General features: G+C 34.0%; 4 protein-coding genes across 7 annotated transcripts; all 4 read left to right on the top strand.

The window, feature by feature from the left end:
• Nucleotides 1–3,772: 3,772 nt before the first annotated feature.
• LOC145333736 (uncharacterized) lies at nt 3,773–12,741 on the top strand. 4 transcript variants are annotated; one of them, XM_080178967.1, is made up of 14 exons: nt 3,773–3,903; nt 4,242–4,283; nt 5,046–5,169; nt 6,927–7,018; nt 7,392–7,433; nt 7,980–8,061; nt 8,208–8,254; nt 8,320–8,398; nt 8,476–8,526; nt 8,960–9,105; nt 9,343–9,487; nt 9,978–10,014; nt 10,296–10,417; nt 12,029–12,741. In XM_080178967.1, exons 1-14 carry the CDS (start codon nt 3,833–3,835, stop codon nt 12,116–12,118), a joined length of 1,170 nt encoding a protein of 389 aa, XP_080035093.1. In that variant the 5' UTR covers nt 3,773–3,832; the 3' UTR covers nt 12,119–12,741. The 4 variants fall into 4 exon arrangements, with proteins under 4 accessions (XP_080035093.1, XP_080035085.1, XP_080035108.1 ...); XM_080178959.1 differs by having other exon boundaries at nt 7,383–7,433; XM_080178982.1 differs by lacking the exon at nt 3,773–3,903 and adding an exon at nt 4,087–4,124.
• A 26,381-nt stretch (nt 12,742–39,122) lies between these two features.
• On the top strand, nt 39,123–40,294 carry LOC145312350 (uncharacterized). Its single transcript, XM_080151591.1, has 2 exons — nt 39,123–39,632; nt 40,219–40,294. The coding sequence occupies exons 1-2, from the start codon at nt 39,283–39,285 to the stop codon at nt 40,292–40,294; spliced, it is 426 nt and encodes a 141-aa protein (XP_080007717.1). The 5' UTR covers nt 39,123–39,282.
• Nucleotides 40,295–40,631: 337 nt separating this feature from the next.
• On the top strand, nt 40,632–41,325 carry LOC145333730 (zinc finger protein ZIC 4-like). The gene is made up of 2 exons (XM_080178946.1): nt 40,632–40,718; nt 41,176–41,325. The coding sequence occupies exons 1-2, from the start codon at nt 40,644–40,646 to the stop codon at nt 41,323–41,325; spliced, it is 225 nt and encodes a 74-aa protein (XP_080035072.1). The 5' UTR covers nt 40,632–40,643.
• Nucleotides 41,326–41,870: 545 nt separating this feature from the next.
• On the top strand, nt 41,871–46,317 carry LOC145333722 (uncharacterized). Its single transcript, XM_080178933.1, has 3 exons — nt 41,871–41,969; nt 44,238–44,407; nt 44,594–46,317. The coding sequence occupies exons 2-3, from the start codon at nt 44,312–44,314 to the stop codon at nt 45,161–45,163; spliced, it is 666 nt and encodes a 221-aa protein (XP_080035059.1). The 5' UTR covers nt 41,871–41,969; nt 44,238–44,311; the 3' UTR covers nt 45,164–46,317.
• The last annotated feature ends 25,772 nt before the right edge of the window (nt 46,318–72,089 follow it).

Here is a 72,089-nt window from a genome sequence, read left to right as displayed (position 1 = left end):
TGAAAATAAAAATGCATTTGACGAAATAGCGATAGATTTTTTTCTTAAAATCAATTATAGGGCTAAAATCTACAAACAATGCATAACCTATTTTTACTTAACGCACATTGAAAAGCGATTTAGACCTTCATTTGGGCCACACTACTATATATGTTAAAAAAGTTACACCCAAACCCTTCGGAAGTCTTAAAAGTGTAAAAAAATACAAACAACTAGCAACTAGACTAAACTTTTATAGTAGCTTCGCTACCTCAAATGGTGTCAAAAATAAATTATATTTTAAAATCATATTGCGTAATTTAGTCAAATGCGCCACTTAGATACCAAGGACAAACTTTCATACTGTAGCGGAAATACAAAATAAATTAAATTATCTAAATAATATAACTTTATAACATCTTATTATTTTGTTTTTTGTCAATACATAAATATTTTGCAAAAAGCCCAAACAATAAGTTACTTTCATTAATATAACGATTTTTTTCTTATCTTTCATATTTTATAACATATACTTATATGATTTAAATTGTATGTACTAGTATATGGGAGTTCGTTATAAGTTATACAATAAAGTTATATATTATTTCTAGAAATTGTTTTTTTGTGTGTTAATATAATTTCATTTATTTTTTTAAAAAGATTTCTTACAAATTTTCTTTTTGTTATCAAATACTTTTTTGAATCAATTAATAATTTTTAGTATCAAAAATACTCTACAATTTGAAATGTCCGTCAATTTGTCTATCCGTCCGTCTTTCAGTCAGCTGCACTATAGAGAAAACGGCCGAATTCTTTTGTGTAAAGATTTCAAGTATCTATGAAAATTTAGTAAACAATAGGATATAAAAGTTGGAAGGAATTTTAATGTTAGGGGGAGATTTGAAAACTGCATCAAATTTAAAGGATTTTTTTTTATAAAATTCGTTTTTTCTTTTTGTATAATTTTTTATCTAAAAGCGGAAATACAATTTAAGTTAATTAATTTTGACCTGTGATTGGTGAATTTAAAACTATCTGCGCTCTGATTGGAGAAGCTTAAGTTTCGTACATCATTCACCCAATTAGAGCGCAGGTAGTTTCTAATCCACCTTTTCTATTGGTCAAAATTAATTAACTTAAATTGTATTTCCGCTTTTAGATAAAGAATTATACAAAAAACGAATTTTATAAAAAATCCTTAAAATTTGATGCAGATTTCAAATCTACTCCCTACATTACAATTCCGGAAAAATTATATCTCTTAGTAAACAATGCACTTTATCCGTCGGCGTCAGGTTATCGGTAAGGCTATTACAGACATGAAATTTCAATAAGGGAAATGTGATTTACTCAGCAGCTATTTAAGATACACGGCGGATTTTTAAAAAATATTATTACAATCAAATGGCCATATACTCCTCAACTTATTTTTTGCCAATATATTTGTATATTAAAAAGCGCTTTACTCTTCTTCTGTTAAAGACCAATGATAGGCTGATACACAGATTAGATTACCAGTGGCAGGCCAGTAAACATTCTAATTGACCCATAGTAGGCCAGTATTACGTCATTTTTTATAACATTATAAAAAGCTTCTTTGAATTGAGCTGATTGTTAAGCATTTACTGCAAGCTTCTCTTTGTACATTTCTTTGGTAGTAACGCTGTACAGGAGTTTTCATTTCCACGGAGGAAACAATAACTGCAATAAGTATAGATCTTTGAATAACCCAGTCAACTAACTGGTCCCTGTCTTGGGGACCTTTTTAGTCTGCTAACAAATTGCTTGTTGCTGTTTTTTTTGTAGCGACTTGATTGTGTTGATTTTTACAATGCAATTGGCTGATATTCAAAAATCCAATTGAAAGTTGGAACAGGGTTTACGGATGAAGACATACAGTTATTTTACCTTCTGTTTTACTCTATTGATGTGTTTACTTTATTTTCTTGGTTTTAAATCAGATCTTATTATATTCTATTTTTATTTCATTTATAATTTCTTTAATAGATGACTCATTTACTTTCATAATGAATTCTAATTATTAAGTAATACTCTGGAATTTTGACCTATAATTAATGCATGTCTTCGTAACTAGGTTCATCTATTTGTAAAGATAATTTATCCTAATACATAAAGTAATAAGGTTTTATGCCTGAAGCTTAGGATTTCGATAACTACAAACTTCCTTTTAGGGAAGCCTTTCATATGTCCCGAGATGGTTTAAGGCTATTTTATTGTTATATGTAAGCCTTGGGGTGGTTTTAGGCTATTTTTCTGCAACCCTGTTACCGTTTTGAGTCCCTAAATGCTAGGAGCGCAACCTCTAGTAATGTATAATGTATAAGAAGGAATAATTGGGTGCGCCAAATAAAGAGCAAAGACTTTACATGCAACTTCCAACAAGATTTGTATTAATCATCATGGCACCATATCATGAAAATAAGAATTTATATGAATACTATCGGCTGCAGAGCACTCCTATCATCTAGGGGCTCTATATTCAAAGGGATATTGAAGGACATAAAAATAGTCAAAAACCATACCCAGACTTATACAAAAAATAGTACCTATAGCCTAAAATAATCTCTGAACTTTTAAGAAGCTTAGCTGTAAAGGAGAACCATATCGGTTCAGCGAGATCCTTCACTACACAGACAGAAATAGGCTTACTACTTTTTGTAATAGGATAGGATATGTATGTAGTTCATAATCTTTTGCTGGAGCTGCTCGATATATCGTACTTACTCACTTTATTGGCATTAACAGCCAAACTCACAAGCAAGCATATTTGCACAAAATCTAAGTATTATAAAATTTATGTTCTTAAGGATATAATTATCTATCATTTTAATAGTGCATTTATTAAATCAAAAAGCTCTTGTATTACATTCATGGGTGCTACAATAAGGAAAAAAATCTAATTTGAATACATCTCTGTTTTGAAAAGTGCAAAAACCCATTGCACTGTTCAAAAATCACATATTTCTTATTTGTGAAAAAATAACATTAAACAAGGATGACAATATCCATAAAAGCGAAGATCTGAAATAGTAGGATAAAGTAACAATAACAATTGTAGAGTGTCAGAAATAAATAATTAGAATATAAATGTCCAATATAACTGTTTAAGGAATCACCATGCAAAATTTGAAATCAATAGGACAATTATAACATGTCTAAATTTAAGAAAAAAAACTAACTGTTACGGACGGACGGACCGACCCTAATTATAGAAAAGCCTGGCTTTTAAAAAGCAGGCTGTTTTATAATTTAATTTAACCTTAAAAATTAGTAACTTTACCACAAAATAAATATTAGCTTTATAAACATGATATTACATGCGTCAAAATTGTCAGAATGTGTCAAAACTAGCACAATAATTAAAAACAAACATTTCTAAAGTAATAAAACAGTTAGCTAAAGATAAAATTGACATTGAAATAATAAATGCAAAATTTGCAGGTCTTGTGAATTTTTAGTTTAGTCATCAGTCCCCAGGGTCATTTGTAGTGTTTTAAAAAACTTGCATGACAACATTCAGAAAAGCGAAGCTAAATAAAACAAGATAGAAACAGTGGAATAGATAAATAGTCACAAATTAGTCTATAAATTTAATATAAAAGTTACAGGATGTCTGTCTGTGTGTGTTTCGTCTGTCCACCTTCCAACAAAAAAAATGACCCCTTAAAAACAGATTTTTCAAAAATTGTTTTAAAAATAAATTAAAAATGGGCATAGATCACCCTTACCCCCACCTTCCAACCTGAGGTGCTTCTAGAGCCCTCTAGGGGCGTAGACGCCAGTATTGTATATAAAGTTAAATGTTTTTTAGAGAGTTAAAAATATATCAAGAATGAGTGAGGAGGAGGCGTTTGTACAGGCTTGCAGTCAAGGAGATATGGATACATTCCATAGATTAATAAGGTTATTAGATACTCTCCATAGAATAATAAGCTAGCTAGATAAACAAGGAAATATGGATACCTTCCATAGATTAATAAAGTATATAGATACTCTCCATAGAATAATTATCTAAGGAGATATGGATATCTTCCATAGATTATAAGGTATAGAGACACTCTCCATAGAATAATAAGTTATATAGATAGACAATGAGATATGGATACCTTCCATAGATTAATAAGGTACATGTATAACAAGGTCCATAGAATAACAAAGATTCCAAAGATTAATAAATGAACAGATAGACGGACATTTTTATGTTTTTTTCAATTGCTTAGTTTTTAAATATTAATCTTTAGATCTGGAATTGATGTCAATTGCAAAAACGGCGAAGCATTAAGGTACTTTAATATTAAAATGTAAACCACTTCCTCAAAATATTTAACTATTAACAAAAACTACATTTTACACACTTTTCCATTGAGCCTAGGATAATTTATATTTAGTAAAGCGTAATATTTAGCATAACTCACTCTGCCGGTAAAATCGGTTTTAAATGAAACCTTATTTTACAACTTTATAAATCACCTGACAGACAGAAGTTACTTGAAGGATAGCAACGCTACTGATAATGTGCAACTGCAAATGAGTCAAGAAAAGTAAACAATGTTTGTTTTCTTATATAATCTTTGTTGATTTTATTTAGGGATTTTTTCACATTTTTGGAAGTATTTTATTCTTCTTAAAAATTGAAAACTGAGGAGTAGGCTAAGTTAAAAAAAATGCTTTGAGTGTATGAATCATTAATAGGCAATTGATGTAACTAAATACAAATACAATAAATACTATATCCTATTATATAAAGTATAGTAAGGGTTTTTGTCTTAAGATTTCAATAACAACTAAAACGATTGAGTTCTTTATTAAAGGAAAGTTCACATAGGCGGCTTTAGGCTATTTCTCCTATTTTTCTACACCTTCGAATAGATCCCTAGATTTTTGGGGCAGATCTGCTGGTCCTATTATATAAAGTAGTTAGGCCGTCTCATTTGAAAATCTAAGTCATGGGCTGATTTAAGACGATGATTCAACCCACCAAGGTGTCCCTTCAAATTAAAAGCCTAGAGAGCCTTTCTAAATAAAAAGATACAAATTAAATTTAGAGAAGCAATAACAAACAACCATGAGGAAATCTGGACAGCCTTGTTGGACAATCCAAATATAAATCCAAACCTATGTGATGAGAATGGACGTACACCACTTCATGTTGCTAATTGGTTCAATAAGGTGACATTTTTTTAAAGTTACCTATGATAATGGATTTCAATTCACAATCCTCAATTTTTTTTAGTTTTAATTGAAATATTGTGATTAAAGTGATTTTGCAATAGGTTTGGGCGATTAAAGAAGCCGTCACCTTTATTTCAAATAAATTGGAAATATGTATGGGAAGTATTTTAAATACTTTAAATCAGGTTAGGTCAGGTTAGGTTATATTGGATACTTTGTTGTCCTCCCCCTTATTAAAAGTTTATATTAAAAGTAAGGGAGGGGGGCATGTCTTTTATATGATATTTTTACTTTGTTGAACCTAGGAAGGAGCAGCCGCCAGACAAGTAAGGATACCTGGACTAGAACTAAACAAATCTTCATCCTAGGAAGGAGCAGCTGCCAGATTAGTGAGGATACCTGTACTAGAACTAAACAAATCTTGATCCTAGGAAGGAGCAGCTACCAGATTAGTAAGGATACCTGGACTAGAACTAAACAAATCTTCATCCTAGGAAGGAGCAGCTGCCAGATTAGTGAGGATACCTGGACTAGAACTAAACAAATCTTGATCCTAGGAAGGAGCAGCTGCTAGATTATTAAGGATACCTGGACTAGAACTAAACAAATCTTCATCCTAGGAAGGAGCAGCTGCCAGATTAGTGAGGATACCAGGACTAGAACTAAACAAATCTTGATCCTAGGAAGGAGCAGCTGCCAGATTATTAAGGATACCTGGACTAGAACTAAACAAATCTTCATCCTAGGAAGGAGCAGCTGCTAGATTAGTGAGGATACCTGGACTAGAACTAAACAAATCTTGATCCAAGGAACAAACAGCTGCCAGATTAGTAAGGATACCTGGACTAGAACTAAACAAATCTCTATCCTAGGAAGGAGCAGCTGCTAGATTAGTGAGGATACCTGGACTAAAACTAAACATATCTTGATCCTAGGAAGGAGCAGCCACCAGATTAGTGAGGATACCTGGACTAGAACTAAACAAATCTTGATCCTAGGAAGGAGCAGCTGCCAGATTAGTGAGGATACCTGGACTAGAACTAAACAAATCTTGATCCTAGGAAGGAGCAGCCGCCAGACTAGTGAGGATACCTGGACTAGAACTAAACAAATCTTCATCCTAGGAAGGAGCAGCTGCCAGACTAGTGAGGATACCTGGACTAGAACTAAACAAATCTTCATCCTAGGAAGGAGCAGCCGCCAGACTAGTGAGGATACCTGGACTAGAACTAAACAAATCTTCATCCTAGGAAGGAGCAGCTGCCAGACTAGTGAGGATACCTGGACTAGAACTAAACAAATCTTGATCCTAGGAAGAAGCAGCTACCGGATTAGTGAGGATACCTGGACTAGAACTAAACAAATCTTGATCCTAGGAAGGAGCAGCTGCCAGATTAGTGAGGATACCTGGACTAGAACTAAACAAATCTTGATCCTAGGAAGGAGCAGCTACCAGATTAGTAAGGATACCTGGACTAGAACTAAACAAATCTTGATCCTAGGAAGGAGATGCTGCCAGATTAGTGAGGATACCTGGACTAGAACTAAACAAATCTTGATCCTAGGAAGGAGCAGCTGCCAGATTAGTAAGGATAACTGGACTAGAACTAAACAAATCTTGATCCTAGGAAGGAGCAGCTGCCAGATTAGTAAGGATACCTGGACTAGAACTAAACAAATCTTGATCCTAGGAAGGAGCAGCTGCCAGATTAGTGAGGATACCTGGACTAGAACTAAACAAATCTTGATCCTAGGAAGGAGCAGCTGCCAGATTAGTGAGGATACCTGGACTAGAACTAAACAAAAAGGATGCTTATGGTAACACTCCAATCATGATGGGACTCAGGTTATAGTTAGGATAATAAATATAAAAATATATATCATAACCAGACAACAAACAGGATCCCACTGTTGTGAACCTTTTTTGTCTGGTAGCAACTTGCTTTTTGCTCTTTTGTAGCGACTTGGCTGTGTTAATATTGCCGATGTTATTGGTTGATTTTCAAAGACCAAATTGAAAGTTGGCTTAGGGTCCTCGGGATGAGAACATACAATTATTTAAGCCCCCTCTATGTTTTCCTCTATTGTTAGAATATAAAGTAAAAACTATATTAATATGATTCTTTACACATGTACTTGTCTATGTGCCTTTATTCATGTTCATATAATGATTTATATTCAAATTAATAACCTTGATTTCTTTTATTTTGTGGTAAAAGATATGGAACTAGTGATGTACTCATGGTCATGCTGCACTGTAGGTCAGTAAACATGAAAACAAAATTTTTTTTGTTGAAACAGTGTTAAGTGTCTTCAAAAAATAACGTCATACAATACAAGTTACTAAATAAGAGTCCAGTATAAATTTTACCATTGGTCAATTACAATTTATACCGGCCTATCATTGGTACTTTGTATTGTATAATATCATTTTTTTGGAGGCCCTATAAGCTGTTTCTTTTTTGTTTTCCATTTTGGCTTTCAATCCGACTAATATCCGCTTGATTAGAACCGGCACTGAAAAATCATAAATAATATCGAATATTGGATAATTTTTTACAAAAACAAATTAAAAATTATAAGAATACTACCAGTTTTGTTTGCCCTCTCCTTCGACCCCTCAGCCTAGATTACAAAACTTGAAATTTCCAATTTTATTCTCCGCGGAAAGCTATAATATGATGCGATAAGTGACTATTTCACTGACCACCTATTCCTGATCCAGTTAATTGAACAAATAAAAACACAGGGTAGGATGACAAAGGTACATTATTAGAGATATTATGATATTTTCTATCTATTTATAGAGGTGTAGATATCCAGGAAACAGACACACAAGGCAGAGACTTGGAACACTATGCTAGGGATAGTTGGAGAATGAGTGAACAGGTTAGAATTTTTAAAATTTGAGCAATTTTACCATTGATACATAATGCTTTGAGCTATACATTATCAATTAAAATCATATTAGCTAGTTGTTATAAAATGATAATTCCTGAATCGATTGGACAATAAACATACACTAAATATTTTAGGAAAAGAAAGATATCGAAGAAATCATTGCACTGGAGAAAAGATCAAGGTACCCAACATTCATAAAATTCTACAAAACTTGAATAATTAATTCTAATAGTAATACTGTTTAAGATTAAGAATAAATGGAAAAGAAGAACCAGTGTCAAAACCTGAAATCAATACCAATGAAGTTATTCAGCTACGTGAAAAGGTTAAAGATGTTTAAAATTTGTAATTACATATTCATTTAATTAAATTAATTCATTTGATTAAGTTATTTTTGTTTAGTTAAATCAAATGCTGGATGATTTACACAAAAACCTACAAAAAGAGGACCAGGTTAGAAAATATATAATACACAGAAGAACGACCTTTGTACATTAGTCTATCTGGATGAAGGTCAAGATTAACTGATTAACTGGAGTGAACTTCGCTTTTTTATGGAAATATACCTGCTAGTCACATGAAGGTTTTAGGCTATTTACATTGGGAATGAACAAATGTTAACACAAATAACAGTTAAAGGGAAACCCTAATCACCTTTAGAGGATAAGGGTGAAGCCACCAGTAAGCTAGTTTGAAAATTGCTTATTTAGATTGTTAAATTCTAGTCATTTTAAAAATAAGTTAAAGATTTAAATAAGAAAAAAAGATGCAAAGGTTGTAATATATCACCTCCCTGTCCCACTGTACAAGATAGCTCCAGAGAGGTTAAGACACTTATAGTCTTTTTTATTAATGATTTTCACATTTCAATATTACAATTTAAAAGGATCTGAGAATAAACTGGAGGATGGAAGCAAACAGGTTGACCAAAAAGCATGAGACTGAAAAAGGGAACATTGACACCAAATATGACAGAGATAATTTGGACTTGGATACAAAGTATCAGAAAGCTAAAAATGATCTTCATACTAGGTATGCATTATTTTCTTTTAGAAAAATATTTAGGAGAAGATTTAATTTATTTTTCTGTAGCCTTTGTATGAAACTATTTTGTTATAGGGTTTTTCTAAATAGTTTCTAAATATTTCTAAATAGTTGGGATATCTTACTTCTTACCATTTTAAAATTAAAGTCAATAGGTGTTTTACTGGGAACTTTGAGGTAAATCACTAGTAAATGTGTAATTTTGATGGAATAATGTTGTTTCAGACACACAAAAGAATCGTATGAGCTGAAGATGAAGCAGGAACGAGAACTGGAGTGTATGATGGAGAGACACAAGGAGGAGAGAAGGAGAAGGGAGAAAGATAAGAATTCCCGCATCAGCAAGTATATCAATGTACTGCAGGAACAGGTACAAATTAGGAGATATCAGATTTGAAATTGTGCTCTCCCTCATAGTGCCTGTTAAGCATTGAACCCCCTTTTTAAAAAACTTTGAAAATAAGGAAGGGGTATATTATTCCATATGCCTAATCGCAGGAATTACTAACTCTCCGGGGCTGATAACTAAAGTGTCCTAAACCTGCAGGGCCGGGCTATCCAGTATCCTAACCAGAAAACCTATTTTTTCCTTCTTCTAATTCAACCTGACCTGAACAATAAACGAAAAGTTAACTCCTACTTTTTTTCAATTTAATTTAAAAATAAGGGGGGGGGGTGAGTTTTTATGTTCAACAAGGCACTTTTATTTCTCTATGTGAATGTGTGCTTTATTTCTACTTTATTAGGTGAGTGAGTGACGGTTAAACCAAAGTTTTAGGATAGCATCGATACTTTACTATGTTCAGTATAACTATACATATTTATGAAGTGAAATTATTATATGTATTGCCTTTTTCCAGGATGAATTAGTGACAAAAGAAGATATCAAAATCGAAGGTCAAAAATATCATTTTTTTAAAAATCATAGTAAAATAATGGAAAAATACATCCTTTTATATAAAGTAGTAAGCGTTTTTTGTCTGTACTGAAGGATCTCGCTGAACCGATTTTGTTCTCCTTTACAGTGAAGCTTCTTATAGGTCCTGGGAAGGTTTTAAACTATTTTGAGGGAGGGTGTCTTAAATTGGATGAGGTCGACTTTTCCTCCTCCTACTTTAAGTAAAGTGCCCCTAGATGCTTCTAGGAGCGTAGCCGCTAGTAATCTTTTTATATAATAGGTTTAGCAGAAAGTTTGCGCAAAGAGACAGAATGCCCCGTATGTTTACAAGAAATGATGGGCAGAGTATGGCAATGTATGGCTGGACATATTCTATGTGAAGTTTGCCATGATAGAAGAGAGGTGGGTAGACTGTCATAGAATAGATAATATAGACTAATACTCACATTCATGGCATGAGAGGGAAAGGTGCTTTCCTATAGACTATATGGAATTTATAGAATGTACAGCAGAAAATGACTGTATAGATTCAGAATTTAAGAACTTAGAAGAAAAGTTTAGCCAATAATTAAAACTGATAGATAAAAAGCCACATAGGTATAGAATTGAACTAAGAATATTACAAAATAATTATTATATGGGTCAGAATATTTTTTTGGTATTTATTAATTCCACTAACTAACATCATTTAGTATAAAGAATAAGTATACAAGGATGACAACATCCATAAGTAGCGAAGCACAAAAAAAAGGTAGATTTAAAAGGTTTTTACTAAAATCAAGAATAGATTTATTGGATAAAATAAATATGAAACCTTGTTTTATTTTGTATGATGACGATGGTAAAGTAAATTATATTAAAGATGCTCATAACAATGGGAAAAATTATTTTGATACTGATATCCCATAAAAGTTTGAAAATTGGATCAAAATAAACAAAGATATTGGGAAATATGTAAAACATATAAAAATAGCCAAAAACCTGATAAAAGGCAGTCTGGCCGCAATGGTTGTTTTCTTAAAACGACAAAAAATTTAATTTTTAAATCCTTAAAAACTTTTAAATTTGGAAAATCGAACCATATACACTGAAGATATGGAAAAAGTGTTAAATATATTTATAAATAGCCTAAAACCTGCAAAAAAGGCAGTCTAGCCGTCATGGTTATTTCCTTTAAAGACGGGAAATTTAATTTTGATATCTACAACTGAAAAAATTTTGAAAATCGGACTATAAACACTAAAGATATGGAGAAAAATGTTAAAAATTTAAAAAAACAGCCTAAAACCTGCTGAAAAGGCAGTCTGGCCGTCATGGTTGTCATCTTTAAAAGACGGGAAATTTAATTTTGATATCTATAATTGAAAAAATTTTGAAAATCGGACCATACACTGAAGATATGGAGAAAAATGTGAAAAATATAAAAATAGCCTAAAACCTGCTAAAAAGGCAGTCTGGCCTTCATGATTGTTTCTTTAAACGACAGGAAATTTAATTTTGATATCTGTAACTGAAAAAATTTTGAAAATCGGACCATAAACACTGAAGATATGGAGAAAAATGTGAAAAACATAAAAATAGCCTAAAACCTGCTAAAAATCGGTCCGACCGCAAATGATGTTTTATAGTCAATTGTGCTCCTTAATAATGGGAATGTTGTCAAAAAATTTCAGCATTCTATCTTTTATAGGAGCTGAGTAAATCCCATTTCCCCCATAGCGTTACGGACGGACTGACTGACGGACTGACTGACGGACTGACTGACGGACTGACGGACGGACGGACGGACGGACAAAGTGAATTATAGAGTAGCTTCGCTACTAATAACAAATATATAATATGATAAGATAAAAATTTTGAGATTACATTACTACAATAATACTTTTATAACTATATCATAAAAAATTTGAAAAGCTGATGGGGATGGAAGTTAGGAAGATATGTTAAGTTAACTTTAGACCTTTAATTCCAATTGGGTGACGGGTTTTACTTACTAACTCAATTTTATCATAGGTAACTTGCTGCCCAACTTGCAGATCTGGATTTATTGGTAGAGCAATTGCTTTTGAAAAAATGTTGAAAACTATCAGAGAAAATTCTTAACTATCAAATTGTGTGTATGATTACTTGTAGTTTCGCGGTTATCTGTCCTTTCGTGTCATACCTGTCCTGTAAAGTTCTGCTGCCTTTCTTAAAGGTTTCAATAGTTTTTGCCCATGCATACTTTTAAGTATTTACAAGTAAGCTTTTTATTTTATTTGTGATTTACTGTTTGTGTGCTTTTGAATGTATAATTAGTGTTGTATCAAACCTTTTAAGTTTTGTTTAAAGATTAGTTATTTCTCGCATCGTATTATAAACGGCTTTCCGCGGATATAGAATGTACAATTATAAGATTAAAACTAGTTTTTTTTAGCCGGTGTACATTGTACATTTTTATATTTGTAGAAAGCTGGATATAATACTATGCTAGACATGGTTTTTTCGTATGGATGAGTACCGGTTCCTATCCACCGGATTCGAATGAAATCGAGAAAATTGATAACTAACATTTTACATTAATTGAATCATACGTTATTTACGTAATTTTATCATAAAATGATCCTAAATTTATTTTTTTTTCTACATAAAACAACTTTTTTTTTACATATTATAAAGTAATTAAATGTATACTAATGCACGATATTATAATTTTGTTTTTGATGTCAATAAATAAAAATGATGTATGTAGACGAAAACAAATTTTCATTCTGTTATTATTTTAAAAAATAAAATTAATGATTAAAATCAGAAAACAAAGTGAAAACAAGTGAATTTATAAAAAAAAATGTATGTAAACAAAGTAATTTAAATGTCAGGACACGCAACTCTATCAAGATATTTGGATAGATAAAAAAGTTATTTTTATTTTGTTTCTCTATCAGTTTAGCATATCTATTTGCATTCTCATATCTCTCTATTTTATTGACAGCAAAGCTTTTCTTTAGTCCAGGTTCTGTAAGGAAATGACAGAAATGATCAACATTTTAATTAACAAAATCGTACTTAGGTATGAACTAAAGACTGCTTGGTTTAAAAATGTAGTAAGAGAAATATATAATCATTATTTGGAAAGAAAAAATCTTAGAGACAAATGTAGCCAGGCTTAAAAATGCTATTTTGATTTTTTTCCTATGTAACTTACCCTTCTTGTTTGAAATTATTTCTGGGAAGGTTTGTTGTACAGACTTCGGCGTGGAAAATCTTACAATCGTGCGGTCAATCTTATTCGAGTTCCATGAACAAACATAACTCTGTAACTGTACAATTCAAGTCTCACAAAGCTTGTTATTGTGATGTGATACTTAAGTAACTTATTGTCTACAGGTCCATCCCTAATCTATGTGACATGATCCGCAATCTCTTGCGGTCAGACTATACAGTTGCTTTGCTATCAAGGGCAGGGAAAAAGGGGGGGGGGGGTGCACAGTGGAATTGATTTTTATTAAAAACACTGTGAAATAAAATATGCGTTTTTTAAAAAAATGGATCGTTTATGTGATTTCAACCTTAACTGAATATAATTGTTAAAGGTAAAACTTGCAGAAAAATCCCCCTCCCCCACTGAAATAACATGGGTTTTTATATTCAATTAGAAATTTCACTGTGTAAGGGTAGAAGGTTGTGCGAGTAAGACAGTCTGCGTTTCTTTTAACAGCTTAGATTTTTACCACCTTGCCTACTGGGAGGCCCTTTGGGCAAAGCGCAGACAATAATTATAAAAAAAAATACAATAATCCAACGAATAATATGGGGACGTACGGAGGACCCTCAATATAGAGATGTAGCGATATTACAAAAGTTTAATCTGAACACAGTGTCTGACTGATTATGACGTAACAAAAAAAACTAGCCAATGAAAGGCCACTATAAATTTTACCATTGGTCAATAACGGCCTCTCATTGGCCATTTTTTTTGTTTCGTCATAATCATTCAGACACTATTACTGTGTTCTTTAATCTAAACTGGCAAATTTTCTGAACTGGAAAAAAAGTACATTCTAAGATTGTGTCAAAAATTATATAAAACTACACTATGATCACCCTTTTCAGAGTAATTTTTTGTCCCTAAATACTCTTAACATAGGGGCCTGCTGTCCATAAACTTTTCAAGGACTTTGTTATATTGCTGTACAGGTTATGTTTGATTAGGCTAAAATAATGAGCATAGGTACTTTACGAGAATAAGCATTCCCATATAAACGACCCCTTAAATAGTGGATGTAAATATTCATTTATTTCCCGGGTATGATCATTTATATCCCGGGTATCATTTTTAGAAGATTTTTAATTTTTTTTGAAGATTTTAGAATTTTTATTAATTACTAAAAGAAAGAAAAATTATACCAGGAAAATAAAAGAAATTTAAAAACCAAAATTAAACCACATTTTACTAGCATAAAAATGAGTTTTTGTTTAAATGAGAATGATATTCCTGTCCAGTTTTTTGTTTAGGAATGAATATTTCTTACCCTCGTGAATAAATGATGACCTATCGGTCCATCATTTATTCCCTCAGGTATATTCCTAACAAAAACCTGGACAGGAATACCCCATTTCTAACAATTTTCTAAAAAGTATTCTTCATCTCAAACTTTACATAATTAGCTCTAAATTATTTGGTTTGAACCATTTTTTTAAAGTTATTTTAATAACAATATGATCAGAAGATCAAGAAGAATCATAATACGTAATGTAGAAAATAAGATTAAAGCTAAAAGTTATAAAATAAGCGAAAAATCTAAAAGGGTTTACACGATGATTAGTACTTAAAGGGCGAATATAGGTTGAATATAATATGGGCTCAAAAAAACCGTGCAATTCCATAGATTATAAGTAACTTTAAGATATTGACATATCCAAATGTATAAGACTGTTATAGCTTAAAACCTGAACATTCTCAGGATAAATTTATGTAATAAGTGTGGTTCCCTAAGAACTCTAAACACCCTAGCATCACACAAGGCTTCGGTTTAAGGTTGAATTAAAAAGCTTTCGTTAAATGATAGTCGTAATAAAAGTGGAAACCAGTTATCAATCTATTTTTTTGTATTGTGGATTGTTTCTTCCTTGACAATATTCCCCAACAAAGTGTAAAGTATATGAATTTTATTTTTTTAAAAAAACCTTTACAGGAGAAATTTTATTTCATGTAAGTATGAAAATTATATGGTAATTGTTATAATTAATTTAAAGAGGACAAAAATAATAGGTGAATAGTGTTTTTTTTTATATTTTTTTCTGGAGAAAATCTGGTGATCAGTGCGTTTGTGTGTGTGTGTTGAAAAATGCGTACTAGGGTAATTATACCATCAAGAATTAATCATTGATCTTTATACAGAAAAAAAAACTTTAAAACGTATTATTTACCCTAGTAATTACTCCGGACGCAAATTGACGCAAATTATTTTATGCTTATTAAAAAATCAATAAAATAGTATATAATATAAAAAAAATAAACACTTTAATTATCAATTAAGATGCATGCCAATGTAATAATCAATTAAACTTAAGAAAACTAGTCAAAAAAAGTCTTGTAAAGGGGTAAAATAAACGATTTTGTTGACTTTCTCATTTATCATATGTTGAAGTAAAAGCAAAAATTGCAAAATCTACTTAAGGATTTTTTTGATTTTTTAAATTTAACATAGATATTTTAAAAGTATGTAATGGCACCTTTCATATAAGCTCATATCATATTGAAACTATATTCGCCCTTTAAAAAGCATTTATATAAAAAATCTAAATATTGTTTTTTTGACAAGGGCCAGGGATCTAAAGGGATAAGACAATGGACTGATAAAATGATGTACTTCTCAAATAGTGATACTCAAAATTACCCAATCTATAAATTATAATCAGGGGTTGAAATGTTTGAACACTCAACTAATTAACCAACCAATCAAAATTGTAAGTCAATCCCAAAAGCTGTTAAGCCAACGAATAAGAAAACACTATTATATAACTTTAGGGGCTAGTAGTAAACAACCCAATGTCCCCTCCCTTCCTGGACAAGAGATGTAGTGAGGCCAGCAGGAGCCTAATTTTCCAGCTAGGCCTCTCCACATGCACAATACCTTGCTCTACACAGAACACAAAGTGTGTTAACAATCTTTAAATATTGATAACAATATTTATATACATAGATGTCTTACAATAGGTACTGTACAGTGCAGAAATTAACAACAATATTTTAAAATCTGTTTTTATCTTTCTAACATTTCTGCTAGTCAAACAGACATGTTTATGACTTGATAATAGAGATCCTTCGCGTATATTTGTGTACCTTGTTGTTCTAAGAATCATTATTCCAAGAATTAGATGTATAGAATAATTATATCATATAATAAAATAATGTTATAAAGTTTTTAAATTTTCATATTTTAAATAGACGTACGGATTTTCTGGAAACGATGATAGAGTTGCTACGCTTTCTAAAGCTTTGCTTTAAAAATGCACATAAAAACGCAATTTTTGGGCAATTTAACATAGCAGTTCTATGCAAAATCTTTAATTGGAATAACAACTTTTGTGTTTTAGCACGAGGATATGTGATATTGACCTTCACCTTAGACTAACACATTTTTATGTCTTCTTAAATATCTGCTAATTAGTCAAAGTGGTGTATGTAAAGGCTGATTCTTATATTTTAGTCCGTCTAGGAATCTCTGTTATGCTTAAGTGGGATAAATTTAACTTAGCTTCCTTGATGTGTTGCTCAGCAGTCACGCAGTCGCGGGTTCGTGTCCTTTCCAAGTGACATGCTGCTGATTACAAACACCTTGCTGTTGCTAACAGATTACCTACTAGGGCTCGGCAGCCACGCGTAAGCCGCGGATAAGCCTCAGTGAAATCGTCATAATATAGATTCAAAATTCAGCTACACGTATAAAAATGGGTCCTAAACAGACAATCCAACTTTTCAGAATTTAATTTTTTGCTTACAAGCGGGTTTAAATTTGAGACTGCTGAGGCGGGGTTGCCGAGCCCTATTACCTACTTCCAACCTTTACTTAAATCTTTATCTGTTTTATTATCATATTCGTAAATTGTATGTTATTTTCAAATAATATTTTCTGTCCTTTATAGAAGTACAAGAAATGTTGCTTAAAGTGATTGAATGACGAGTCATCTTTACAAAACATTATACATGATTATTTTCAGTAGATGTCTAGGACAGTTATGTCCAGAAGTAGCTCAGTAATAACAATTAAAACATTTTACATGAAAAAAAAACAATTAGGTACAGGTAGAAATTAACAAAAAAGATTGATTATTAAGTTTTTAAAATTTGAAAACTGTATTTTAAAATTTTGGATCATGGAAAGAAAACGATGTAGCAGGTTTCGTCTTATTTTAACAGAAGCTTTTGATTGGTTATTTAGGTTGGGTAAATGTTAATTATTGCTCAGCATGGTAAGGAAAAAGGCCCTGCAGGGGCTATAAATAGGAGAAAAGCTGCTGTGAAAGAACGACGAAACCCGTTACTTCGTTTTCTTTTAATGGTCCAAAATTTTCAATAAACAAAAGAAGATTTTGTGATATTGCGCTAAAGAAAACTTTAAATAGTTTACAAATTATCTTGCATAATACTTCTCCTTTCAGATAAAAAAATATGTTAAAATTAATAATATTCATAAGTTTTAGATGTGTATCATAATGAGGTGAGATCTTAGATCTGATAGCAAGAGTGACCAATTTTGTGCGCTTGTATTTTGTACGTAAACTATTCTTTAACTTGCAGGTTATATCACGGAGAGGTTTGTTACACTAATTACCAAAGTTTTCTCATAACGTTTTCTTATTCGTTAGCAACAACTTTGCGGAATGTTATTTATTTTTTTTGGTTGGTTAATTGGTTTAAGTGTCTAAACATTTAAACAACTAAAGGTAATCTACAGAAGGAATAATATTGTGTACAATCACTTTATTGAAGGGATTCATTGTCTTATCCCTTTAGATCCATGATTTATATCGAGCGACAGTTTAAATATTTTTTTAAAAAGCTCTAAAATTATATACATATATATATTATCGATAGTAAAAAAAAGCCAGCTATTAAACTTATGTTTAATTTAAATGACATACAAATAGAAAAAAATAGTATCCAAAATAAAGAATTCAAAGCATCTCTTATACAAGAATAATTTTACGAGCAAATTGAGGAGAAATAATGAATTATTTTAAAAATAAAATAATTTTTTAAGCTTAGAACTCAAATATAAAAAAAAACAAGGCACTTTTTTTTACTTTTACACATAAATTTATTTTAACAATCATGTAGGTTACCAAGGGTAAAATTAAAAATTTAAAGTATTCCTAATTTTTCTATAACAAATAGTACAAATGAAGATTTCAACTATTGGTCATCAAAGCAAGCACTCAAAAATATTTACCTAACAAACCTCACAAGAATGCATTGTTCTTACATACCATTAAATTTGCAAAATTAACCAATAAAAGTAAACTATCACCTAGAAGGATAAATGTTTTATTTGGTAAAAATACTTAAATAACGAGAATGAAATTGTTTACAAAAATTATATTTTTGTTTACTTATATATTAATTATAAAACATTAAACAATTAAATTAATTAAAATGATTGTGCTAAAAGTTAGAATTTAATTTTTTATAGTGCGTAGAAACATCCAAACTAACCCCTAGAAGGTTTGGACAATTATAAGGACTGCTTGAAGAATTAATATGACTTTAACATTTAGAAAAACAAGAATCACATTCCTAGCTATCATAAACTTTGAATAATTGTCGAACATTTTCATAATCACATTAAGAAATCATTATTATTATTGCTCTGTTATTCAATTGATTTTTCAAGTATTTGAATAATTCATTATAAATTTTTGGTTTTAATATCATCTTAAGACAACTTTCAAATTCAGAAGTCAAAGATTTTAAAAAGTTAGATATTGTTTTTTTTTTAAAGAATAGGAAAGAAGCATAAAAATAGGCCAATACCAGTCACAAAAGTTTACTTTAGAAATAAACTGGCCGAAAACCTTATCGGATAGAATGCAACGCTTTCCTTAAATGGACAACTCAATCAGTTGTAAGCGAGATCCTAACGGACAGACAAAAACCTTAGTACACTGTATAAAGAAGGATAAAAACGAGTACATAACGTATTTCTAATACTTTGTAGAAAGTAATGCAAAAAAAGACATATTTTAACGCTCTTTTAGTTGAAATTCAATGTTTATAGCCCATTTTCCAGTATGGCTTTAAAACCGTTTAATATCTTCTGGATTAGAACCGGTTCGAACTCTAACAAAAATTGTCTCTTAATAGCTTACTTTCTATCGGACCCTAAAACTGATTTCAAATTACGTGTGCTAAGCCTTAGTCATTTAAATTTTAATCATACCCCCCATCATACCTCCGAATTAATCGAATTCCAAACTATTTAGAATTGCTGAAATGGTCATAGCTCATTCTTGTCGTAATAAATGTAAATCCTTCCTCCCGGGATTCTTGGCATTGTTTCTAAAGTCCTTCCTTTCATGATACTAACTGAACATTAACATTCTTGATCAGATAATATACACTATTGTGATTAACTGGCATAAACAACTATAAGAACGGCTCGAAATTAATCAAATTCCAAACTACCGAAGATACTCGTTATAAAGTCAATTCAAAACATTAACAATTCCAAAATTTTTATACTTAATAACAATTGTGAGCTGAGTTCAGAAAATCTACAAAAACTGAATTTTTATGATGAACAAAAAAATGATCAAAAATGTTATTATAATTCTATATGATAATTTGGTAAATGTAATAAGTTCAATCTTTAGACACGCTTTTCCTTAAGAAATAAAAACTTTATTCGTAGAACTTCTTAAAGTTATAGAAAACATTGAACCAAATAAGACGGTTGAAACTGTAGTCAATGTAAATAAAGACGACTTAAAATTATAAATTATAAAAATAAATTTTCTAAACTCTGTGAAAAATTCTTATGATTCCTTAAGGAAACTCACTGTCCCCGCTGAAGGAAAGTTATAGGACAAAATCCCATTCTACAATAACGCCTCTACCACTATTCTAACAATAACATAAAATTTTTCATGATAACGACAAAGGGCGTGCAAATGATAGTGTAACCCGCCACCCTATAACTTACAAAAAATTACCTAGGCCTGGGAGTGTAAAGTAAAAGAGTTACACCACCTTTTATCAATCCTATTTTTTTGAGAGAGGAAGTAGAATTGTGAATGTTACTAATACCAATACCCATAGTTTTGATAACAGTTTATATAAATCATTGTTTTTATAAACTCTGGGTACTATTATGCAATCTTGATAGGCTGGTACAAACTTGCATTGTCTAAACTTTTTCCAGAATAGTTCTTATTATCTAATTTAGTTCATTATTTATAGGGATGTTATCAATTGTTTTTTCCCTTATATCTCAGTTCTTATCAGTTTTTTTTTATTTAAAAATTCAACCATTTTTACCATTTAACAAATATTTTAAGGGGCGCTTGTCCTACATCCCAGTTGGGTGCAATATTTCTTGAGGTAATACGCGCGCACAGTATGGAATTTACATTTGCAATAAGTATTCACACAGTCAGAGATAAACTTATTCTTAAAAACATTTTGTAATACAGGGAAGACTTAGATCTGGGCCGTTGGTAATATTTAGAAAGTTATTTTTGACTGTTCAGGGAAGATAATATTGATATGTTGCTCAACACAGTTCTTGTGGAATAATATAAAAGTTTAGAAGTTCCAGAAAATTTATTTTCGGCTGTACATACTTGAATGGATTGATTTAAGTTAACATAATAGGACACAATATACATATTTAAAGAATAGTTGCACAATTAAAAATTATATTTAATATAAAATATGTTTTCAAATACTTCAAATATGAATTTCCATATAGAATATCTATCCTGCATCCCAAGTAATGTCTGACTGTTAATGTATTATGAATTGAGTGCATTTTTTCACCCTATGCCATACAATTTCATTATTTTATATAATTTTAATCGATATTTGGTTCCTATTAACATTAATAATAATCAGTTGGTACCAATCTTATTAGATCTTTATAGAATTGTAGATGGGTATATCTTTTTCTTTACCGTACGTTGCTTTTTATGCAAATGCTTAAGATCTAATTCTAAAAAGTTTTGCTGTAATTATTTTTATCTAAACTTTATTACTTATTAACGGGTTTTTTTGTATTTTATCGTGCTACTTATAAACAAAATTATCTTTGTTAAACTATTAAGTACATTTTTGCTTGTTGTTGAACTGTCTGGTAGATTAAGAGAACAGAGTGCCTAGCAAAATTCATGAAGGTGAATTCTCCCCCCCCCCTCCAAGGCCCCACTCTCCTAGGACTCCCTGAACAGTGGTCTACATCCCTTAAAAACCACTAAGGGGATATAAAATCCACAAAGCCACACCCCATTTAGAATTAAAAGAAGTGTAAAAAGTAAGTTACTTTAAAAGAATTTTTTAACAAGGTTAGAAAATTTATAAAACTTAATGTATAAAAAAACATAAAAATTAATGAAGACAATCTACAAATTAGCGCAGCAATAACAAGTAAACATAATTTTCATATAAAGAAAGGTTGAATTAGAGCAATGATCTTCCTTAGTAACTCAGTCGTTGTCTTTTTTACACATATCATATCCGAATCATAATTAACTTTTTAAAAGCGAAGCTTTTCTATAATTAGGGTCGGTCCGTCCGTCCGTACGTCCGTCCGTCCGTCCGTCCGTCACGGATAGCTTTTTTTTGTTAATTTAGACATGTTAGAATTGTCCTATTGATTTCAAATTTTGCATGGTGATTCATTTAGTAGTTAGGTACGATTTAGAAAGCGTAGCAACTCTATAATCATTACCAAAATGTCCGTACGTCCATTTTAAACATGTTGATTTTTTTTACTTTTTTAAATAGCTTTTTTCGTTAATTTAGGCATGTTAGAATTGTCCTATCGATTTCAAATTTTGCATGGTGATTCCTGTAATAGTTAGGTACAAGTTAGAAAGCGTAGCAACTCTATAATCATTACCAGAATGTCTGTACGTCCATTTTAAACATGTTAATTTTTTTACATTTTTAACAACAAATTTGTATTTGCCCTAATTATCCGATTGGTCTGATTTTTGGTATACTGATTCCTGGGACAACAAAGTACAATATTATAAGCGAAGCAACTCTATAATCAAGTTTTAAAAATGTAAGTATGTCCATAATCATTATCCTGTATCAAGCAGTTTTTTAACAAATTTACTTACAATTTTGCTTTGACTCTTATACATTCGCATTCTGATTATTCAGTTCTGACATTATACAAATGTTAATGTCCGTTTGTCGTACCGTTTCAGAGCTTCGCTTTTATGGATGTTGTCATCCTTGTTATTATGTGTATTATTAGAGTAAAACACTAGAGATTAAATATCTGTAAGTTCCAACCCCGTGGTCACTGTTCTAAATTTCAATGTGAATATCAGTTTGAATTAACACAGCCAAATCGGCACAGAAGAGCAGAAAGTAATATGCTAGCAGACGAAAAAGGTATCCAACACTGGATCCGGGTAGTTGTATGGGTTATACATCTACATTTATAGATTTATTAAAAGCGAAGCTTTTCTATAATTAGGGTCGGTCCGTACGTCCGTCACGGATAGCTTTTTTCGGTAATTTAGACATGTTAGAATTGTCCTATCGATTTCAAATTTTGCATGGTGATTCCTTCAGTAATTAGGTACGATTTAGAAAGCGTAGCAACTCTATAATCATTACCAAAATGTCCGTACGTCCATTTTAAACATGTTGATTTTTTTACTTTTTTAAATAGCTTTTTTCGTTAATTTAGGCATGTTAGAATTGTCCTATCGATTTCAAATTTTGCATGGTGATTCCTGTAATAATTAGGTACGAGTTAGAAAGCGTAGCAACTCTATAATCATTACCAAAATATCCGTACGTCCATTTTAAACATGTTGATTTTTTTACATTTTTAACAACAAAGTTGTATGTGACCTAATTATCCGATTGGTCTGATTTTTGGTATACTGATTCCTGGGACAACAAAGTACAATATTATAAGCGAAGCAACTCTATAATCAAGTCCTAAAAATGTAAGTATGTCCATAATCATTATCCTGTATCAAGCAGTTTTTCAACAAATTTACTTACAATTTTGCTTTGACTCTTATACATTCGCATTCTGATTATTCATTTCTGACATTATACAAGTGTTAATGTCCGTTTGTCCTACCGTTTCAGAGCTTCGCTTTTATGGACGTTGTCATCCTTGTTTTTGTATTAATATTTTTTCCAAAATTTTTCAACCTTTAATATATGTTTATAGATAGCAGTCTGTCAATAATTCAAAGGTCTTTTAAACAAAGGACGGCAAAACGTACAGGGATACGGTTAGGTATTATACAACGTAATGTAGCAATAATTATGAAAGATGAATATCACCTTTACGGAGTGGTACAAATTTTACAATAGATTGGTCAGTATATGTAGGTTCAGATTGGCTGAGCATTTAGGCTTCCAACCAAGGTGTTTAAATCCTTTTCAACCCGTTTTTACTATTGTTTTTCAGAATAATTGTCCTTGTACATGTAAAGGCAACAGGCAGTGCATATTTGAGTGGCAGTCGGTAAATATCTGGCAGAAGGGACTTGCAGAAAAATTCTAACACAAAAAAATACTAGAAAAAGAGAAAATTTTTCAGGAGCATTATCATTTATTTGCAAAACATCATACTTTTGGCATATCAAACTTTTTTTATAGGTAAAGTGCAAGGCTGTACGTACATGCACGTTCCTGGTAAATATTAATGCGAGTTTTTGTCCATTACTGTTATTGTTTTCATTGTTAAAAGTGACCATTCATTACTCTCATTAATGGCTGAGTTACAGGGTTTAACTTTTGGAAGAGTGGACAATTTAAAATTATTTTATATAACTATGTATTATGTACTAAATTTATAGGAGTATACTAATTCGTACCTTAAAAATAAGAAAATTATTCCAGATTATTTATAGGCCTTCTCATGCCGCTTAAAAGGACTCTCCACAGAAAAATCAACTTTGGATTTTTGAAAATCTAACCTGAAACTATTATTCTCTGTTCAATTTTAGGCATTTTTTGTTTTTGTGGCATCGCGATCGAAGCCCTTTGAAACTTTTGTCCGCCGCCTATTTGTACTGCCGCTATAACAATATATACTACACTTTCCTCCACTCAATATGTGTTCGCCGCTAAAGAACATTTGCTCCATTGCAACCGGCCGCTCTACGATTTATCCTCTTCCTTGACTGGACAATCCTGCCGCCTCCATTTTGTGTTCGCCTCCGCCAAATATAACCATCTTTTGCCGCAGTTGCCGCATTCATCGCCCTTCTCCGCCGCTACTCCGCTATACATTGCGTACGTAGCTATACACAACACCCCCAGCCTCCATTTAATTTCTGAACAAGGGAGAGGGGAGCATGTATTAAAAAGCGACGTACAGCGGAGTAGCAGCGGAGAAGGGCGATGAATGCGGCAACGGCGGCAAAAATAGAAGCTAAAAATCACTAAAGCAGCACAAATTAAATGGCGGGAGGATTCACTTAAAGGAGGTCAAAAATTTCAAAGGGCTTCGATCGCGTGTTGCGTGGACATGTACGTTCAGTCGTTTGGCAGCTAGCAACCTTTAAACTTCATAGATTTTTTTTTGTATATAGATAATCGTTACCAGGATTACCGTGAACTGCACTAGATAGAATAATTTTTTTGATTCTTAGATTTATTATAGGTAACAAGCATTGAACATTTGATCCTATTCTAGCAAAAAATAAACTTAGCTTCTGCACTAAAAGTATATGCTTTGACTACCTAATGACCGTTTAACTTTAATTATTGGTTCCACAAAAATATTGTTTATTCAGAGTCCAAAACTATCCATATTTTGACCAAAAGACATAAATAACCTCAAAAAAGGAGTTTTTTGTTTGAAGGTCATAGTAATGTTTAATTATAATAGCCTTTATTGTAGACAGTGGGCCAAAAAGAACAAAAAAAAATCACAACAGATTTAATATTTACCAGTATTCTAGTCTTCTGTGATTTTTCTTGGGATGGTGGTGGTACCCTTCCCCTAAAACTATTTATAAACCTCCCCAAGACCTATTAAAAGCTACCCTGTAAAGGCGAACCATATCAGTTCAGTGGTTAGTGAGATCCTTCAGTACCTTCGAGTCCCTTTTTCTAAAGAGTTTTTAATGTTTAACAGTTTTAGAAATTTTATTAGAAATAAAATCTTACGCTCAGTACGACACCGTCACATTTAAATTTGGATTGTCATTATATTTTTAATAAAAAATTATATTGCAGTGATTGCACTTTGATTTTACTAACATATATTACAAATTTTAAGGGTTTTTTCCACAAAGTGCCAATCGAGTTCTTTAGTTGTAAAATGAATAAAAAATAAGAGAGGGGTAATTTTTTCTACGCCAAAAATTCTGCTAGGGGCCCTAACCCTGCTAGGATACCCGCTACCCAATATAACAAAACCTAACCTAACCTAAAGTAATAATTTAACAAACTAAAAACTACTCCCTCCCACTTTTTAAAAAGTTTATCTAAATATTAGATGTGGGGGTTACTTCATTCAACAAGAAAACGCCGATCTTAAATTTTAGGTTCAACAGGTTGCCAAATAGAATTAAGCAATTAAGAATAAAATTGTGGATAAATGATTCTTCTCTCAAACTTCTTCTTCCCAATTAGTTCAATTCTTTGTTCTATTTTAGGGATATTCTAGTGTCTATAAGTTGTGCTTTACAGTATTAATCAGTAAAGTTTGTTAGTGTTTATTGCTTTTACAGAAATGAATTGAGTTATAATTCTTGAAGCAAAACTTTTTATAGTTAGGTTTCCGCACGTAACATATAGCTCTTATCGTTAATTTAGGCCACTAAACCTCATTCAAAATTTTTCGTATGATATATGTATTTATACTATTCATCTGATTTTTTTTTACGAATAATTACTTGGACATCAAAGTATAATACGTATAAATCGTAGTTATACAGAAGCCACTAAAAAAAAATAAAATGACCATTAAGTCACAAACAACATTAAAAAATGGAGGAGACCTTGATTTTAACTTTAAAAAGGGGAAGGTATTCTTTATGCTTAGCCTAGGGTTATATTATATTGTTAAAGATTATTATATACTCGAAACTTAATTATGATTGGAGGAAAGAGTATAAAAAGCTCCACCTTATTGGTCTAAACTAAAGATAATTTATTATATGGAGGTCACATAGAAGTAAAGGGCTGATAAAGTAAAACTTTTATTGTGATGCTTAAATTTTAAGGATTATAAAAACTGCAATATTAGTTATTTTACAATGTAACTTGTAGCTAAGGTCTGGAGTTCATAAGGGCCCACTACAATTTTTATTTGGTATTTTAAAGAAAAATTTGCTTTGGGGGATTTTTTGCCACATGTAAGTTCGGGGGAAATGTCCACAACCTAGAAAAAATTGCTTAAAACCTTAACATAACCAGTTGTATATATTTCCTAAAAATCAGAGCAAAATCGGTCCAGCTGTTATCTAGTTCTATAGCTTTACTCAAACACTTTTATCAAAGTTATTATAGAACTAAGTGTATTATAACAAGGATGACAACATCCATAAAAGCGAAGCACAGAAACGGTAAGACAAACGGACATTAATACTTGTATAGTGTCAGAACTGAATAATCAGAATATAAATGTATAAGAGTCAACGCAAAATTGTAAGTAAATTTGTTGAAAAACAGCTTGATTCAGGATAATGTTTATGGACATACTTACATTTTTAGGACTTGATTATAGAGTTGCTTCGCTTTTTACATTATATTTTGTTGTCCCAGGAATCAATACACCAAAAATCAGATCAATCGGATGATCAGATCACATAAAAATTTGTTGTTAAAAAAGTAAAAAAATCAACATGTTTAAAATGGACGTACGGACATTTTGGTGATGATTATAGAGTTGCTACGCTTTCTAAATCGTACCTAACTATTAAAGGAATCACCATGCAAAATTTGAAATCGATAGGACAATTCTAACATGCCTAAATTAACGAAAAAAGCTATCCGTTACGGACGGACGTACGGACGTTCGGACGTACGGACGGACCGACCCTAATTATAGAAAAGCTTCGCTTTTAAAAATGTATAAGTCCAGTTGATTTTAGTGGCATCAAAATTACAGCTTCACCAAATGGCTTAATCTAGCCACTAGCATTTGTCGGGTTTTTTAGAATTATAATTAATAAATATTGACAGCAAGATTTTAACCTCAATAGATTACATTTTATTGTAATAATATTGTTATTAGTTACTAAAGTGGCAGCTTTTTTATTCCACTTGACTGCAGAGATTTTAACGCGTAGTTTTTTACCAACTTTTTTTTCGGGAAAAATTAGATAAGGCATTTGTCTAAAAAAGATAAACTACAAGGTTTATTTTTCAAGACTTTCTCTTGCTTCAAACCTGTCTAAGACCAATGTAAAGCTATCATAAATAAACCAATTAAGATTAAAAAGTAGAAGAAAAAATCTATATATTATTTCTTCAAAATTTGGATTAAAAAGACAGAAATTATTTTGAAAGAAAAGAAAATACCATGAAATGCAAAAGTAAATAAATAAATATATTGATGTCATTTTTATAATAATTTTTTGATCCTTTAGTTGAAGATAGACAACCGACTTTTTTTTATTCTACATTATCAGGACATGGACAAAGAAGTAGGCATTTTCCTCATATTGCAAAAAATGTATTATTATCCAGAGAAAGAGGGACATTTACACTAGTCCCCAAAGTTTTATAATTGCGTTTTCTTATTCGTTGGCTTAACATCTTTGGGGACTTTAGCGTATTTTGATTGGTTGGTTAATCAAATTTAGTGTTAAAACGTTTCAACCACTAATTTTAATCTACAGAAGGGGTAATTTTGTGTATTATCAATAAATCGGCCATTGTCTTATCCCTTTAGATCCCTGATTATAATCAATAACTATAATTTTTAGCTTGGGCTTAAATTCGAACCCATGACCATCTGATTACCAGAAGTTATTTAGATTTTATATTATTATCTAAGTCTCCACGACTGTATAAGGTGCATATAAAGAAATTATTTCAATTTGTCTCGATACCATATAAGGAGAATTATAGTTAGCATACAACCATGACTTATAATATTACAAGGATTTTTATTCTATTAGGTTAAAAAAATAAAATTTTGAATGTTCCAGATAATGATATTATCGCTTATTTACCTGATATATACATCGACATTAAGAATTACTGGCGATAACAAATGGTTATAGTCTGATGTCCCACATTTAAAACTGGCAGTACACTCTTTAAATTTAAATTTAAATATACTGTATATTAGACTATAAAAGTTGGAAAGATTTTTAATCAATATAATAGATTTGAAATCTGCATAAAATTTTAAGGATTTTTTATAAAATTAGTTTTTTATATAATTCTTTATTTAAAGGCGCAAATACAAATTAAGTTAAATAATTTTGAGATCTGTGATTGGTGGATTGAAAACTATCTGCGCTCTGATTGGAGAAGCTTAAGTGACGTACATCATTCAACCAATTAGAGCGTAGGTAGTTTCCAATCCAGCTATCTTATTGGTCAAAATTTATTAACTTAAATCATATTTGCGCCTTTAAATAAAGAATTATATAAAAAACGAATTTTATAAAAAAAATCCTTAAAATTTTATGCAGATTTCAAATCTATTATATTGATTAAAAATCTTTCCAACTTTTATAGTCTACTGTATATGTATGTTTATTTCTAAACCCTTTAGTATATAATTCTTGACAAAATAGAAAGAAAGTGGTAAAATTCTTAACAATTTAAGTCAAAGATTATAAAAAGGTTTAGCCGTAAAAAAAGAAATAAAAAAAGTATTTTTTCTTTTTCATAATCTTATCAATATTACTAGTCTCTTTAATTATATTTCAAGCGACTGCGCCACTAACATCTAGGGGATCTTTAATGAAAGGATAAAAATAACCTTGAACCACCGTTGTTGAATGTTTTCTGCAGTAAATGTATTAAACTATTATATCATTTGAAAAAATATGCCTTATTTATATATAATTCTAGAATCTTGAAATATTATCAAAATTTTTGAGTTTTTATTTGAGTTATCAAATAAATGGGCAAAAAACCTCATAAAATTCATATTTGGATAGGCAAGTACTTAGTTTAAGATATGTAAGATTGTAAAAGTGTAGTATAAGCCATAGCTCTACTAAAAGAATGATTGTACTCATAAGTAATTAATTAAAACCTCTTGAAAATAGGGCCAAAGCAGTTAATTATAATATAATTTTCACCATATCTTTTTTATAACTCAATTTATAAAAAATTGAACGTGCTTGTATGAAATATTTTTGAAGAAAAAAACAAGAGTAACCTTATCCATGGAATACGGGAAATTGTCAATAAATATAAATGTTAACCCTTTTGCAAGTGATGTAGTTTAACCCGTATTTTATGTGTGTATTTACTTCTTCCAACTGTCCATTAATTCTTGATTCGTTTTTTAGAAAAAGTATTTTAAATTTTCAATCCAATATAGACGAAAAATAACAGAATATATTAATTATCATATTCAGAAAGAACTTTTATTTTTATCGGGGTAAAAAGTGTGAGGGCTTTTCTTTGAGTATTAGAATCCCTTTCTTTCAGTCTAATACTGATTTGCTTTTTCCAAAATATTTGCCTTAAAATCTCCAATAGAAATAAAAAAAATACCTAACACTTGAAGATTTAAATTCCGATGCAAATATACAATCAGATTTAAATTTGGATAAAAGTCAGGAGTAGGGAAAGGAATAAAAATAATATTTATTTTCTAGTCCAAAATATTAACAATAAAGTACACTTTTGAATGCTGAGCAATTGCCAATTCTATATTTATTAGCAGAAAGTCCATACATCCATTGGTTTTAAAATAATTTTGGCACATTTTTTCATGATAATGTTATATTAGTAACTTTACTTTTTAAATGATGATTCCTTTTACGATAAAGCCATATAAATCAGTAAGTAAATATTTAGTTTCATCTTTCAAAGCAATTTTGCGACAGGTTCTTATTCATCTTTTTTCATGAAAGAGGTGTTTTGATACCTTTATTTGATTACCAAAGCCTTGCACCAATATTTGAAATTAAAAAAATCTTTAATTATCAATAGAAATAAACAAAATAATAAATTACTTTAAAGTATTTAAAATCAAAAACTTTCATCCGTTTTTCTTTTACTGGAGTCTTTCTTATCACAAAAATTTACAACAAAAAAAAAACCGCTGAAAATGGTGTTTTTGTTTAATCGAATTATTAAATGGGATACAGATATATGTTCAAAAATAATAAAAAATCGCGGGGAGAAAAAAAATTTACGTGAAGAAAAATATAAGCTTAGTTAGTAAAAAATTTGGTTATAATGCATGTTTTGTAGTTCAACGATGTTTGCTTTTTAATACTACCGGATAAGTTTGAGGCAAAATAGTGATTCTCAAGATGCAATATCATTACTTTGATTAGAATTTCAAAGGAATTTTCGTAAAATTATCCCAATTCCCCAATAACACCAAAAAGCTTTTATGAAAAATGAACTTATAACTAAATGTGTAGTATTGTCTTATCATCCATCTAAAATCAATTTTCCTGATTATCAAAATGAGCCAAAATTGGCGGGGGGGTCGGAGGGATTGGCTCCCTTCGGGGCAAAATAATATCCCCTTAGAGTTGATGTAAAAGGTCATAATTAGACCACTGCCGATAATTGTTATTTATTTGCAGCTTTTAATGATCTAAAATAAGATAAGTTCGAGTCCTAGTATTAAATTAGTTTGAAATAAAAATTACGACAACTTACAAAAAAATATTGATTAAGAAAAAAATGTTTCCAATGTGATCTAAGGAAATATGTTTTAAAAGTGTTTATACGAGAAAAAAAGGTTGTAGAAGTCATCATAAACCACAAAAGATTGGATGGTAAATGAAAATTTGCGATGTTATAATGGAAAAAGTATTCTGAAAATCAAAATTATATTCTTTTTATTCATCTATACAGTGGATTTTATACCACTACATATATACGCTAGCGAGCGTTATTTTACTGTGACAGATCGACTTTAGAATCTGCTTATTATAATATCCCCCGAAAATTTGATAACACTAAAACCACTTGAAATAATCCATTATATTTTTCGTGAACAGGGATAGATCTTCTAGAGAAAAAAAAAATTATTTATTATTTCCAATCAGTTCCAATTTTCTAAAAAATTATTAAGTGGAAAGCTGGCTAAAGAGATTAAGGTTAAATTCCATTGCAATTATATGAAAGTGAGGTAAGTAGAGAGTCATTACATTGGACAGCCATGGTGATACTTCTGGTGCCAGTTATGAAGCTTTTTTATATTGCCTATAAAAATGATGTCATACTGGTCAATTAAAATGTATACTGGTCATTGGTAATTTAGTCAGTGTAATGGCCTATCATTGGTTATTTGTATGGCATGATGTCATTTTTACGTCATAAATATCATTGCCAGGTTTACATACCTGTCAACATCCATCAGAGGTCAAAACTCCTAAAAGCTTTCCTGTCTCTGTGTTTATGTTATTATATAAAGTCTATTAAATCTCAGTGTGATCCCATTATTTATACTTTACATACAAATGTATAATCAGATCGGAGAATGAGAAAGAGGAATAGAAAATTATAAGGAAAGAGAAAAGGCATCAAAACTAAAAGCATTGTTTCTATATAAAATTCTAACTGCTGCGCTCCTATCATCTAGGAGATATGTATACAAAGTAGTAAAATAGCCTAAAACCATCAGGGGCCTATAAGAAGCTTCCATAAAATAAAAAACTCAATCTGTTCCGTAGTTATCTAAATCTTCAGCTACAGACAAAAAAAAACCATACCACTTTATGTAATACGATCATTGGTTTATGTAGATTTTATAGCATTTTTATAAGGGGTAATATAATGCTACAATTTTTTTTATTTTATATACATATATTTGTTAATTAGGAATTACTTTTCAAATGATGAAAATAGAAAGTTTTTGTCTGTTCGCATTTCTGTGAGTCTGTGCATGTGTGCGAGTGTGTGTGTGTGAGTGTTTGTGTGTGTATGTGTTTGTGTGTTTGGATGTATATGTGACTGTGTGAAAGATAAAAAGAAGAGAGTGGAGACAACTGAATTGAAAACAAGGATGTAAACATGTCCATAACAAGCGAGTAACCAACCGTTGTCTGTATATGCGCCTGGCAATTAGTACCTCCCTCCTACTATACTACGGATCTTATCTAACAAATCAGCCGTAATTAAGAGAGATTCAGTGTAAAAAATAGTGGTACCCACCTCAAAATTAGGGAAAAAGATTGAAAATCAAAAAGCAGTCCAACTCTGATTGGAGTTATCAATTACAGAGATACTACGCACCTACAAAAAAAATTGAAAAGAATAAAAGGGGGAAAACAAAACAGGGGGGTTAGCTCAGCATTTAATGAATTTAATGATACAATCCCACAAAGGATATTTAGGCGTGATGCAATTAGATATAATATTTTTCATTATTTATTTCATTTCATCGCCCCCCCCCCCCTTAAACTTAATTGTCCCCCCAAATAAGTCTTTAGAAACCCCCTCTCGGAATTCGAATTGTATAGCATTTTTGTCTGTTAAAATTTCATTTTCAATTTTATTAAATAATATAATCTAAAGTCAATCTGATTTTAAGGTATCTAAAACTATTAGCACAATATGATTTTTGTTTGTAAAAAGCTCAAAACCGAACCTGGTTGTTTTTAGAAAAGAAATGGTCGAATTAACCCCTTTTATTTACCCACGTTTTGTTTGTGGGAGGTAAAAAATCAAAAATTTAAGATTTTGGGCACCCCCAAATTCATTTTTTTTTTTTTTTTGGGGGGGGGGGGTAATCTTTAGATGGTATGTGTAAGGACGTCAAAGCTTTTTTATTTGGGAAATCACCCCTTTACCCCAACCCCTTGGACGTCCCTGCCCCCGAGGCTAGGAGCAAAGCATCTAGTAAAGAATATTCATAATTTTGCTATAGTAAAGTAAGAGAAAGTTAATGAATTAAAAATTAAATATTGTGTTTCTAAAAGATCTTTTTAAGATTTGTTTATTAGCCATAACAAGTTGAGCTTATATTCATGGGAAACTTTTGCGCATATTATGATGGTTTTAGGCTATAATTTAGTATAGAGGAAAAGTCTTCAGAGCAAAATTGCCAGTTCATTCTAAAGAAAACAGTCATTACTTTTTTTTCATTGTAAAATTATCACTTATCACTTTTCTGTCATGTTCTTCAAAAAAAGTTTTTAGAATAATTATCATACAACAACAAGCTTTTAGAATTCAAACATTTAGAAGACTTCTAATGTTGTGCCCTTTTTATTAACTTTTTTACTCTGCATTTCTTATAGTTGATAAGAAACGGGTTAAGCACACCCCTATTCGTCTATGCCCCCTTTTTATCTCTTTTCTACCATGGGTAATGGAAGAGGTAATGCATCTTTTAAATCAATTAAAATTTACATTAACCATTGATATTTCTGAAAATTAATCAGATTTCTTTTTAGGAATTTTTCCAAATTTAACTCAATATTTGTGAGAGTTTTTTATTACAAATTACGAATTGAATTTGAGTTAGGTTTAGTGACACCCTTCTTCATCCCCATACTGAATTTTATTAGGTTAGAAAACTATGCCTCACCTCTGAATATGTAGTAGATACCCCGAAAATCTTAGGTTGATTCTGTTAGCATCAATTTTGTAATATTACAGAATAGTTTTACCATCTGCTGCAGGCTATTGTGATGTAATTTTACTTAAATTGGTTTATTTTCTTGGAATCCTATGAAAGGGGTTGTGGAGCTGTCAGAATTAAGTATAATTGATAAGTAAGGGGGGGGGGGGAGGCAGTAAAAAGTTATGGATAGAGAAATTTATTAAGAATATTTATTGTATGAAAAGGGGGGGGTGCGACAAATTGCTATAATATATATATTTTTGAATAAATATTTATAAAAAAAGAAATATTGATTTATGTCAAGCACCCAAAATTTTCTCAATGTTTGTTTTTAGGATATTATAACTTTCCATGTCCCTGATTAAAAGATAGAGAAAAAACTGACATAATCGCTGTTAGGTAGTTTAGTGCCCCAAACCAACACGTCCTTAAGCACACTATCTCCTTTATTTTCTATCTATTCACATACAAATTTAATATCAAGTCAAATTGACTTTCAAATTTTAAGTTAAAGCTTTTAAAGTAAAGCTTTGAAATATTTGACAATAACAATAATTTGTGTTGGTTTGAATTCACATTCTTATACCTTGAAGCAACACATTTATATACTTCAATGAGTAAGAAAGGTATTCAACAGGGTGCAAAACTAAAAGTGGGATGATTTTTACATAATTTTTTATTTACTTGAGCTTTTCTATTCAGAGTAGCCTTTATTTTAAGTAAAATCTTTTAAAACTTTTAGCGGATATTAAAAAATTATAAGACCAAAACCAGCTTTGTTAGCTTTATCCTGTGAACGGGTTCTGATCCAGTGGATATTAACCGGTTCCGAAACCATCCCGGAAAAAAATTTTCCATTTGCTATCATTGGTTTGAAAAAAGAAAGATTTTAATTATTCTGTAAAAGTAATAAATTAAAATTATTATTCTCGTTCGAATGGATTTATTATTACTTGAATCTTACATTAGATTATCATGAACTCTAATAAGGTTGAAACTTGTTAAAATAATGATCTCCCCCATTCCCTTCCTTCTTACTGGATGAACGAACTGGCCAATAAATGACAAGGGGAAAAGCAATCTAAATCGAAGAAAAATTTTCCTTTTTCATAATATAAACGTAAATTCTATATTCATTAGTGTTTATGGTTCTTTTAGATTTTTATGGATGTCACCCTTTTGCGCTCGCACCCTGTATTTACGAAAACCTCTTTTTGTATAAGAAGGGGGGGAAAGCTAGGTGCTAAGTAGGGGGTTTGTGAGAAATTAACATAATTTAGAGTTTCTTGAATTATTTATGTCAGAATTTATCATTATTTACCATTAGAGGTTAACATTAATTTATTATTATTCATTTTGAATCATTTTTATATAATGAAAAAAAAAAGATTTTACTGTTATGTTAAGGTTCTTAATGTTTTAATGCTAATGTTATAAGTTTTTAATAATTAGTTTTATTACCATACAAAGAACCAAAGATCATTTTGAGAGGATTTTTTAGAAAGTATATTGTTTCTGAAAAATAGCACAAAACCTATTAAAAGCACGAATGATATTTAGCTTTGACAAAATTTATAATTCATTATATCATTTACGAACTATTTTAATTATTAAAGTTTACTTTTATATAAAGAAAAACAAACTTTTCTGCAAGATAAATCACGCCAAAAAACGTCTTTTATTTGATAAATTGTGTGTATAAATTTACTTCTTGATCAAAAGAATAATTTCAGATATTTATACAGCAAGAAAAATATTTATAAAAAAAAGTATGAATAAAGAAAAATAAGTAAATGTAATGCTTTGATTCTACTAATGCTTTTATGTGGATAAATGTTCTTATGGAAATAATTTTACTTGTTCAAAATTATCAAATAATTTTTTTGATAAAATTATTCTTGATATTCAAAGTTTTTCTGTGGATATATGTTATAATGCACCACTTTTTCTATCCATTTTGCACCAACCATATTTTATACATTTTATTTTATACATTTTATTTTAGAAATGTTTCATTTTAGTTGGGCCCCCTTTATATTCCAACCAACCCATAAATCAATTACCTTCTACAAGCGAGTCTGCTGTCCCTGACACTTTAACGCCATGTCCAACAACTAAGGATATTTTCCGTCCAAAAACCTGTGATATTGGGTTAAGTAATACCCATTAGACAACCAACTCTTTTATTGACTGACTTTTGTCTGAAAAGTCACAACGGCATGTATAAGAGGAGCACTACCAACCACCAGACCAACCCTATGAGATATTGTCAGTATAAAAATATTCATATTTTACACACTCTCATATTCCACACTTCCTGTCATATTTTACCAGATTTATATTTAAGGGATGGTTTTCTGTTGTATTAAACTCATAGTCAAATTTGTACACAATAAAATCCTTTTTTTGTAAATGTTTTTAAAAGAAAAATACATCTTTTTTGACTATTTGACTACTTATGATCACTCAAATTTAATAAAAGTTTTGTTGTTCACATCTAAACATCAAAACTATCAAATTTATATCTCCTATTAGAAATTTTTTGAGGATGGAAAGACAGACTAACGTACATTCTTACATTGAAGAGAATTTTCGGTGTATACAACAATAGGATTACAGGAAGTATGAAAATATATATCTTTATTCTTCATATGTTTATGATTTTGTATACATAACAAGGATGACAACATCCATAAAAGCGAATCCCTTAAATTGTAGGACAAACGAATATTAACTCTTGTAGTTTCATACAATAAAAGAACACACTTTTATTTTTAGAATTTGATTATAATGATGCTTCGCTTATAATATAATACTTTGTTGAGCTAAGCATCATTATTTCAAAAACCATATGTTTAGGATAATCACATAGTTTGAAATTAAGAAGACAATTCTAACATGTCTAAATTAACAAAAACAGATAACCGTTACAGCTAACCGTTACTGACGGAAGGACCGACAATAAATATAGAAAAGCTTTGCTTTTAACAAGGAAGATTTAAAATTGTGATCCTTGATTAAGAGTAACAGGATGTCTCTCTGTTTGTCTACAGCGAATGATCTTGCTAACCGCTGAGCAAATATGGTCAAGAGAAATCAGCCTAAGGAAATACCTGAAATTAAAAGCTAGAAAAATATAATAGTTTAAATTGTTTATATATCTATACTTTTTACAAAACTATAACCTGTATCATTATGTGGGTTAAAGTTTTGAACTGATTAAATTTGGCTTATATTTTTTATTGTTTTTACTTTAGTTTTTCTTTCCCATCAAGCATATAATTTTATAACATTTATTAATAAAAAGTTTGAATGAAATAAATTTTTTATCAAGCACTTTGCAAAAAATGTCCTTGTTATATTTGGCTTTAGAATAAATATATTTTCCCAACAAGCCTATAATTTTCAAACATCTATGAACAAAAAGGATTCTCATATTGAAGTTTTTCATTGAATAAAACATTTCATTTTAGCTTCTACTTCTTAAAAACAAAAATATAAAAATTCATACCATTATAGTTATTTAATGCATCGTATTATAGACAAATCGATTATTACTTGGATGTTGCACCAGATATTCATGTACTCTAAAAAAGTGAAACTCACAGTTGGCTAAAGTTGGACGAACTGACCAATGAACGAGTTTCATATTAGCAACCTAAATTGAAGAAAAGTTTTCCTCCCTAAAAATATCCAGGTATATTCTATATCCATTTATAGATGCTTTCTGCGGATAATAAAATGAAAAAAAATAAGCTTTACTCCATTTTTTTCTCATCTAAAAACCCTAAACTTAATTCAACTCTCTAAATTAAAACTAATTAAAGAGCATAAACAATTGTTTTAAATGTTAAACATTAATTTCACTCTGCGTTTGCAATTAATTTTACATATGTTTTGCAACCTTGCAGACACAGAGTAGAAATATAGAAAGAGAGATGGAAAAAGAGAGAGATGGAAAAAGAGAGAGATAGAAAGATAGAAAGAGAAATGTGGAACAACCTATGAACAGTTATGACCATGAGTAGCGCAGCAATAACAATTGTCTAGGCATTAAAAAGGAGAGAGGGGGTTTTAAATTCAAAGGAATATTTTTAAAAGCGAAGCTTTTCTACTATTAGGGTCGGTCCGTTCGTCCGTTCGTCCGTCACGGATAGCTTTTTTCGTAAATTTAGGCATGTTAGAATTGTCCTATCGATTTCAAACTTTGCATGGTTATTCTTTTAATAGTTAGGTACGATTTAGAAAGCGTAGCAACTCTATAATCATCACCAAAATGTCCGTACGTACATTTTAAACATATTGATTTTTTTTACTTTTTTAACAACAAATTTTTATGTGATCTAATCATCCGATTGATCTGATTTTTGGTATATTGATTTCTGGGACGACAAAGTATAATGTAATAAGCGAAGCAACTCTATAATCAAGTCCTAAAAATGTAAGTATGTCCATAAACAGTATCCTGAATCAAGCAGTTTTTCAACAAATTTACTTACAATTTTGCTTTGACTCTTATACTTTAAATTATGATTATTCCGTTCTGACACTATACAATTGTTAATGTCCGTTTGTCCTACCGTTTCAGTGCTTCGCTTTTATGGATGTTGTCATCCTTGTTTCTTAGCACCGTACTTAAATCAAGTACCCCATCCAACTAGCCTGAAACCTTCCATAGACTAACTTAAAACTCCCCTGAAATTAATCTTTTAAAAGTTCTCAGCAGCATACAAACAGAAGGACATTATGTTGTCTTTTTTACAATCTTTATAATTCTTGATCTAACATTTATTTATGAGAAACCCTATTTCAAACTATTTAAAGAGAAAGAAAGATAAATAAAAAAAAGATAAAGAGTCGTGAAAAGTAAGAGAATAAGATAAAATTATTAGATAAAAGTGGAGAGAAATAGAGAAAAGAAGAGATAGAGAGAGTCAAAAATGCAAGTTTAAAGTGCCTTTCTATCTTTCTTTCTTCTCCATTATTTCCCTTGCGCTTATTGAAGCTGTTGGAAGACATAGAAAGGGGTGGGGGGGGGGGGAATTCAAGTCATTCTGAAGTTAGCGGCAATCTTGTGTAACGTGTGTATGTGTGTGTGTGTATGTACATTGTACGTGTAAGTGAGTGAGGCTATAGGGGGTTCTTTTTATCGGCGGCAAATAGAGATTTCCCCCACTTTAGTCTAAGCTGGTCTTTCATTACTTACGCTATTACTAAAATACCTACTAACACTTTTAACTAATGTAGAATTTTTTTTAGTAAATATATCTAACATAAAGTGACTTAAAAATCTTTTTAAAGAATACCAAATATAGTTAAAATTAATGCAAGACAATATTGTGAATCGTTATGTTAGGCTCGGCCACAACGTACGCTTCGCCGTTAACGGAAATGCCGGTAAAAATGGAGGGCCAACCGCCAAATTATATCACAAACCAAACGGCAGTTTCGAGTCCCTATATGACTCAACCAACCTATACGTCTTTGTTCCGTCGCGGTGGCAGTAATGGCGGCGAAACGACGCCGGATTCGTCAACAGCAGCCACTACCGCCGCGTATCCGCCAATGTTTGGCGCGGCCAGTATGTTTGGTGCGGCTGCTGATCCGCTGTACGGGCTGCATGATATGAGTACGGCGGGTAATTATGGCGGCTATGCTGGTAGTATGGCCGCATATGGATATATGTCGCCCTATTACAGGTAAAGTATTAAAATTATGGATATCATGTCATATGTTAAAATTTCAAATGAATGCAAAAAAGGGAATAAAAAACAAATCTTTTGTTTATAAAACTGCTTAATCTGTATTAATGGTTAAATCAATGTTAATTGGGAATTTTTTAAAAAGAGCAAATAGATTTTTAAAACAAATCCCTTCAAATAATGGCATAATTAAATTAAACTAAAAGAATTTTGATGTATAAAAGAATCAAAAATAGATCATAGTCAATTGTTTGGTGGATGTATTAATTTAACCTACCTTTTCAATTAAGTGTGTTATCAAAAACCTCTTAAACCCATTTATGACTTTGATTCCTTGTTCTTTCTTGTATTTATATAACTTGAAGTAAGGTATACTTTTCTAGCCTATTTCTGATATTTTTATTTCATTGGATTGGCCTAATACCTGCTGATAGCCAAATATAAAGCTTCACTGAAAGTGCTAGACTTTTAAATTTACAATTTTTTGTGCTATTATGGATATACAGAGAGATATAAATATTTTAAAGTACATGTTTTTAGAAAAAAAATAAAAAGACATATATTTAAAGTATTATTTGTTTAGGTATATGAGATCCGGGACAATGATGAAACACGAAATGACGTGTGAATGGATCAATCAGGGAAGGAGAAATTTCTAAATTAAGACAATCAAAGCAATGAAAATAAGCTAAACTACAATTATAGACTTTCTTTACCAATAACTTTTCGCGGCCAATAAAACTGAATTTTTTTCATACGCAGAAAACTGTCTAAAATACGATGCACGATAGAAAAAAAGTGTTTTTTTTTACATAGTTACATTGAGCTATTACATTTATTGAATTATGAACGTGTAGTAAGCTTCTGTAAAAATCAAACTCAAATTGATTAAGCAGACAATGAGAATTATTTTTCGTACCGACAGACACTTAGACAACGAGTTACTTTGTATAGATTTAAGGATTAAAGCCCTTAGTAAATTTTCCTAAAAATCAGGACACCAAGAAAATGTGCAACCGTATTTTCCATACTATGCATGATGTTGTCACCCATCTGACAGTTGATCATGTAGGAGGTCCAGAGGTAAGCTTCCCTATATATCCTAATTATGCAAATTAGTAAGGTTTTTTTGTCTGAAGCTCAAGAATGCGATAGCTACCGAACCGATTGACTTCTCCAGTTCAGAGAAGCTTCTATAAATCCTAGAGTGGTTTAAGACATTTTTAAAAAAAATATTGAAGTCTTGGGATGGTTTTAGGCTAGAGGCTTAGTTACTAGTATAGTTATATTTCATATCACAGAAACTATACGTCTCTCAATCAAAATAAATAAGTTTAAATTGTTTTGAAATATTAAGATAACACAAAATACTTTAGTATTTGATTTTCAAACAGTGTTACCAAATATAAATAATTAGATAATTTTTTTTTCTCAATATTTTAATATTAAAATTTGTGTGCTATTTTCTGAACTGTATATATTAATCCTTCAAGACTATGTTCGCAATTTGCATGTCTTTGAATTTGTTGTTCTAATTTAGTCGTTTCAGGTGACTGACAATACCTGTTACTGGAACAACTGTCCCAGAGAGAAGAAAACATTCAAAGCTAAATATAAACTGGTTAATCATATTAGGAAAGGATTACATATGTTATGGTTGGAATACTGGAACCAGAACTTACACATTTGACAGTATTGATATACCTTAAAAGTATCTGAATAGATAAGTAGAAAATGCACAAAAGTTTTAAACTAACAAGGGCATTTCTTATAGATGTTTTAAAGAAAATTTTGCAATTCTATTTAGTTAATTAATACTAAAGTTGATTTTTAAAGATTTTTTATATCTAGATTTATTTAGGAGTAGTAGAAAACATTAATTGTTTTAAATTTTTAACCACAAAATTTCTTAATTCTTAAAACTTTTCTACAATATAATATTCAATTTAATGGATGTTACCCAGAGATCTAAAGGGGTAAGGCAATGGCCGATAAAATTTATCTACATCCTCAATGATAATATACAAAACTGGACACTTAAATAAAACTTAAATAAACCATCAAATCATAATTCATTAAAAGTCCCCAAGCTTGTAAAGCCAACGTATAAAACAACGTTATTATAAAACTTTGAGGAATAGTTTTAAAAACAGCCCAATGTCCCCTCCTCCCTGTAAATTACCAGAAAATCTCAATATATTCCAACCTTTAATAAGTAATCCTTGATTGTCAGGGTCCATACTGGGGAGAAACCTTTCCCCTGTCCTTTTCCAGGATGCGGAAAATTTTTCGCCAGATCCGAAAATTTGAAGATTCATAAACGGATTCACACGGGTAAGATAATTTTATCTGTTAAAAATAATAGGATGTCTATCTGTCTTTTTTTGATTAAATTTTAGAGATTATAATTATATTATGTTTGGATCAGGTTCAGTTTACGGTAAAATGTTCTTTGAATATTTAAAGGCTGCTGTCTGCCAAACGGCTGAACGTACATGTTATGCCTGTATTTTGTTATAAGCGGCATAATAAGGCCTTCAGATAATCTGAAAAATACATAATCTAATTATGCAGAGAAAACTAAAGAAAACACGCGCAAAATAAGTCTTTTTTAGCGAATTTGTACTGCGAAATTAGTTATTGAATATTTGCTACTCCAAATTATGTGTTAAAATTGAAGGCCTTCTTTTTTCCAAATAAAATATTGTGAAAACATAATATTTAAGCTCAGTCGTTTGGCTGCTAGAAGCTTGTAGCCTTAAAGTTATCTCTTTTTAGGGGGTAATCGATCCCAGAAATATTTTACATTTTCTCTTAAAAATCAATTAAACTATTTCTAGTTTTCTTAAGCTATATATAAAATTTAATATTGTCTTTGATTTTATCTATAAAATGTACTTTAATATCCAGAAAATTTGAAATAAATGAGGCGTGATCAATAAATTGAGTGATTGAAAGGGATATTTCACTTTTGTTCAGGATTTCTAATTTCGTTCTCGGAGCCATATTACCAAAAAGGGGTGATACCTCAACCCAAATTTTAAAACTCTAAAAAAGGCCTTATACCAATACAACTACCCTAAAATATTTATTCCATCCGTTTAAGAAATCTTAGCAGACACACAGACAGTTAAGTTGTAATTGTAATCTGTTGCATAACTGCTAAAATTTGACTAAAACTCCACGATTCTGTTTATTGCACTTCCCCCCCTCCCCCCCCCCCTCAAAAAAGCTTGGACGTCCTTGTACTGTTTAAGGACTACTCACATTTTTAGTATTTGATATAGAGATACTAAGCTTATAACATTGTACATTGTTGTTATAGGTATCATAATAAGATGAATAGGATAAATATATCACATAAATTTGTGTTGCAAATAAATGTATAAATGTTTGAAATGTACGTACGGACATTCTAGTAACGGTTAAAGATTTAACACGCTTTCTAAATCGTATCTAATACTACAGACATTACCATGCAATGTTTGTTCTAACATGCCGAAATTAACGAAAAAACCCACCTCGTTCCGAACGGACGGACCGAATTATAGAAAAGCTTCGCTTTCAAAATGTGGTTATAGGATGAAAGTATACAGTAAAATAATTATAATATAATATTAAATATAGGACCATAATACCACAAATAAAAGGATACACACGCACTAATCCTGTTAATTTAATCGGGGTTCACAGTGATAGGCCATTAGGTTAGTAAACTTGAACGTATAGAAAATTTAATTAGGATTAATTCTATTCACAAAATTAATTAAGCACTGCACCGTTTTTCGAGAACTTGTGCTTGTCTATTGAGGGCATCTATACTCTGTTATTTCGACTACAAAGGCTGACTTATTATCCAGGGTTAAAAGATATAGGACTATGGCCTATCAATTGATGTACATCTCCAATGATGATACACAAAATTACCCCTTCTGTAAAGTGCAAAAAATGATTTAATCGTTTGGACACTTAACTTAATGAACAAACCAATCAAAATTCATAAAAGTCCCCAACGAAAAAGAAGACGTTATTAAAATACTTTGGAGACTAATGTAATAAACAGTTAATCATTCTCCCCTTGCTTCCTGTAGATTATCAGCATAAAAAATTTCAAATGACATTAAATATAACTTATGGTGTTGTGTTAACTGCACAAAATTTTGAAAGGGTCAACTTTGTTGCAAAATATAAAATTCTCTGTATTTCTGATATTAGCCATTTGGCATAAGTTTAGAATTAGCTACATCCAATTATTTATACATTAAGATTAAGCCTGTCAATATATAATTTATATTAGGGTAATTAAAAAGAGAAGGTTAATTTAACATATATATTGTAATATTGTGTATAAATATTTATCATATATTTATATACGGACACCAAATTATTGACATACTAAAGTAACATGATGTGTGTGTGTATGAATGAATATATGCCCGCAAGAGGTATAGGCTAGGGACGCAGCCACTTGTCTAGGGGTTAAGCCATTAGTATACAACATAAATCCTTTTTTTCAACATAAATCCTACATTCTGAATTATAGCTAGCTCTCTTTTTTGTAACAAAAAAAGCTAAAAACAAGCTAAACTTTCCATTTTTTAGGGGAGAAGCCCTTTGAATGTGAAGTAGAAGGATGTGACCGAAGATTTGCTAACAGTAGTGACCGTAAGAAACATATGCATGTCCACACTACAGATAAACCATACTACTGTACTGTCAGAGGCTGTGATAAGACATACACACATCCTTCCTCTCTCAGAAAACATCTCAAGGTAAAAATATACATTGGGCAATTTTTTACGAGGGTCTTTAAGAAAGAAGCCTTTTAATAGTTTAAACTATTTTGTTTCTTCTTTTCTTATGCACTCTCCTATTCTTGTAATCATGCAATTTTTATATTAGTTTTACGTTAAAAACTTTTTTATACCTTATATTTTACTAAACTTTTATGTTTATAGGCACATGAAGCAGAAACGAATGCAGCAGCCGCCGTAGCTGACAGCACTATGCCCGACCTTAGCGACGAATCACCCAGCCCTTCCCCTCAGACCAACTACCACTCCCCGCCGCCGGTCAGCTCCTCTTCGGGCCGCGACCCGCTAACAATAGACACGCCAACTGCAACTTCCGGCGGTCTAGGTTCAATTACATCGCTCGGAGGAGGCGGTGAAAGTCACCTCCAACACAATTCTCACCACAATGTGCCCACATCGTCCTTGCTAATACCTGACTATAGTTATGCCGGCAGCAAAGGTTTAAACAGCGGCGTCAGTGATTTCTCAAGCCGCGGCACGACATACCAGCCGCACAATCTGACCGACTACCTAAAGCCAAGTGATAATACTTTCCGCCCGTTCTTGCCCGCGACAGCAAACGACCCGATGACCGAGGACCCGTACAAGCTGGCGGGCGTTGGCGGTCATACAGACTGGCACTCAAGCCTGTATTCTACATATCCCCCTCATCACCCCCCACCAAAGTTAACCCCCTCCCCCTTTATATCTAACTATCTTCACTCTGGTTACTAAACAAGGACATTGCTTAATTTTCAATAATTTAACCAAAAAAGATACTTTAAAACTTACTTTTAGTTATAAAAATCTAAATTAGAACATAATGCAATATTTTGTTACCTAATATATTAGATAAAATGCATATGAAAGTATTAAAATGTAAATAAAAAAGCTTAGTTAATAGTGACATTTTTAGAAAACGAGAACTTTAAAAAGAACTATAAAAAAGAAAACTCTAGTTTCTGGTGATAGATTGTTGTGAATTAAATCAAATTATTAATGTTAGGATGTTAAAAATGTTTATAATCTCTAAAAATAGCAAACATACAAAAGGATCTTTTTTAGCAAATTCGTTTTCATCAAAAGTTTATTAATCTTTCTAGTAAACTGCATAAACATAAAGAAATAACAATATTTTAAAACAACTCCTAACTTTTTTGTTTTTAATTATTATTATAAAGTATTAGTTTAGTTTTATTTTTAATTCAGGAATGCTACTTTGGTTTTAGATCTTTCATATTATCTAAAGTTTTAATATTAGAAATTGTTAAAAAGCATTCTGAATTTATTTTTCAGGGATTTAAAGGATAAAGCTATCCAATTTTCATATCAACCCCAATTCAATGATTTATAATTGGAGGATTAATTCCCATACATTTTAATTATCAGGGCTAGAGGTTTTCCGCAATTTTTAATTAGAATTTATTTATTGCATCGTATTGTAGACAGCTTGCCGCGGATATCAAAAAAAATTAAAAGATTAAAACCAGTGTTGTTAGCCCCGAAGAGCTGAAGGCCCGGTCTAACAAAACAGGTTTTCATTATATGATTTTTATTTTTATATATTCGTGGAAAATTATCTGTAATACGATGCAATACATAATTTTTCAGTGTGGCTGAGAACTGGTTCTAATCTAGCGGATATTACTCTGTGTCGAAGCCATACTGGAAAACAAATTATAAATCAACCATTTATCTTTCCTTTTAGTTTTTTAGGATGCTTTATCCTTGAAATTCCTGGCTTAATCTGCTTTGTTCTAACTTGATTCTTTCATTTTGATGTATCCAAAGAAAAAATATTTGCAGTGCAATACGTGTATTAATTCAGTTGTATGATCTCCACACATAAAAAAAATTATTCAAAAATAAAATATATAATTCAGATTTTATGCATGTGTTTTGATGATAGCATAGTTACACTATAATTATGATGGTTGTCCGTCTGATTATCCAAAGTTTTTTATACACTACGTGTTCAAGGCTTTCTAATAATTAACATCAATACTTTTTAATATGGTCCATCCACAATCATTGATTTATTCTATTGAAAGTTTACATAAATTTTACACGATATAATTTACCCATAAAATGCTTTATATTCAAGAAATGCAACTCCTTAGGCAAAATAAATGAAAAAGCCAACTGCCATTTCGTAACAAAATTTGTACACTTCCAAATCAACAATATGGCCGGATTGTTTCTCCCTTTTTTCTAATGGTTGATATCTCGATTATATCTCTGCCAGCATTATAAATCTATAAATATAGATTTATAACCACTTGGCTGTTATACTATTCCCAACGCTATTGGTTGATCTTCAAAGATCCAATTAAAAATCGGAACAGGGTTCTCGGGGTGGGGATATACAATTATTTTACCCCTTTCCCTTCTATTATTTTACTCTAATGCCAGCATTACAACTTAGCTAAAGTCTGGAATGGTTTATGCTAATATTGTAATTTAGTGTTTGTCACCCCTAAAATAGTGTAATTAGCAGAGGTATGTGGGAACATACCTCAGACCAAAAACCTAAATTGTTTTAAACCAACCTTTGTGACATTTAAGTTGGGCTAAAGTGGCCATTTTTGGGGGTTAATTTTTGCATTTTAAACTTTTTTTACTTAAACAGGAAGCCCCTCCCTAAAAAACAAAAAATAATATAGTATTTTATCAGAAATTTTTACATTACTCTTTTATAGTATAGGCTAAATGAAATCTTGATTCAAACCACACTTAAGTTCCATTTCAAACAAAAATGGCAACATCCATAAAAGCAAATCTTTGTAACGGCGGCGGACAAACGTGCATTAATACTTGTAGAGTGTCATAACTGAATAAGCAGTATATAAATGTACAAGTCTGAACAAAATTATAAGTAATTTTGGTGTCAAACTGCTTAAATACAGGATACTGGTTTAGGACATACTAAGATATTTAAAACTTGATTATAGACATGGTAACATTGTACCTTGTTGACCAAGGAATACTATTCAATAAATCAGATGAATAGGATAATTGTATCACATAAAAAATTGTTGTCAATAAAGTTAAAATTCAACTACAGGAATCATCATGCCATAGTCAATAGGACAATTCAAACATGCCTAATTTACGGACGGACGGACGTAGGAAGAGACCGTTAGAACGAACAAATTATAGCAAAGTTTCGCTTTTTAAATATCATTACCCTGAATAATAGGTCTGACAATTGACATTTACCAATTTAAAGTTCTCTCAATTTACGATTTTTAGAACATTCTTTGGGTTCCCAGGCAATTAGGTAAGCCCAGGCACGTTAACCACCAATATCTTTGCTTTACTGGATTTATGGCAATTTAAATTTATTAGTAAATATCTATCGCATCGTATTATGGACAGCATTCCGCGGATATTAAAATGAAAAAATCATTTTAAAATTGTAAAAAAAATATTAAGATTTTGTAAGCCTCGATGGGCCGAAGTCTGTATTACTTTGCAACACATGGTTATTCAGTATGGCTTAGAACCAGTTCTAATCCAGCAAATATCAACCGGGAACACAGTAATAGTGTCTGACTGATTATGACGTAACAAAAAAAATTAGCCAATGAGAGGCCACTATAAATTTTACCATTGGTCAATAACGGCCTCTCATTGGCTAATTTTTTTTTTTTGTTACGTTATAATAAGTCAGACACTATTACTGTGTTCATCAACCGGTTTCGAATTCATTCTGGAAATGGTATCTTCTTGTTTTCCAGAATAAATCTTTATTTTGTTTTTTTAAGCTATTCAAGTTTTAGTATGGGTTTAGGCTATTTTCTTACTTTCCTTACTCCTTCGATGCTAGGAGCGCAACCGCTAGTTGCAAATAAAAGAATGAAAACAATTCTGTTGTATTTTTGCTTGTTGTTCAATTTCCAGGACCCTCTTTGATTGTGGGTACCCAAGACCACATTGTTTGCTTAATTTTACATCTTTTTTTTCTTTCATCACACTAAAATTTTGGATATTTGTACTTTTTTTTCAGACTGTACTGTACATTAAAGTTCTTATTATACATACTTTTATAAAACCTTTCTTGTAAAAAATGAAAATAAACTCTTAACACTCAAACTCAATATAAGAATAACTGAATTATGAGATTAAAAATTCCGTAGATTAGTGGCTTTGGCCCTAGCGCCAATAACCTTGCCATTAATAATATGGAGCAATACCCTTTTTGTGTGGAGAAGGTTGTGTTTTGTCACAGAAAAATAGCTTAAAACCTATTAGACTTAAATGAAGCTTTCCTGATTGTGATAACACATTTGGTAAATTCTTATATTGAGTAAAATGTTGTAGAGTATAACTGTGTATATTTGGAAAGCACAAATGTGAGAATCCTTTTTGCAGTTGAAAAAAAAATCCAATTTGTTGAGACCATTACAATGATTTTATTTTCTGTCTGATTTTTTAAAAAGTTCTCAAGGATGCTTTTTTTCACCAAGAAAAAAATAGGTGTTTATTTTCGTTAGCAGCAAAGCTTCTCTTAAACAAAAATATGTATGTTTATTCGTCTAACTGCCCCAGAGTTACGGGTCCGAAGAATAAGTTATTGCGAGATATTTTACGGAATCTTCTAATTTGTAGCTATTTTTACGGATAGGTAGTAGGTCATTATTGAACACCACATCTAGGGCATAGCCAGAAACTTGTAAGCCGCTAATTCAAAATAAAATTTAAGCAAGAAACTATATGTATCCAAAGTTAAGATTACAGTTGCTTCGCTTATTAGGTTATCGCCTTGTGGAACATTTTTTTAGTTAGACTTGAACCCAGGGATCTAAAGGAATAAGACAATGATTGATAAATTTAAATACATCCCCAATGATGATACAAAAAAATATCCCTTATATAGATTACAATTACTAATTAAAACGTTTGGACAGTTAATTTAATTAACCAACCAATAAAATTCAATTAAAGTACCCAAATTTGTTGAGCTACCGAATAAGAAAACGTTGGGGACTAGTGTGATAAACTTCCCAATGTTCCCTCCCTCCGTGGCCAGAACCCCTAAATCTTGTCTGCCCCCACCATTAATATTCTGTTATGGTAGGTGAAAAATCAGTTCTTTATCTACAATGATATATACTCACATAACCAAGGTAATATATAGTTACAAAAGATCTAATTTAAACTAAAACTCTTTTTTTAAAGAATGAAGTTTGCTATGCAATAGTTTTTATAGCTTTTTTTGTGGTTTGATATTTGTTCCAAGCGAAGCTTTTATACAAATATGTATGATCGCACTGACGTTCAAGATTTTTTTAAGGGGGTCAAATAAGGGGTTTTAAAGGTTTGAGGGTATGATGTATCTAATGTATTTTTTACAATTTTAATTGGGTTAAATGAGGGGTTTAAAGTTTGAGGGGGGTAAAACTCTTAACGCAACCCCCCTTCCTCACTTTGAACGTATGTTCTGTACTGGATAGTTCATATCGTTAATTTAAACATGTTGAAATCGTCATAACAATTTCAAACTTTGCAAGATGATTCATGATTTTTTTTAATTGGATACAAATAGACCAGCTCGTTTAGGTGAAAAGCTTTAAATGTTTACTCTACACCTTTAAAGTATATTGTCCCTCCCAAAGTTAACCACTTTTTCACCAAAATTTGTGTAATAAATGAAGAAAAATGAGCTCAGCATCCCAATAATTCAAATGTCTTTCTAGAAATACATTTTTGGGGCTTATTTTTGGGTATAAAAAACTACTAGAATATAAATTCAAATAATAAGTTATCGTTTTGTTATTTATTTCTGTTAAATCTAAATATTTCTTCAAGAAAAGTCCTATGTTGATGTGTTTTGTCTAATAAGGATCTAATATATGAAGATAATGTTTTCCAGAATGGCTTTGAAACCGAATAATCTGGATTAGAACCAGTTCTCAGCCAAGCTAAAAATAAATCATGAATAGCATCGCATTACAGACAATTTTCTACGACTATTTTTATATATTTTTTTCTTTTAATATCCGCGGAAAGCTGTCTATAATATTTTTTGTTGTACATTGAACTTAGTCAACGTTGAATATAATTATGATTCATAAAAGCATGAAATGAAGACGAAAAAGTTATTAACCAGTAATCGAAATGTATCAACAAACATTATTAAAATTACTTCAAGTATTTTTTTCCAGAAAATATCCTTAATAATTCTGAGCTGATTTCCTTATTTTTCTTAGTAGACAAGTCCCAAAAGTTTTATAACAACGCTTTCGTATGCGTTGGCCAAACAACTTTGGGGATTTTTATTGATTTTTGATTGTTTGGTTTATGTGGTTTAGTGTTCAAACGTTTCAACCAATAAGGGTAATCTACAGAAGGAATAATCTTTTATTTAATTATATGAGGTGTACATCAATTCATCGGTCATTTTCTTATCCCTTTAGTTCCCTAAGTAGTCTACCACCACTCTCCCTCATGTAATTTCCCACGTTTATGTGAATTTAAATGTAGTTTGACCGCCTAAAATGTAAAAGCAATTTTGACCTCTACATATTTACTTTCCTATATAACAGGTGTTATTTACATGTTTGAATACATATGTGTCAGTATATTAGTCAGACAGAAAGGAATATTCATTACGCAAAAGAGGAAAGTAACAGGATGTATATTTGTCCTTGTGTAGTTTAATATATCGCTAACTGATAGATCAATGTTGCTCTTCTTTACTTTGAAGATTATTTTATGTCCGTGAAAGGTTTATAATTATTATGGGGTATGGTACTTACATACTTTTTCTTTAAAAAGCTAAAATTAAAAGAGAAGTTTCGAGTTACTCATTCTTCCATTCCGTTAAGAAAATCCCAATTTGATAACGAAACGGAGCATTGATTACTTGTTAGAAAGTGGTCTAAAGTATTAGGCATTTTTTACACAGTAACCAATTTAATATAGAAAGATTTGCTTCTTCCTTTTTCTATGTGAGGTAATAACTATTTACTTACATAATTGCTAATTAATTTCACACGGCCCTTCAGTTTCTTCACATGCTAGTCAAGTTCTATAAAGTTTATCAAAATATCAATGTTATTTATGTTATTTCAAATACTTACTTAGAGAGTAAATTTGTATTCTTCCAAGGCATCTAAAGGAATAAGGCAATCTAGAAATGACGAAAAACAAAAACACCCCTTTTGCAGATTAAAATTATTAGATAAAAAGTTTGATGACTTTAAGTTTGCAGCCAACCAATCAAAGTTTTATCAAAGTACCCAAAGTTTGTGACAAAGTTATATAACTTTGGGTACCAATACCCTTGCCTCTCTGATTTTTTCATAAATATTACAGTAAATCACGCGCCAAGGTAGCATTTTTATCATCTATACCATGACGCAGTGCAGTCAGGATTCGAACTTAACACCTCTCTTTACGCTATGTAAAAGTTTATAATCGTGTGAACTCTCTTGCCTACTACAAGTATTATATATGACCCAATCAGGACTTAATTTTATAACATAAAAGGATTCAACATTGTAAATACCCATATCAAATCCACTGATAGGGATAGATGAACAAAAAAAGTGTAATAAAAATAGTTACAATAGTTTATAAACTTGATGCTTGCTTTTTAGAAATGTAGCTTCTCTATAATAAGAATTTGACCGTTGATTTTTTTTTTTATTTAAAGACTATACTTTCCTTTTTTATTAATAGATTTCAATATTTTTTACTAGGTATAGCTTAAATTTTAATCGTTGTCCAAAATGTAATGTGTTTCTTAGAGATTTATTAGCAATTAATGATAACTTTATGATAATTAACAATTAACCTTATAAATTTCCATTTATAATGATTAAAGATTATCTTACATTCTCCATTTTTTTTTCATTGTTTTTCTGAAAATGTCTCCCTTCCCAGGCCTATCTTACTATCTATGATTTGTTGGTATTTAGTGCTTTTTCAAGGATTAATACTCAAAGATGGAATAGTTATTTCTCGCATCGTATTATAGACGGCTTCCCGCGGATATAGAAAGTACAATTATGAGATTAAAACTAGTTTTTTTAGCCCCGAGGTGTCGAAGGCGCCGGCTTAAAAAACTGGTTTTAATCTTATGATTGCTCATTTCTATATTCATAGAAAGCTGGATATATAATACGACATAGTTTCTTCGTATGGATGAGAACCGGTTCATATCCACCTGATTCGAATGAATACGAGAAATAGAATTATTATATTAGGCCAAAATAGAGTTTCCATCATTTTAAAATAACTTTCTCAGTTTAAATCCAATCGTCATCGGAATAGTCATAATGATTTAAACTTGATAGTTTGGTTCTAACATTCTTAGGTTACAACTAAAACACTGAAGGACATCCGAAACGAAGAAAAGATTCTCTTTCAAGTTTTTTTTTATAAATTCTTCAACCGTTTTGTAAATAATCCAAAGCTTTATTGTCGGGTGAGGTTTGATACAACGCGGTAGGTCTTTCATAGTCACAATACCTCTACATCAAACCTTTATTAGATAATATAATATTAGCGTCATAAAAACATTTTGTCATAAAGCATAACATAACAGTTACAGACAGGTACAGATTGAGTTCATCTGTGATGCTATGGGATTAATATCTTTAGAAACTTGCTTTATCAGATAATATAACACAAAAGAGATAACAAAAGGACTCAATAACAATTTGAGTTTTTTTATTAAGTTGATTATTATCATCTATATCAGAACAAATTTTCTGAAGTAGGAAAAAATTCCCAGAATACATTGTTAGGCAAAATAAATTCGAATGAAAGGGGGATGTTTACACTCCCAATGAAATGAAATTCATTCCCTCATGGTTTCACATCCTCTTGATAAAACCATGTGAACGCCACTTGGACAGAATTTATATAAGGAGACGTTTTTACCCTACCAAACCCCCCAATATATAAAGATCTTGGTAGTGAGCCAGATCTTTAAAGAAAAATATGTTCTTTGCGTACTCTGTTTAATATCTTTTTATTTGGGTTATTTTTGGGGATAATACTTTCCAATTGATATACGCTATTAAAATAATTTTTTTTATAGATTATTAGGCTTTGTATAGGCTAAAGTTGCTTGCACTTTTTAAGCCATTAAACTAATTTGCCTTGTAACTTGTAAGGCTATCTTTCAAAAATAATAAATGTTATGTATGATTTATTATTTCTGATAACTTATTGCCCCTCCTGAACCCTTAAGGTTCATTTATCAATATTTATTGCAGCAAACCATGGTTGTCAAAAAATATAGATATTTTATGTAACTTTTGTATATATGTCTTTTCTAAAATAATAATTTATCAAAATCACAATATGGTTAAAAAAAATTAATGAAAAAAATTGCAAATTTATGTTTTTATTAAAATGTACTTTGATTATCTAAAAATGTTGGCACCCCTGGGAAACAGGAAAGGGTGTAATGAGGAAGGCGGGGCAAAAATCACTTTGCTAAGTGAAAAAGAAGAAAAGATGTTGTGTGTATTATAGGTGAGGGGTTAGATCAATTCAGTTGTAGCTGGGGTTAACATGGTAAGGTATTGTTAGATTACTATTAGTTAAAATAAATAAAATACATGATTAAAATACAACCCCATGTCGTTTTTGAAACATAGTAGCAAATGTAAAGATATTTTTTGTAACCTAATTCTAACAAAAAAAGATTTAAACAGCCAGCCTGACCTTAAGATCTCAAAAACCCTTAATATTTAGGGTCTTTAATTTAAAAGAATCTTCATATTGTTCATATTATCTCATTTATATTTTATTTTGAACCCTAATCATAACATACATTTGAATAAAATAAGATTTTTATTTCAAGAAAGAATATTATTTACAATAAACTTTGAAGATGAACATTTTTTAGAATAAATATTCGCAACAACCCCAGAACAATAACCAATAATAATAATATTGGTAAGATCTGACTCTCGGAGTAAAAAGTGGGGAAATATGATTTACTTCCTCCCCACTCTTTACAGCCATAAAGGAATAAGTTATCAAACATCCAAATATCCTTATATAAAAACGGGATGTTTATCTGTGTGTACTGAAGGATCTCACTAACCGCTTAACCGATATGGTTCTTCTTAAAATTGTACATTATCCTGTGCAGTGACTATTTTTTGGTACCACCACCCTTCGAAGAGAAATCTTTCCGAGAAAAAAAATATGCACCCCCCCCCCCTGTCTGCAAACTTTTAAAAATAAAATTAGAAGAAGGGTTGACTTTTCCCCCTTTCACATCTAAAGTTCCCCTAAAGGCCTCTGGGGGCGTAGCCGCTGTCTATATTTTTCATTTGAAACAAAAAATCTCTGAAAATATTGGAGAGGTTAATTTGTGCTTTGATGGGAGCTCAGAGTAGGCTTTGGAGTTGTTGTAGACGACCAACGATGCACCCCTTAACCTAAAACTTGTTCCCAGAGGCTAGAGCGCAGCTACTAGTAATATATATAAGAAAGATTAAAAAAATTTCTTCCTAATTTTCTGTTAGTTTTAGCGTTTCTTTATCTCTGTATTTTTTACTCACGGAGTCATCTCAGAGTATATCAGTTATGATCTAGCTTCCGTTTCCAAACTATCTACAAATATTCTCCACGGATTAAAGGGATTTAATAAGTTGTTATGCAACAAGGACAATTGTTTACTCAACTTGGGCAACAAAAATCATAACAAAAATCGTTTGAGAAAAATGAAGAGCAAATTAAATTACTTGTTTAAAATCAATAAGCATATTTTGAAAATATAAAACAAAACAAAAAAGCAATTAAAAATAATTATGAAAAAAACGTGCTAGGCCCATCACTGATTTTGTAATTTTTAAAAATGCTTGTACGCGTAGCCTCTAAAGAGACTTGAGAATTTTGTAACAAATTAGAAGTGATTTACAATTATACAGGGATCTACAGGGATAAAAAATGGCTGATAAATTGATGTACAACCCCAATGATGATGCAAAGATTACCCAATCTGTAGATAACAATTAGTAGTTGAAACGTTTGGTTATTCTGTGGTAATACGACACCCATACGGACAGGCCGATTACAGAGTTGCTTCGCTGTGACTTATGATAACAAACCCCCCGCACTAATCCTATTATATCACTATCCATCTCATGACCGCTGTTAACCCCGCACCCAGCGGTCAAACTAGCCTGCCTAAATGTGGGGAGGGGACTTGAACATGCAACTATCACGAGTCCATCATGCGCTTATATAATCGGGAGGCACTGCCTCCCCTTTTACCACCGTTGCCCCCACAGCCTGTCTACCGTCGGGCGCTAAGCCCTAGCGCCCCACACCCCCTTCAAACCTAACCATTGTTATATTTTTGTTGTATATATATAGTAAACATAACTTGTAAATATTATTCAGTTTAAATATATAATTCTGTATGATTGAATCCTGCTTGTTTGTTTGGTAGAATACTTAAAGGCTAGGGCCCGTTGAATCCGAACTCGTTACCCCGTGGGCCGAGTACGCTCGGCTTACCAGAACTTGGTGTCAGCGTGTTTCAATCGAGCCTTACAGAAACTAGCCTATTCTACCTCTGATTGGACCCTTTGGCAAGTAAGGGGACAATCAGCCGCCAACTGACCCGTGAGACGGCCTTTTTAGGTCGAATTTCCATCATTTTGAACGCAATATGTGGGCCTCTGGCCTACGGCAAGCAGATTTAGCCTGCTAAAAGCGCCAGTTAAGACGCTTTTTCCGTGTCGTGTAGGAGTAGCGCTAGGTGCGCAGCCACGGCAATCGGATAATTTAGCTCAGACGGCTACAAAACTGAGTCTAAATTGGCAAGTGTAGCTGGGACAAGCCCCAGGACACCCAGGCCAAACCTACGAGACAGACAGCTGTGTGCTGGTCTCCCTAAGAAGGCAATGTGTGGCTGCGAAGCTTCAGCACACAAGTAAGCCCTACCACTGCGACGGATAGCAGATTTTGAGCCACAGGCACGGCAGGACGGGACATTCCCTGCCGCTGCCTCCCAGGATTCGAACCCGAGGCGCTGCAGGACGGGCCATTCCCTGCCGCCATTTTTCGGGATTCGAACCAGCGGCGCTGTAGGACGGGTCATTCCCTACCGCCGTCACCCCTCTGAACCTTGCAGGACGGACATTCCCTGCTGCCAATGCTTCCAGAATCACACCTAGAGCTCCTAGTGATAACAACACATCATTGTGTATAAAATGTCAACCAAGTGATAAAAATAAATATAAAGTTGTTGACCAAGTGATAATTAATAAGCTCTAGTGATTCGAAGCTACAGTCTAAGCCACCATGGTAAGCGATACCACCATAGCTGCGGTGCGGCCACCACCAAAGTTTCTGCCAACCCCAGCCGAACGAGAGGCCCCCTTGTCTCAAGGGCAGGACCTCCACTTCCCCTGCCATATCAGGGTGAGGTTTCCTACTCCTGACCCTGCCCAGCATGTACAGGTTGATGCCATGATTGATTCTGGCAACCGTGTACCAGGGTCTGCTGTAATTTCTGAGCACCTCATGCACGCGATGGGCGTGCAACGCATGTTGATTCCGGACAACACCCAGATCCTGACTGCTAATGAGGAAGGCCAGCCCCTCCAGGTAATCGGAAAATTAAAAGAGTTATATATGGCAGTTTCACACACTCTTATACTCCATCTATACCACGTGACTGTGGTCCGGAACCTCTCACACCCTCTGAACCTAGGAGGGTATTTTCTCAAGGAGTTCGGAACTAGGCTCTGTTTCGACATGCAACCACCTTGCTTGTGGGCGCGTGGGGAGTTTATCCCACTCCGTGGCGTCCCCATTGACCGGGAGACAGCCGAGAGAGAGCTAAGCTATGAGGGGCCTCTGCCAGGCCCCCTGCCTGAGCAGCCGCGTGTGGTTGAGAAAGGCACACACTGGGTGGACGCTGAGCTCAACGCACACAAGGGAGCTAACCTGCTAGCCATGGGGTTGCCCCCAGTGCCCAAGGTGCCAAGGGAGAGCCTGCCAACAACGTTTCCTGAGATTGCCAGCCCTCCAGAACCAATCTTCTCCGCCGACATTTTTATCAACGGCCAGCCGTGTCCACCTGGCCCCCTCTACCTGGGACCTCCAGCCAGTCCACCAGCCAAGCCCGAGTCCAGACCCGTCAAGTCGCGGTCTGATGTACCCGGAGCCACACTCAACTCTCAGGCCCCAGCCTCTCCCGGCGCCGTGCCCGTCAAGTCGCGGCCGGACGCCCACGGAGCCAAAGCTGGACCCAGCACTTTGGCCTCTCCCAGCGCCGAGCCCGTCAAATCGTGGCCGGACGCCCCCGGAGCCACGCCTGGCTCCGACACGTCAGCCTCTCCAGAAGCCGAGCCCGTCAAGTCGCGGCCGGTGGGTACCGGAGCCAAGGCTGACCCCTCACCAGCCACGTATAGGCTAAGCGCTGTCACTCCAACTGACGGTCAACCACCCCAGCTCCGCACAGCCAAGCGGGTGGTCCTGCCTGGCCGCGGGGTTATGGCGGTCCCTGTTGAGCTAGTAGGCCATCGCACCAAGGATGCCATTCAACTAGCTGCCCCAGAACAGAGGTTTGGGGAGGACCTTGTTATTCCAGAGGGCCTGTATGCCCACAGGCCTGGCTCTGCCACTGTGTTTAGAGTACTGGTGGTCAATGAGGGGGAGGTGCCCCTCTTGCTGGATGCTGGCCTCCCAGTGGCAGGGGAGCTGGTCAAACCTGACATTTTGGAGGTCTCTGATACGCCTCCCCCGCGTCTCCACTCGTTCCAAGAACCTGCTGAGCCTATAGACATGCAAGAGTTGTGGGAGGCCCTGGAGATGGAAGACAATGAGTTCCTACGCAAGGACCCCTTGCTCAAGAAGGAGGTCTGGACTACGTTGTCAGAGTACAGGGACGTCTTCTCCAACTCTACCCCCGGCTGCACAGATGTGGTTGAGTTGCAGCTGCGCCTCAAACCAGGGACCCAGCCGATCCGCCAGAGATTTAGGGATCTGAACCCGCGGCAAGAGGCTGAACTGGAGAAACAACTGGACACCTGGCTACAGGAAGGAGTTATAGAGCCGTCGGACTCCGCCTGGAGCAGCCCCCTGGTGCCCATCAAGAAGAAGGACGGGAGCACCCGCTGGGCCGTCGACTACAGGGCCCTCAACAAGTGTCTGGAGCTGGACAGCTACCCCCTGCCTAGGATCCAACAATTGGTGGAACGAGCTGGCGGGCACCGTGTCTACAGTGCTTTAGACGCGGTGGCCGCATACTACACCATCCGTGTGTCTGAGGATAGCCGGCCCTGCACCGCCTTCACCACCCCCAGGGGCTTGTATCAATGGAAAAGGATGCCCTTTGGCCTGGCTACGGCACCATCTGTCTATTCCAGGTTTATTGCAGGGGTCCTAAACCCACTAGGCACAGCCAACCTCCAGTCATACCTTGACGACGTCCTGACCTTCCATCAGGATACCTGGGCCCACCTGGCCAGGCTCCGAGAGGTCTTGGAAGCCCACCGCAGGGGAGGAATCCGCCTCAAGCCAGCCAAGACCAAGTTGTTCCGGTCCAAGGTGGATTATCTGGGCCACACCCTCAGCCGTGAGGGGATAGCCATGCAAGAGGACTATATTGACCGCATCTTGGACTGGCCAGCCCCTAGCACCCCCAAGGATTTGCTGGCGTTGCTGGGCTTCTTTGGATACTACCGCCTGTTCATCCCAGAGTATGCAGACCTCACCTACGAGATGAATCGGCAGAAGACGGCCAAGGCCCTAACCTGGACGCCTGAGATGGAAGCCCAGCTGCTGCAACTCAAGGACAAGTTCCGCCAGGCCCCCATCCGGGCGCCACCCAGGTTTGATTTACCAGCAGTGTTCCAGCTCACCACCGATTTCAGCAGCCGCGCCATCTCTGCCATACTGAGTCAATGCCAGGAGGGCAAGGAGAGGCTGATTGCCGCCGTGGGGCGCAAGACCACCGACCCTGAGACGCGCTACCCGTCCTGGAAGGGAGAGATGGCCGCCATTATCTATGGGATCCGAAAATTCCACGGCATCTTGTCCTACCGCAGCTTCCAGATCAACACTGATTCCTCTGCCCTGCTACAGATGAAATCACTGAACACATCCACAGGGATGGTGGCCCGCTGGCAGGAGGAGCTAGCGGCCTTAGACTTTACCGTCTGCCACAGGCCTGGCACCCAGAATACCAACGCCGACGCCCTCAGCCGCCGGGAAGATGCCAACATGCCAACGGCTAGCGCCGAAGAATTAGCAGAGCAGGCTGAGTATATCCACAACCTGGGCCAGCTAGGGGAGGCCGCAGCTAGCCGGCCTCCTGCCGCCCGACTGGATTCAGCTAGAGTATTGGAAGCCCAGACACAGGACCCCCTCCTGCTCCGTGTCCGCCAATGGGTGGCTGATGGCAAGGCCCCAACCAAGGCTGAGCTGCGTGGCAAGGAACGAGACGAGCAGCAGTACGCCAGCCGCTTCCCAGCCCTGGGGCTTGACGAGCATGGCTGCCTCACCACCACTGACCAGACTCTGACAGGAGAGAGGACAAGATACCTGCTGCCTTCGGCCCTCCAGCAGGACGCGTTCTTTCTAGCCCATGGGACCCCCATGGCTGGGCACTTTGGGATGGACGCAACTATCGCCCGCGTTGCCATGCACTTCTGGTGGCCCAACCTGGCCCGTGACGTCCGCCTGATGGTACAAACCTGCCCTGAGTGTGTCCAGAAAGTTACCAAGGAGAGGCTGAAGCAGGGGATCCACGTGCCCTCCCGCCAGGGGTATCCACAGCAAGTCCTATTCATCGACCTGGTGGGGCCACTGCCAGAGACCCCAGCTGGGAACCGCTACATCCTCACCTGCCAAGATGGATTCAGCCGGTTTGTCAGCCTCTACGCCATCCCCAACAAGCGCACCCTCACGGTGGCTGAAGCCCTGTTGCACCGCCACCTGGCCACGTTCGGATGCCCCCTGAAGATCCATTCCGACAATGGAATGGAATTTACCGGCCAGGTATTCCAGGAACTGGCCTCCCGGCTCGAGATTGGCCTGACACATCCACCACCCTACAACCCGCAGTCCAACCGAGTGGAGAGGTTCCATAGGACGCTCAACACAGGCATGCGCCTGTTCCTAGACAGAGACGATAACAACTGGGAGCCACACCTGCCTGCCATCGCCTTTGCCTACAACACCAAGGCCTGCAGATCCACTGGTGTGACCCCGTTCCTGGCCTTCTTTGGGAGAGAGGCCAAACTTCCGGTGGACATGGTGCTACGGCTGCCAGAGACCGAGTATACTTCAGTTCCAGCCAACGTCCAAGCTCTGTTGCAGCGCTACTATGCAGTTTATGATGCCATCCAGCAGAAGGAGGAGGGAGCCATCAGGAGGAGCGCGGCAGCTTACGAAGGCACGGCCAAGTATGAGGTTGGAGACTTGGTCTGGTACCTGGCCCCTCGCCTGGTGCCAGGAAAGGCAGCCAAGATTACCAAGAGATGGACTGGCCCCTGGAAAGTAGTGAGGAAAGCTACAGAAGTCCACTATGTCATTAAACCTGCCTCTCCAGTAGCCAGGATCTCAGAAGTTACCGCGCATATAGGCCGACTGCGCAAATACACTGGAGATGTGACTGCCCACCAGATCCCAGAAGACATCCAAGTTGACGTGGACGGCGACGAGGATGCCACCGAGCTGCCAGTTGGAGCGGCGGCGCCCGCAGCTAGCAATCCAGGAGAGTTCCCAGTGCACCAGCCAGCCGCAGCCGCCCCACAGCCTAGCGGCCAAGATCGTGACCCAGTGGAGGAAAACCTGCAGGAGCAGCCCAACGAACCACCGCCGCCGCCGCCCGCTCAGGAGCCACTCAGAGATGCCATCTGGAACCCTGACGCAGACATGGAGAACCTGCCAGCCAGCAGCGAGCCTGTAGGAGAAGAGCCAGCCACTGCGATGGAAGAGGCCGCCCCAGAAGAAGAAGAAGAAGCCATGTGCCCCCTGCTGATGACAGCCATCCCCATCCGGGTAGGAGCTAGGAGGCCAAGCAACCTGAATCAAGCAGGCGCCCCCATGGAATTCTATGCGCCCTTTGCCATCACCATTCCACCCTTAGGAACCACCAGAGTCTGCCTAGGCCTCCGTGTCCAGCTACCAGCCGCGACAGAACTGATCCTGCAGACGAGGCAAAATTTCCAGCGGCGAGGCCTGGCCGTGGCCAACCCACGCCTAGAGGCCAACCAGGAGCTGACAATGCTGATCACCAACCACAGTCAGACCGAGCAACGAGTGTCCCGGGGAGCCTGTGTGGCACGAGCTGTCCTCCATCGAGCTGTGCCCCAAGAACTGCCTGTCCGGCGCATGAGCCGGCTGTCGTATCCCCAGGTTCAAGGCCTGGTGGCTCAGGAGCCACGCAACCCTTGAAGGGGAGGTTGTGGTAATACGACACCCATACGGACAGGCCGATTACAGAGTTGCTTCGCTGTGACTTATGATAACAAACCCCCCGCACTAATCCTATTATATCACTATCCATCTCATGACCGCTGTTAACCCCGCACCCAGCGGTCAAACTAGCCTGCCTAAATGTGGGGAGGGGACTTGAACATGCAACTATCACGAGTCCATCATGCGCTTATATAATCGGGAGGCACTGCCTCCCCTTTTACCACCGTTGCCCCCACAGCCTGTCTACCGTCGGGCGCTAAGCCCTAGCGCCCCACACCCCCTTCAAACCTAACCATTGTTATATTTTTGTTGTATATATATAGTAAACATAACTTGTAAATATTATTCAGTTTAAATATATAATTCTGTATGATTGAATCCTGCTTGTTTGTTTGGTAGAATACTTAAAGGCTAGGGCCCGTTGAATCCGAACTCGTTACCCCGTGGGCCGAGTACGCTCGGCTTACCAGAATTCAATTTAATGAACCAACCAATCAAAATTCAAGAAAACGTTATTATAAGACTTTGGAGACTGGTGTAATAAACAGCCAAATTTTTCCTCCCTCCCTGACAATTATAGAGTAGCTATGCATTTAACAGTAAAATTATGGTTGCTGAATCCTTTTTCTCCCTGAGACAAATACGAATATACAAACTTTCTATTTATGTTTGTACAATTTATTTACCCCGTTCAGGAAGTTACGAGCATGGGGCAGCATAAAACTATTCTTTTTAAAAGCAAAGCTTTCCTATAATTAGGGTCGGTCCGTTCGTACGTCCGTCCGTCCGTACGTCTGAGATGGATAGCTTTTTTCATTAATTTAGGCATGTTAGAATTGTTCTATCGATTTTAAAATTTGCATGGTGATTCCTGTTGTAGTTAGGTACGATCTAGAAAGCGTAGCAACTCAATAATCATTACCAGAATGGCCGTACGTCCATTTTATTAATAATATATTTGCAAGGTAACCAAACTAGGTTCATTGTTTTTAAAAGCGAAGCTTTTCTATAATTAGGGTTGGTCCGTCCGTACGTCCGTCTAAGATAGATAGCTTTTATTTTTGTTATTCTTATAAAATTTTTACAAATGTCTTCCTTAAAAAGTGTAGCATCATTATACTTGTCTTGTTGAAGAATTATGTACACTAGATTTTTGTGTGTATATCCACTAAGACATTACAAACGGCTATATCATAAGTCGTCTAGGTAATTTCCAGGAAAGCCTTTGAAGGTCTTATGCTTTTTCTAAGGTAATTTTCACAACAAAAAAAACATTATAAAAACAGTATCTAGTCAACATTTAATCATGAATATGATTTGAAGATGGTAATAGATTAGTTTTTGTTAGATGCTAAAAATTCAAACAAAGCCTTACCAAACCCATTCATCGAACGAAAAACATCCAAATTATTGGGCAAAATAATTCCATTTATTTGTGTAAAACTGTCGGAACAATTTGCAATTTGCAGATTTATTGTTTGGACCTGAAATTTATTTAGAAAAGAAAGACATCACATTCTTGCGTAAGGGTGTATTTGGAAGTTTTAGTTGTACTTTTTTTGAGATTATTTGTGTTAGTATTACAAGATATCTGTAACGGTTCCAACTACTGATTCACAGAATCAAAGTTGACATAAACATTAAAGCTGTATGACAAAAGGATTTCATCTTGATTGGGCTATGGTATACCTTCTCTAAAAAAGCAGAGCTAAATTATTCACTAACATTGAAATTTTGATTACTAAATTTAAAGAAAGAAAAAAACCTAGAAAGCTAACCTTCTAGTATTCCTATAAATACCAAACAAAAATCCACATTTTTTTGGCTGTCCACATTACAGCACTCGAAAGATGTTAATTTTATTTGACTTCAAATGGTTTAGTTTGCTGCTATACAACAGAATAAATAAACAAAGGGATAAATTATTTGTATGATTATTTACAGCTCAAAATGTTTTATTCTACTTTTTATATTCTTAGATTTATCATTGAACATCATTTCCCCTTATTAACCCATAGGGAAGGACTAGTCTAAGATCTATCAATTCATACCAACTACTGAATATTCAAGCTGGTGATCAGTTCAGAAGGGGGGGGGGGGTGACCCTCCTGACAAAAATAAGAGAGTAGATACAACCCTTCTAGGTGGCCAACCTCCCGTACCCCTCTACACCGCTGATGAATGATCTGTACCGCCCGAAAAAAAAACTTGTTTGACTTTTCAAAATGTTGATTATGTAGGGGTTTAAACATCTAGGGGGGTAACCACCCCCTGACACACTTTTGTCGTCAGTATCACTCCCCCTAAAGCTCACACCGTCCTCGATTATGGTTTAAGAGATAGTTTAAGGCGCACCCCATAAAAAAAAACTTGAACACGCTACCAAATTATGAGTTGCGTTCTGTTTTATGTTTATACCATTATTTAATGATCTCTCCATTTTTGTTACATCCAGTTTACCGCCAGAATCACATTCCATTTAAACAGATGTAGTAGAAATTGATGTAAAAATGTTGATTTTGGTACAGAACACATTCCATCAAGATTTACAGATCAAATTCGAGGATTTTTGACTGAAAGGTTTAGAATTTTCGAACCAGCTTTAAAGTCAGCTCCTGGATGGTTTATATTTGATTTCAAATTTTAAAATAAATTTTCCTAAGTAGAACCTTTTTAAAGATGTTAAAATTAGCTTTATATTTATTTAGTACCAATAAATTTTCTTGACTTAGTTCAAGAAAGGCGTTTCTAGTTTTTCCTTTTGATAAGTTAAGATTAGTTGAGAATAAACATTCTAAATTTCCAAACTTTTAAGAAGAAAAACCTTGACAAATTTTAAAATCAAGTTTAACACAATACTGAAATTGATTTTTATCGCCAAAAGCTTTTCCCCAATCCCCACAAAAAAAATATGGTAAAAAATATGCCAATGTAATAAAAAATGTATAATCAAGAAAACTATCTGGCTCAAGTGGTGGGGACCTTTTTCGTCTCCTAGCAAATTACTTTCCTCTATTTTGTATTGACTTGGCTGAGTTTATATTTTAGACGCTATTGGCTGATATTCAAAGACCCAATTGAAAGTAGACACAAGGTCCCCACTCTGTTGGTAGAGTTACCACCTCAAAAAATGTCCCATAAGCTGAAGGTGAAGCCACTTGTGACAATATTAAAACTTTTATATTTTAAATTTCAAAAAGTAAATATTATTTGAATTAGTCAAGGAAAAATACAATAGTTTTGTTTTTCAAAATATTACAAAAGAATCTAACAAAAATCCATATATAACAGAAACAGGTAAAAACAGTTTTTGCGGAGTTTATAACAAATGTATCACAGTACGTTGTTAAGATAGATAAGAAACAAATTGAATTGTTACACCTAATATTTATAGGCTATGGAAACCACCAATAATGTATGTGTTTGTGTGTATGTGAGTGTTGCATTCCAAAATCAGTAGGACATCCACATCAATTCTAACTAAAGGACAATTTTATACAATTCCTTAAAACATTTCAACCCTTACATTAAGAGATATAAGTTTTCCGGAATTTTAATATAGGGAGTAGATTTGAAATCTGCATCAAATTTTAAGGATTTTTTATAAAATTCGTTTTTTGTAAAATTCTTTATCTAAAAGCGAAAATACATTTTAAGTTAATTAATTTTGACCAATAGGATAGGTGGATTTTAAACTACCTGCGCTCTAATTGGTTGAATGATGTACGACATCCAATCAGAGCGCAGATTTTTTAAATCCACCAATCACAGATGCCAAAATTAATTAACTTAATTTGTATTTCCGCTTTTAGATAAAGAATTATACAAAAAACGATCTTTATAAAAAATCCTTAAAATTTGATGCAGATTTCAAATCTACTCCCTACATTAAAATTCTGGAAAACTTATATCTCTTATTTTACATACCATAAACAGGGATTGGTATTATGTATAAGTCCCTTTAGCATCTAGGGGCTCCAAAAATAGCTTAAAACCATCCCAAGACTAAAAACCGAAAACCATATAGCCTAAACCATCATGGGACCTTTATGAAGTTTACCTAAAATAGTAAACCCAGTCAGTTCAGTAGTTATTTTATAAAATAGAATACCCTTTTTAATATTGAAAATTTTAACAACTGCTGATTTGTCAGAATAGATAAAACGGAGTTAAAGCATCTCCATCTTGGTATTATGTGTAAGACACTAGCTGCTGTGCCTCTAGCATCTAGGCGCTCTGTGTTGAAAGGGGCTACAAAAATAGCTTAAAACCATCCGAAGACTTAAAACTGAAATTAAACAGCCCAAAACCATCACAGAAAATCCAATTAGTTCGGTAGTTATTGATAACTTAAGCTTCGGATAAAAAACCTTACTACTTTATATAACATAATTTACCCTTATTAACTGCTGACTCGTCAGAATATATGAAACGGGCTTAAATCATCTCGATCTAAGAAAGGTAAACAGGTAAAATTTTCTGACAAAGTTCGTGTAATCAAAGAACCACAACTTTTGTCTCTAATACTTATTCCTGTCTCTAACGCACACTAATGTGAAAAAAAAATTCTGTTTTAAATGTGTTTCTGACTTTTTTTTCTTTCTCATGGTTTGAATTCAAAATATGTAAATGCTAGGATAATCTTTAATGTTCTCTTTAAATAATTTTCAAAACGATTAAAAGCTATATTTTTCATTTATACTTACAAAAATATTTTTCTATTTTATGTTAAGGTTTTGAAACAAAATAATTTGTTGACTTTTTAAAATATTCCTTTATCAAGTGCCCAATAAGATGTATAAGTTTTCCGGAATTTTAAAGTTAGGGGGAGATTTGAAATCTGCATCAAATTTTGAGGATTTTTTTATAAAATTAGTTTTTTCTATAATTCTTTATCCAAAAGCGGAAATGCAATTTAAGTTAATAAATTTTGGCATCTGTGATTGGTGGATTAAAAAAATCTGCGCTCTGATTGGATGGCGTACATCATTTAACCAATTAGAGCGCAGGTAGTTTAAAATCCACCTATCCTGTTGGACAAAATTAATTAACTTAAAATGCATTTCCGCTTTTAGATAAAGAATTATACAAAAAACGAATTTTATAAAAAAAATCCTTAAAATTTGATGCAGATTTCAAATCTCCCCCTAACATTAAAATTCCGGAAAACTTATATATCTTAGTGCCCAACCTTAAATCAAAAAAGCCTTGTTCAGTAAATTTGTCTGTTGTTAGCCCCATTAACCCTTTTTTTTAATTCTCTGCATGTATTTAACAAAATCAATGAGAATTTATATATTTAAAGGTTAACACAAAAAGAAACATAACATCTACTAAGGCGACGCAAATATATATTAAAACAAGGATGACAACATCCATAAAAGCGAAGCACTGAAACGGTAGGACAAACGGACATTAACACTTGTATAGTGTCAGAACTGAATAATCAGAATATAAATGTATAAGAGTCGATGCAAAATTGTAAGTAAATTTGTTGAAAAACTGCTTGATACAGAATGATGTTTATGGACATACTTACATTTTTAGGACTTAGTTATAGAGTTGCTTCGCTTATAATATTGTACTTTGTTGTCCCAGGAATCAGTATACAAAAAATTAGATCAATCGGATAAGTAGATCATATAAAAATTTGTTGTTAAAAAAGTCAAAAAATCAACATGTTTAAAATGGACGTACGGACATTTTGGTAATGATTATAGAGTTGCTACGCTTTCTAAATCGTATCTAACTACTGCAGGAATCACCATGCAAAGTTTGAAATCGATAGGACAATTCTAACATGCCTAAATTAACGAAAAAAACTATCCGTGACGGACGGACGGACGTACGGACGGACCGACCCTAATTATAGAAAAGCTTCGCTTTTAAAAAATAAAAGCGATGATGAAAATGGTAAAGTAATAACATACAATAAAAAAATTATGCAACTATGAAAATTTGGCTTCAAATGCATAGACGTCCAAGGGGGGAGGTAATGGGGTGATTAACCCCCCAAAAGAATTTGGGGGTGCCCCCAAAATATTTTTCATTTTACCCCTCCCATTTAAAATTTACCCCTACCTTGGTGGTGCCGTAGGCACCTCCATCCATTTAGGAGGGGGTATTTACCCCTCCCAAACAATTTTAGGGGGTGAAATACCCCCCCAAAATAAAAAATCCCCAACAAAAAAAAATTTTGGCTTGCTTCGCGCGCAATTTTAATAATAAATATTATTACATTGTCAAATTACCCTCCCTAAAAAAATTTTACCCCGGGGGTAAATTTACCCCTGCCAACAGATTTCACGGGGGGTAATTACCCCATCCCCAAGCAAATTTTACCCCCGTGGTAAATTTAAAAAAAAAATTTTAAAAAATTTACCCCCCCCCCCCCCCGAATAAAAAAGCTTGGACGCCCCTGTTCAAATATCCAAATTTTCTAAGGTTAGTATTTAATGATTGTATCAATATTATTGATTATAAAATTAAGAAACATTTTTTTTTTCAATTTTCGAAAATTTCTAACCTTATTAGTCAAAAATGCAAAAATATATAACAACTTTTTTTATTGACCATCATTGGCAGATTTTCTAGTCATTCATATCAAAGTATTACAGCAAACATTGGGACATAAATGTCTGCTATTGTGCTGTGATTCTTTTGAAAAAGACCAGTCCTATGTGACCATACTTTACTGTCGTAATCAAATCAGTTTCTTATTGAGTTAACCTTTGTGCTTTAATTGAGTAAGCGATAGACCTACTTGTCACACGGTAAAACAATTATTTTAAATTATTAACTATTAAGTTGAGAGTTCAAACGTTTCAACCACTAATTTTAAATCACCGAAGGGGTAATTTTATGTATTATCATTGGAAATGTACATCAATTTATATGGCCATTATCATATCCTTTTAGATTCCTGGTAATTTCTCTTGTATTGTAACAGATTGTTGAACATTTAAGTATGTCTGAAGAGTTCTCAAGTATACCAACAATAGACTTAAAATAAGATGCTGAAAAAGGACAACAACGTCCAAATAGGACGTAAAAAATTTACAATATTTCATATTACAGGGAAATCTTTTGATGTGTTCTATATAAACTACTAGTAGCTTCACCTCTAGCCTCTATGGGAGGGCGAAGAAGGTCAGAAAAATAGTCAAAGACATATATAGAGCTTCACTTCATTTTTTCTTCAAATTTTTCCTCAAAGTTCGATATTAATGAAAATTAAGAAAATCGGAACGATAGCTGAAACCGTTCTTTACATCTTAAGTAACATAACATATATTTTAAATAATTGAACAAATACACAAATATACTAGTCTATTCAAACTCTATTGTCAGTCTGGGAATGTTTTTCTAAATAAATTATGTTTTTTTTTGTACTAAAACATTTTAACAGTTTCTTGTCAGGTGTCAATTCCTTACTTTTGGTCAGTTTTTTGGTTCATTTTGTGGGACAAGAATCAAATAATAAACATACGAAAAAAGGCATTAGAAAGACTTTTTTGACACTTTCTCTATATTATTCGTGAAGCTCTTCTATAACACTTTTTGTTTCGGCTATGGGCAGTGATATTGGCTCATATTGGCTGCTGCTATAACATAGACTTCTGAATTAATGACTTACAAGAACATGAACAGTACATGAACTCTATTTCTCACCTTTCCCGTCGTCAATGTATCTGTAGTATTTTTAACTACTGAAGGGGTAATTTGGTTTATAATCACTGGCATTTGCAGTACATAAATTCATGGTTTATTATCTTATCCTTTACTGCTTTATATAGTGGGATTTAAACTATAATTTTCTAACAATTGTATTTAGTAGTGGATATATTAAAATTGAATAGATATATAATTCTCATAAAAATTTAGTTAAAGTACTTAGTACATGTAATTATTATAAATTGATGTTGTAATGAATATAACTCTAATGAGAGAAGATCATTAAAAACACGTTTTTCAAAATATTTTCTTTTTTAAGTGTCCAACATTTCCGTATATTATTAAATTTATTTGGTTTGACACGTGCACATTGCACTGGTGGGGAATATTATTATAATAGATATAGAAAGACTAGATGATCAATTCATTGTGTTGACCAAAAGATATACACCGTAGAAACAATCCCACCAGCTTAAAATTGTTTAAACATTTAGTACAAAAGGGCAGTTATTTTTTCCATTTAATCAATATAATATGTCAGCTATAGATAGTTGAATTTCTTTTAATTTTGTACAAAGCTTCGCTTAGAGTTGTATTGTAATATAGAATAGAATCATTCGATCGTATGCCTAAAATTACTTTTAAGTTGGACAGATTGTCGTTGCTGGTTAAACATCTCAGATAATGGATCTATTATCATTCTGTAGTCTTTATATCATGTATGACATAGTGTGGTATCCGCCGAGGATAAATGGCAGACACCGGAGTTCAATTAGATTACGGCAGTGTGACAGACGTGGACACCTTACTATAGAGAAGCTACGCTTCTCTAGCTTTCACTAGATAATGATCAACATCTAATTTCAGTTGTCACTTTATTGAAGGTTTAAAAGATACTGAAGCTATATACAACAAACAATAATAACATGGATAGGAATAAATAATCATAACATAAAAGCATAAATAATACATATACAATGGTCAGTTTGGGCAATAATGATCCCCCATCCCTGAAAAGGGTGGGGGAGAATTAAGAATACAGTTAACCATAATAAACATGACAGATTCAATCATTAATTCTAAGCGTAGGGAGGGGGTCACTAGACCCCTTCCCCAGGACTCGGGGGAGGGCCGTTGACCCTCCACCGAACCCCAGATCAGGGGTGCCATAGGCATGGCTCACGGTTGCCGAATACCACAACTCTCCCCTCGGAAGGCTGGGAGGGGGTTTCCCTACCAGACTTCCGACAGTGGTTGAGGCCTTCGGCCCGCTCCTTAGGGCTAAAATATATACAAACGATAATGATTCAATGGAATCCTAGTGGTGAGTATCTTCTTAGGGTTGGTGGGCTCCCAATGTGGGATAGAAGGCAGAGGCTGGCTTGGGTTGGACACGTTGGTCAGCGCCGGCAGGTATCAGGTTTGCTGGTGGCACAGTTGTTGCTGGAACAGTCAGCAGTGGGGCCTGCTGGTTGTTGTTGGCAGCGGCTGGGGCACTGGCTGTCAGGTTGATCGTCTGAGCAGCGGCCTGTCCTCCTGAGGGGCCGCGGGGTCTGCCAGAGGGCGGTCCTGGCCTACCTGGGCGGTCATGCCCGCTGTCAGTGGATTTCATAGACACCATTTCCTCTGCTGCTTCCCTGCCGATGGGAATGGCATCCCAGTCCACTGAAAAGTCCCGGGACTTGGCATGGTTGAGCCTGGCTCTAGCCAGCGCTTTCCTATATAAAGCTGGATGGTACAGGAACACTTGTGATATCGCATTCAGGGCTGCTCGGACTCCTCCTTGTGCGGCTGCCAGGGAGATGATGGTTAGGTCCCCCAGCAGTTTGAGGATCAACAACAGCAAACACAGTATGGCTGCGCCATCTCCCCACTCGTGGATGGCTTGTCTAAATCCAGCCCAGACATCCAGGGCTGCCTCTCCTTCCTCCGCCAGTCGGTCAATGTTGTAGGACACTATCCCATGGTCTCCTGTGGCCGAACAGCTGCCTTGCTGAACGCAGGAGCCATAGGATAGGCCGGTCAGCATGGCACTCTTGTATGCTGGGAACGCCAGCAGTTGTTGCCAGTCGTTCAACTCAGCCTGCGAATACAAGCCACCTGAACTGAAGTCATCTAAGGGTTCTGTCAACAACTGCTTAGGCGTATCCAGCGGGGGTGGCCTCTTCTTGGGAGCGGGGGTTAACTCTATCCAGCCTTCCTCCGCGTGCACAGTCAGGGGGTAGGTGGAGGAGCAGGGAATCTTGGTGGCGTGTTCACTGTATACCCGTGTCACAGCGTCTACAAAACCTGTGGGCTCTACTGGCACTTTGTCCCAACACTCCTTGTGTTCGCGGACAACGTACTTGTGACGTTGGCAGGTCAGCTGCAGCAGGATGTCTCCCCTCAGTACCGAGAACGTGCTCCCCTGGACACGCACCGGGTGGGCCGGGTCTAGTTGCTGGAGCTTCCAGCAGTTGGCCGCCACTTCTTCTGCTGCGGTGCTTTTCATGCGCGTTTCCAGGGTAAACCCAATATAACCTGCATGTATCTGTGCTTGAAGGGGAACGTCAACATCCCTGGCCGACACTCTGGG

The sequence above is a fragment of the Acartia tonsa genome, chromosome 2, assembly GCF_053477335.1.
Source record: "Acartia tonsa isolate MP-2025a chromosome 2, ASM5347733v1, whole genome shotgun sequence".
NCBI classification, from domain to species: Eukaryota; Metazoa; Arthropoda; class Copepoda; order Calanoida; family Acartiidae; genus Acartia; species Acartia tonsa.
The sequence above is the reverse complement of the archived record's forward strand: the minus strand, read 5'-3'. Positions and strand labels throughout refer to the sequence as shown.

What these genes read in the sequence shown, in the direction of transcription:
- LOC145333736 (XM_080178959.1), top strand. Translation starts at nt 3,833, where the DNA reads ATGAGTGAGGAGGAGGCGTTTGTACAGGCTTGCAGTCAAGGAGATATG. An exon ending in AAAAACGGCGAAGCATTAAG is followed by an intron (nt 4,284 to 5,045) that starts GTACTTTAATAT and finishes AATTAAATTTAG; the next exon opens with AGAAGCAATAACAAACAACC. An exon ending in GCACTGGAGAAAAGATCAAG is followed by an intron (nt 8,255 to 8,319) that starts GTACCCAACATT and finishes ATACTGTTTAAG; the next exon opens with ATTAAGAATAAATGGAAAAG.
- LOC145312350 (XM_080151591.1), top strand. Translation starts at nt 39,283, where the DNA reads ATGTTAGGCTCGGCCACAACGTACGCTTCGCCGTTAACGGAAATGCCG. An exon ending in TATATGTCGCCCTATTACAG is followed by an intron (nt 39,633 to 40,218) that starts GTAAAGTATTAA and finishes TTATTTGTTTAG; the next exon opens with GTATATGAGATCCGGGACAA.
- LOC145333730 (XM_080178946.1), top strand. Translation starts at nt 40,644, where the DNA reads ATGTGCAACCGTATTTTCCATACTATGCATGATGTTGTCACCCATCTG. An exon ending in ATCATGTAGGAGGTCCAGAG is followed by an intron (nt 40,719 to 41,175) that starts GTAAGCTTCCCT and finishes GTTCTAATTTAG; the next exon opens with TCGTTTCAGGTGACTGACAA.
- LOC145333722 (XM_080178933.1), top strand. Translation starts at nt 44,312, where the DNA reads ATGCATGTCCACACTACAGATAAACCATACTACTGTACTGTCAGAGGC. An exon ending in CTCTCAGAAAACATCTCAAG is followed by an intron (nt 44,408 to 44,593) that starts GTAAAAATATAC and finishes TTATGTTTATAG; the next exon opens with GCACATGAAGCAGAAACGAA.